This window comes from Sturnira hondurensis, unplaced genomic scaffold, assembly GCF_014824575.4.
Source record: "Sturnira hondurensis isolate 20B ecotype Veracruz unplaced genomic scaffold, ASM1482457v3 Scaffold0008196, whole genome shotgun sequence".
NCBI lineage: Eukaryota > Metazoa > Chordata > Mammalia > Chiroptera > Phyllostomidae > Sturnira > Sturnira hondurensis.
Window position 1 is genome coordinate 6,914,899 of NW_028080827.1, and position 69,075 is coordinate 6,983,973.

At 40.1% G+C, this 69,075-nt stretch overlaps 1 protein-coding gene across 3 annotated transcripts; it reads left to right on the forward strand.

Moving 5' to 3' along the window:
* Positions 1 to 18,353: 18,353 nt before the first annotated feature.
* On the forward strand, positions 18,354 to 59,144 carry MAPK6 (mitogen-activated protein kinase 6). Of its 3 annotated transcripts, none has more exons than XM_037054643.1 (6): positions 18,354 to 18,497; positions 39,387 to 40,573; positions 42,025 to 42,169; positions 50,537 to 50,701; positions 54,776 to 54,977; positions 56,796 to 57,897. In XM_037054643.1, exons 2-6 carry the CDS (start codon positions 40,019 to 40,021, stop codon positions 57,895 to 57,897), a joined length of 2,169 nt encoding a protein of 722 aa, XP_036910538.1. In that variant the 5' UTR covers positions 18,354 to 18,497; positions 39,387 to 40,018. The 3 variants fall into 3 exon arrangements, with proteins under 3 accessions (XP_036910538.1, XP_036910539.1, XP_036910540.1); XM_037054644.1 differs by lacking the exon at positions 18,354 to 18,497 and adding an exon at positions 19,005 to 19,157; XM_037054645.1 differs by lacking the exon at positions 18,354 to 18,497 and having other exon boundaries at positions 40,019 to 40,573; positions 56,796 to 59,144.
* The last annotated feature ends 9,931 nt before the right edge of the window (positions 59,145 to 69,075 follow it).

Consider the following 69,075-nt stretch of genomic DNA (forward strand, 5'->3'; position numbering starts at 1 on the left):
AAGGCCCTGGGTGGTGTGGCTCAGTGGATTGAGTGCTGGCCTGCAAACCAAGAGGTCACTGGTTCAATTCCCAGTCAGGGCACATGCCTGGGTTGTGGACTGGGTTTCTACTTGGTAGTGTGAGAGAGGCCACTGATTGATGTTTCTCTCCCTCTCTTTCTCCCTCCCTTCTCCTCTCTCTAAAAGTAAATAAATAAAATCTAAATTTTTTTAATTAAAAAAAGATCGGTCTCCTACTGTAGTTACATAATCCCCATGGGGAGTCATGAATTGGGGCCATCTCTCTTTAAGTAAAAATTTGATTTTATTCACTGCGTAAAGTAATGCATATGTTCTAGAGACACTGTCAATATCTAATAGCTTCCAAATGGTGTACCATTTGGGCAGGATAAAAATACAAGCTTCCATAGGCAAATATAAGTTTGCTTTGAGAATTGATTTTTTTATCTCTTGGTATACTAACCCAACCCATTGCATCATGTTGGAAAAAGATAAACACCCTCACTTCCTTGAAGCTTTTTAGGTGATAAAAGTAAAAGTCTTTCTCACTTATGAGGTAGAATATTTAGGTGTCAGGCCAGAAGGGACTACTAGGAGGTTGGGTTTTGAAGAGTGTACTATGTAAGGAAAAATTAATATAAAATATATAAACCTTTATTATGTTTCATTTTTAAATCTTTACTGTATTTTGTCCAATTACATTTAGCCCCTTTATATCCCCTCCCCCATTAATCACCACATTGTTGTCCATGTCCGTGAGTCCTTTTTCCCTTTTGCTCAATCCCTCCTTCTGCTAACCTCTCCCCACCACTAGCTGTCATCTGCTCTCCATCTATGAGTCCATCTCTGTTTTGCTTGTTAGTTCAGTTTGTTCATTAGATTCCACATATGAGTGAAATCATATGGTATTTGTCTTTTTCTGACTGGCTTATTTGACTTGGCACAATATTCTCTAGGTCCATCCATACTGTCACAAAAGGTAAAATTTTCTTCTTTTCTACGGCCAAATAGTTTTCCATTGTTTAAAAATATATAAACCTTTAGTATGTTTTAATTCAACAAATATGTGTAGAGCCTCTACAATGTGCAAGGCCTCTAGGGAGTCAAGAGGTGAAAAAGAAATAGTTCCTATACCCAAGGAACTAGTTTCCAGTCTCCTAGGAACAATAATCAGAATATGTCAGGAACAGATATGTGTCATGGACACATACAAAATTCTCTGAGGGTCCAGAGCCCGGAATGTTGGCAAAAACGTGGGTGGGAGGTAGCAAAGTGACGTGTACCTTGCAGGATGCAGGTCTTTGACTTTCAGAGAAGCAGTGAGAGGATGGATCAGCCAGGAGAACAGGATGAGTAAGGGCACACAGGTAGAACAGCTTGGACACGTATTAAGAGAGGTGACTAAATCCATTCTTAGTGGGATCTGAGATTTATACAACTTTAGGACATTTGAAGTAAATCCCTATGGGAAAAGTTCTAACAAAGTTAGGGTCAACTGAGGTTCTATTTAAACTGACCTAGCAAGATTAACAGAGTCCTGATAGGAGAATAAATGAAATGCAAAAGAAGTTGAAAATATTGAAGCAAGATACCCTTTCCCAAATATGCATGCTCATATCTACATATTATCCTGAAAACCCAACTGAAAAGTGTGGTGAGAGAAGGAAATTTTTTGTTTTATGTATACAGTGTGTTTACATACCTGTTATGTATTGACCTGTTATGTATGTATTGACCTGTGTGAGCCATAATGGTTCTGGCAAATGAGATGGTGGCCATCATAGATTTTAAAAAATGGGCTGAGCAGGCAGCTTGGGCTCTCAGAGCACATATGAATTCAACAGACACAATGACAGAAATAGATCTAGCCAAAAACAAAAATGCAAGTGAATCTCAGAAAAATGATTCTATTAAAAATGAACTAAAAAATGAAGTAATGGTCCGCCACTTCTTCCTCCACCTTCCCATTCTCTGCCCTCCCCTTCCTGCACAAATTAATCCAAAGACCATTGCATGGAGACATGCAAGGTGGGTGTCTATGGTAGGGGAGTGAAGCCATGGTGGTCAAGAGGCGTGAGGAGGGCATCTGAAAAGAGGTCATCCTGGTGCAGGTGTCGGAGCCTAAGCGGGGTGAGAAGGACATCTGTATGGTCTGACTGGGATGAAGAGGGTGTCTCTACACATTAGGGGGATACCAGTGTGGTATCCTGAGCAGAGTAAGAAAGGAGTTTCTGCAGAGGGCATCCTGGTGCCAGGTGCTGAAGTCCAGTGGGGGTGAGATTGCTATCCACAAGGGGCAGGGAAAGGGGAGAGGAAGAAAGGAGGTGTGTCATGGATGCGGAGATCAAGATGGGTAACTAGGGCATTCATGAAGGAAGGCCATCTGGCACAGGGAGTCAGACCAGGGTGAGGAGGGTGACTATGCAGGGGGCGGTCCAGCTCAGGGCATTGGAGCCCAACAAGATGCAGAAGGTACCTGGGCAGAACAGCAGCTCAATGGAGGGTGAGGAGTGTGTCCAGACTGGGGGTAAGGGATGATCACAGGAGATTGTGTACAGAAGGCTTGATCATGAGTAAGCAGCTATGTTAAAGATAATGAGAATCAGGTTTCTCGCTGGTGGAGATAGCAGTTACATATGCGAAAAGTGGAAAAAAAAAGAATAAATTAGTTGGGCTCTGGCTGATGTGGCTCAGAGGATTGAGTGCCAGCCTGCGAACTAAAGGGTTGCAGGTTCGATTCCCAGTGTAAGGCACATGCCTGGGTTGCAGGCCAGGATCCCAGTAGGGAGGTGTGAGAGAGGCAACCACACATTGATGTTTCTCTCCCTCTCTTTCTCCCTCCCTTCCCCTCTCTTAAAAAAAAAAAAAGAATTAGTTGGTGTTGGATTGGAATTGTGGAATTGGAGATATCTGCATAAACCCATGATTTTCAATATATAGATAGATATAGAAATAAATATAGAGGTAAATGAGTGCTTGTGTAATCATATATGAAATATATGTTTATATATTTATATATATGTTTATTCAACATACATACATATATTTCAGAATAGCCCTAGCTCTGTTCACTGTGAGGGCCTGAGAAAAATGACACCTCAGTATAATGAGAATACCTAGGACTGAGAGCTTAGTTTCTTTTTTTCTTAAAGATTTTATTTTATTTTTTAAAAGATTTTATTTATTTATTTTTAGAGAGAGGGGAAAGGAGGGAGAAAGAGAAATATTAATGTGTGAAATATCAGGTTACTGACCTGGCCTGCACCGCAAGCGTGTGCCCTGACTGGGAATCAAACCAGTGACCCTTTGATTTGTAGGCCATCACTCAATCCACTGAGCCGTACCAGTCAGGGCTGAGATCTTAGTTTCTAAATGTCATTCTCCACCAAAAGGAACAAGAACTCTTTGGAGAAATGGTTGTTTCCAGGGTTGGGGCAGAGAAAGTACAAAATAATCTTGGACAACCTTGAGGAGCAAGCCAGAAAAAATAAAAAGAATGATGGGGACATGTCGAAAGGATAAAGAAACCAATTTGAAGGAGATTCCACTGACCAAATGTGGAACAATTAGGGTATCAAAATAATGACAGTAATGGCTTATAATCCATTGAGTAAGATAAGAGTTCCTTAGCTAGCTAATATGTATCTAAATAAATAAAAACAGGAAGTTTGGTGAACAATTTGATATTTACATAGCCTCAAAGTATTTCCTCAGCAAAATACTTACTTACCAAGGCAGGAAAAGAGTAACTTTAGAGTGGAAAAGCCTGGTGAACACCACCTTAATCAAGTTAACACCATCAGTAATGGGACAAACTAAAGTCCTGTGCCACCTGCTAAGAGGCAATGAGAGTAAAGGACCACTTTTCTAACAGTTCTGCCAAAGGTGCATGACTTGAATCTGATCATGAAAAAGCCTCAGACAAACCCAAACTGAAGGGCTTTCTACAAAAATAAGTGGCCTGTAATCTTAAAGAGTGTCAAGGTCATAAAAATAAAGATTAGGGAACTGTTGCCCTGGCTGGTGTAGCTCAGTAGATTGAGCATGGGCCTGCGAACCAAAGGATCAAGTTTCGAATCCCAGTCAGGGCACATGCCTGGGTTGCAAGCCAGTCCCCAGCAGGGGCCAGTTCCCAGCAGGAGACACACGAGAAGCAACCATACATTGATATTTCTCTCCCTCTCTCTTTCCCTTCCTTTCTAAAAATAAATAAAATCAAATAAATAAAATTATTTTTAAAAAAAGATTAGGGAACTGTTCAAGACTGAAGAATACTGTAGACAAAACTAAATGCAATACATACTTTCTGGGCAGGAACCGTTTACTGTAAGAAGAACATTATTGGAACCACTGAGGATTAGATAGTAACAAGTCAATGTTAAATTCCTGATTTTGAGAATTGGACTGAACTATGTAGATGAATGCTACCATTAGTAAGAAATACACACTAAAAGTATTTGGGATGATGGGGCATTTTCACAGTTTAGGCTCTGCAGGAAGAAGACTCTGAGTCAGAGTTTGGTGTTCAGGATGTTTGCTAGGGAGTGCCTCTGAGATTAACACCTGTGGTAGGGAAGAGACGGAAGTAGGTTTAGGGGGAAGGAAAAGAAAGCTGTGTGTAAGGAAGGCCCAGCAGCCTCAACTGACCCTACCAGGATCTCTGGAGATGAAATGGGTCTTCATCATTGTCCCAAACCAGGCTGACATGTCTGGGCTCTAAAACCATGCCTTGCCTTGGCTGGTGTGGCTCTGTGGATTGAGCACCAGCCTGAAAACCAGAGGGTCACTGGTTTGATTCCCTGTTAGGGCACGTGCCTGGATTGTGGGCCGGATCCCCAGTGAGGGGTGCTCAAGAGGCAATCACACATTGATGTTTCTCTCCCTCTCTTTCTCCCTCCCTTCCCCTCTCTAAAAATAAATAAATAAAATCTTAAAAAAAATAAAACCATGCCTTGATTAGTCATTGGATGTGGGCTGTCCCCAAAAGAGTGTGTGAGCTTTGATGAGGCATCTCTCTGCAGCTGTAGGAGCTGGTAACTGAAGGCTGTCTGCCAGACAGTATTCCGAGTAGCTGGGACAAGAAGTCCTTTTGCAAAGGGAAATTGCAGTGGCTCATCTCCCTCCATGTTCATTTCCTGTGCTGTTGTCAGATCCACTTTTCCATATATGCTGAGGAATAGCTGCTCCAGGTTTCTGATGAACCTTTCCTCCTGGGGAAACTTAGAAGAAGAGCCTTCATCGCTGCAGCTGTTCTTAGATTTGCAGTTAGAACTTAACAGCCTCCTGCCTTTCTAAATGTCTCTCATTCTCAGCCTCAATTCTCTTGGCCTTGCTGATTACCTGCGGACATAATCTAGATTCTTATCCCAAAGAGGTATGAGTTCCTAGTTGCCATGTCCTTGCTCCATTATCCATTCACCATTGCAATGGGGCAAGAGAAAAACAAGAAGCATCCAAGTAGATTGTTTAGGTGCTACAATATTCGTCCCTACCCTTGTTGTACAATAGCAGACCTAACTCCTCCTGGTTGGGGTTAATACTCCTGCCAAGACTGTTCCTCTACTTTCAGCCCACTTGTCCCTGGTGGAAATATTCCCTTTTTAGAAATCAGATCCTCTAACCCTGCAGAGTCCTGAATAGCAGGAACCGGAAGCTTAAATTCCCTAAGGGGTCATTGGGAGTGACGACAAAGAGGACCACTCCTACTGCCATATTTTGCTCTCAGACTCATGTAGAGGGGTGCGCAAAAGTAGGTTTACAGTCATGAGCATGTGAAATGCAGAGTTTATTCTTGTCTTATTTATTAATTGCATTATTTTTCCATACAAACAACTAATAGCCTACTTTTGCCCACCCCTGTGTCCTTCCTGTTGGGGACACAGCACCATACAAAGATCTTTGATTTGATATGTTTGATGTATCCTGCAAGGTGGCACTCACAGCACTGCATTCTAGCTAACTTCCGTTGTGCTTTCAGCAAGACGTTTCAATGCTCTGTTAGGCCAGGAGCACCAGGAAGCTGCAGGAGCTGATACTACCAGTAGATACCATTTCATGGGTCCATTCTCACACCTTCATTGCTTTAACTTGGGTCCCCTAGTCTGATGCAATATTATGTAAGGTCCCTTGCTGGTGAATCAAACATTGTACAAGCCAAGGGTGAGGCCTGAAGGTAAGCCCCTTACCCAGAATGTCTCCATTCCTGTCAGAACAAATCTACCCTTTAAAGCTAAAAGGGTCCCAAAATAGTCAGCTTGCCACCGAATGATGGGTTGGTCTTCTTGAGGAATCATGTTGTATCAGAAGCTCAGTATTGGGTCTCTTTTGCTGTCAAGTTGGACATTTGCCAGTGGCAATAACTAGATCAACCCTGATAAATGGGAACCCATGGTGTTGGTCCCAGAATAGCCTCAGTCTCTTCTATTATGGCTACTCTATTTGCTTATCCATTGTGCCAGTAGTGTGGTCAGGGACAGAGGCAGAATCAACTGGCTGAGTCATTTTATGCGTGAGGAATTTACATCTGCCATTTTGCTTTCTTTTCTATATGCCATATCCTTTTGTTCTTCTATTTCTATATTGTTGCCTTCTTTTGTATTAGAAAGATATTTTCCTTAAAATTATTTTAATCCTCGCTAAAGATTGCTTTTAGAGAGGAAGGAATAGAAAGAAAGATATTGATGCAAGACAGAAACATCGATTAGTTGCCTCCCTTATGCACTTGGATTGGGTGGGGATGGAACATGCAACCTAGGTATGTGTCCCGACTGGGGACCGAACCCACAACCTTTTGGTTATTGGATGACACTCCAACCAACTGAACCACACCGGCCAAGGCAAAGATATTTTCCAATGTACCATTTTAATTCCCTTGTCAGTTCTTTATATGTGTGAATTAACTATTAATTCTTAACAATCTAGTTCAGAATAACATCAATTTAATTTCAAAAGTATACGAAAGCTTTGCTCCCAAATAGTTCCATTCTCTTCACCCTGTTTTCTTCACCCTGTACCCTTATAGGTTGTCCATCTATTTTTCATCAAGTGACACTATGTTTTTTTTAAATCCTCATCTGAGGATATTTTTTTATTACTGATTTTAGAGAGAGGAGGAGGAGAGACAGAAAGCATCAATTGGTTGCCTCTAGCATACACCCTGCAACCCAGGCATGTGCCCCGGCCAGGCAACAAACCCACATTTTGGTGGTTGGGATAGTGGTCCAACCACCCTGCCAGGGCTAAGTGGTACCATGTTTTATTAACTATCTCCATAATGCCCTGCAGGGCAGGTACCCCTGGTTGGCACTTTGATCTTGCCACTCATCATAATTATGTCCACATTGTTTCTGACAGGTGCATGATGTCATCTGGCTCAATTACTTCTGGATTGTATGATCTCCGCTGCTTTACAATGGCATCTCCTACCACACATCCAGCCTGTAAAAGCGAGCCACCACTGACCTTCATAGTGATGCAGGTGCCCTCTCACCAATTCATTCCTTTCTTTTTTACAGAAAAGGGAATGAAGGGAGAAAGAGAGGGAGAGAAACATTGATGTTCAAGAGAAACATCAATCGGTTGCATCTTGCATACCCCCTAACCGGGACCTGATCTACCACCCAGGTATGTGCTCTGACTGGGAATCAAACCAGTGACCTCTCAGTTCACAGGGTGGTGTTCAGTTCACTGAGCCTCACCAGCCAGGGCCCACCAAAACGTTGTTATTGCTTTGGTAGGTGGCGTACCCTCTAGGTCCTCCTGTGGACCAGTCATCTGGTGAGTTTTCTGGCTCTACAGAGTATATCCACACCAGCATGCCCACTGCTGTGAGTTCTTTTTAAAAAATTGAGATAGCATTCACATACATAAAATTCAGCATTTTGAAGTGTACAACTCAGTGTTTTTTAGAGTGTTCACAAAGTTGTGCAACCATCACCATGATCTATTTCAGAATATTTTCATCAACCCAAAATGTACCCCTGTGCCAGTTAGCGGTCACTCCTTATCCTCCCCTACCGACAGCCCTGGAAATGACTGCTTTACTGTATGCCTCTACAGAGTTGCCTATGCTGGGCATGTATAAATGGAACCATACTTTATGTGGCCTCCTATGATGGTCTTCTCTCATGAAAACATTAGCATAATGTTTTCAAGGTTCATCCATGTTGTAGCATGCATCAGAGTCTCATTCCTTTTTATAGCCAAATAGTATTCCATTGGATGGATTTAACACATTTCATTTATCCATTATCAGTTGATAGACATCTGGATTTTTCCACTTTTTGGCTATTGTGAATAATGCTGTTATAAATAGAAGTGTACAAATTTTTCTGTAGGCATACGTTTTTATTTCTCTTGGGTATATACCTTAAGAGTGGAATTTCTGTGTCAAAGTAACTTTTTCGGCAATCTGTGCATTAAATATCTAGTTTGGTTTTCTCCGCCCTCTCACCACAGGTAACAAAGCCTCTTTATATGCTACCGGAGACCCTCTAGCTCTCACACTTGGTTTTCAGGTCCCTGGTAGTCTCTCTCTTAGCTTTTTGTTTTCTTTTCCTAGAGCTTCAAGAGAACTAAGCAAAAATCATCCAATCCCATTGTTGTTATAGTTACTATTTTCATCATATATTGTTCCTGCTAATACATTTCTTCACTAGTGAACTATCTCAGCTCACCACTGGTGAAAGTTTTCATAACTGGCTGGCACCCTGTGAACGGGGCTATCTGCACCCCGCCTGTCACCAGTGGCGAAGTCCTCCTATCAGCTGGGTATTTGTGATCCAGCTTGAAAAACCCTTCCAGTTAACTGTTCTCTCGGGCTTCTCCTTGCTCCAACTGAGGCAGTTTGGGTTTTCCAGGAAGCAGACTCAGGTAGACTTCGTGTTCAGGGTAATTATTTGGTAGAGCTCTTGGAATCAGTATCTGTGGATGGGTGGGAAAAGAAGGAGTATTGGACAGAGGAAGAAGCCGATCTGAGAGGCAGGCTGATAGCCTCAGCTGACCGCAGTGAGAGCTCTTGAGCAGAACTGGCCCGTGGAAGTCGTGCTGCACAGGGCTGAAACAGCCAGGCCTTTCTATCCTTGCTGTGATCAGTCACTGGATTTCGGTCACCCGGAAAAGGGGCCTGTCCTCAGGCAATGTGGCTCTCTGCAGAAGAGGCAGAGTGGGAAACCAGGAGGGAAATGGAAACTGACAGCTGTGTGCTGACCACAGTCCCCACATCTGGGAGACAAGTCCTTCCTTACAGGGCAGCCAGTCAATGCATCTCAATGTCCACCGCAGATATCATGTTATCAACTTACTCTCAAATTGTACAGATAAAAACCAACAAGTTCGTTATGCTACGTGTGCAACTTTTTTGTAAGCTTGAAACTCTTTCAAAATAAGTAGCTTTTGTTTTAAATGAACATACTTAAATTGTGACAAAGGAAACACCTTAAAAGGAGCCTCCTGTTGCTGGTATAAAGGAGTGTGATGTTGAAAGATGAGAATTCATCTGAGTGAGTAAAATATGGATCACCAGGAGAATTTGGAGGAGATAAGACTGAAAAGGCAAGTTTAGGCTTCATTCTTGCTTATGCAATATAGCTCAGAATAGGACAAGAACAGAAAATACCTATTTCATCACAGGTAGACTGGCCTTCAATTTCATCTCACCATTTCTGAGTAGATAGTCTTTTCCAGATTATCTACTTTTTAAATTTGTTTGTTTGTTTGTTTATTCCAGAGAGGGGGAGGGAGGGAGAGAAACACTAATGAGAAGAACACCTGATTGGCTGCCTCTCACACCCCCCAGGGCACTGAGCCTGCATCCCAGGCACGTGTTCTGACTCGGGAATCCAACCAGCAACCTTTTGCTTTGCAGGATGAAGCCCAACCAACTGAACCACACCAGCCAGGGCCCAGATTATCTTTAATAGCTATTCCGTATCTCCCTCTGCCTTTTGTTTCCTTCCTCTCCCAGGCCATCACGGAAGTTGCAATGTGGAGATGTGAGTCTTTGTTCAACTTCCCCGTACTGGAATGAACATTATTTTTTAAAGTTGATTTCTGAGTCATAGAGGGAGGAGGGAAAGAACCATTTTAATCTCTTTTCCTCTCCTTCATAATCTGATGTATAGCTAAATCATGGTTTAAAATTTTCTTTTTCCCTCTCCCCAAAGAATTGTTTGCCTTTTATTTTTCCTTTGGAACAGTGTCGCTAAACCTTCACCAGAGGCTTCTACAAATGGAAGACATTTTTCTTTGATGAATGAACCACAGGCTAAATTAAAGGAGATTGCCTTAAGCTGCTGTCATGTAAGTAAACCTATTTATTATAACCATGGTGGCTGGGGTCTGAGAGGTTACATACAGTTACTCCTCACCCTTCCTTGCTGTCTCCTCAGCCATGCCGCCTCTGGACTTGCCCTTCTGTCTCTCCTAGGCTGGGAGTAGAAGGCGGCGCTCCGGCTTCTGTGGAGAGATTCAGGCCTTGTACTTTGCACTAACAGGCCTGAGCATGTCTCAAGCTCCACTGTTTGACCACATTTCTTTGAGGAATAAATATGGAATCAGGGAATGCTGCACTTTTTTAAAAGTTTCTACCAATTCATGCATTAAACATTGATTCACGCCCTACCCAGCTAAGTTACCAAGAAAGTGGGGAGAAAGTTCTATGTTGGATAAAGGCACTTAGAGAATATCTGTGGAATGAATTGAATGCAAGAAGAGAAAGCTGGTTTAACTTCAGGATACCATGGTTTAAACAGTCAAGTTTCTGGATGCAGGTGTTAATAATGCCCCTTTTATTTATACGGTATAGTCATTTAGCATTTTCAGAGTGCTTTCACATACATTATCTCATGTAATCCCTCGAACAATCCTGCCAAAGAAGTGAGGCAGGTGTTATTTATACCATTTAAAAGATAAGATTAAATGACTTGTCTGGAGTCGAACAACTAACTAGTAAGTGGCAGAGCTGGGGCCAGGCTGGCTCAGGTCTGCTATCATTCATGCCGGAATACCACATGGATTCTTTCACTTTCAGAGTGGAGCCCTCAAGGGTTACTGCTGGGGAATTTGTCTTATTTAAAACTTCCATGGACTGTCTGATAGTGGGCTCGTAGAAAAGTCACTGGGCTGAGATGTCCAGAGCAGTAAACGCAAAGCAGATGGATCTGAATTGAAGATAATTGTACAAAGCTATACGAATGGACAAAATATGGCAAATGAGTTTTATTCTGTACTGATTTTGGATAATGCATTTAGGATTGTTAGTCTGAAGTGCACTTAAAAGAACAAAGAGCTTGGACTATGTTTTAGTCCAAGAAAGAAACCACAAGTTATTGTTGTTTCCTAAAGGCACATAACAATAAAATGCTGGGCATTGTTATTGCTAAGAACATAGTAGGAAAGGCTGAAAGATTTTTGCCCTGACTGGTATGGCTTAGTGGGTTGAGTGTCATCTTACAAATCGAAAGGTTGCCAGTTCAATTCCCAGCCGGGTCCCCAGGTTGGGGGCTTGTACTTCTCTCACACATGGATGTTCTTTTCCCTCTCTCTAAAAATAAATTTAAAACAAATACTGAAAGCTTTTGACCCAATTGTTTTGTTCTATATTTGACAAAATGGTAATTAAGCTGTACCTGGAATCATTCAGATAATTCTGCCCCAAAACTTAAAAAATGAATGTAGTAGATACACTAGATCATAGAAAGGGCAATGGAAATAATTTAAGGAGATTATCATACATTTCAGACAAGTGAATATTTGGAGGAAATCTTTACTCACCTTTCTGAAGTCATAGGGGTCAATAGCAATATTCAAAGCCACTTTATTTTCAGCAAACATTTATTGAAAGGACACTATATTCAGGCACTGAGCTCAACACTAGAGCTTACAACGAGTAAACATCGAAGTTCTCTATCATCGTCAGAAATTACCAGACTGGATGAATCTTTAGCTCAATTCAGCACAGCTTTTCTTGTGTACTAAGTGGATTAGCATGTGGTTTACAGTGCACAATCTCTGGGGTTTGGTGGTGGGTGTTGGTGGTCAGAGACCATTCAACCCTGGTAAACCTACAATCAAATTCTTCAAGCTATAAATCTGAAGGACTGGACTCCTCATACCACCCAGAGGATAATGTGAAGTTATTACTTAAAAAATTTTATTTCTTTTTAAAAAATATATTTTATTGATTATGCTATTATAGTTGTCCCATCCCCCCCCTTTATTCCCCTCTACCCTGCACACACCCTCCCACCCACATTCCTCTCCTTTAGTTCATGTCCACAGGTCATACATATAAGTTCTTTGGCTTCTACATTTCCTATACTATTCTTAACCATCACCTGTCTATTTTCTATCTATCCTTTATGTTATTCTCTGTACCTTTCCCCCCTCCCACTCCCCCACTGATAACCCTCCATGTGATCTCTATTTCTTAATTCTGTTCCTGTTCTACCTGTTTGCTTAGTTCATTTTTTGTTTGTTTTAGGTTTAGTTGTTAATAACTGTGAGTTTGTTGTCATTTTACTGCTCATATTTTTTATCTTCTTTTTCTTAGATCAATCCCTTTAACATTTCATATGATAAGGACTTGGTGATGATAAATTCCTTTAACTTAACCTTATCTGGGAAGCACTTTATCTGCCCTTCCATTTTAAATGATAGCTTTGCTGGACAGAGTAATCTTGGATGTAGGTCCTGCCTTTCATGACTTTGAATACTTCTTTCCAGCCCCTTTTGCCTGTAAGGTTTCTTTTGAGAAATCAGCTGATAGTCTCATAGGAATTCCTTTGCAGGTAACTCCCTCCTTTTCTCTTGCTCTTTTAAGATACTCTCTTTATCTTTAATCTTAGATAATATAATTATCTAAGATTGTAATGTAATTATGATGTGGCTTGGTGTGTTCCTCCTTGGGTCCAACTTCTTTGGGACTCTCTGAGCTGCCTGGACTTCCTGGAAGTCTATTTCCTTTGCCAGATTAAGGAAGTTCTCCTTCATTATGTTTTCAAATAAGTTTTCAATGTCTTGCTCTTTCTCTTCTCCTTCTGGCATCCCTATGATTCAAATGTTTCCTTCCGAAAAGGAAAGGAAGGAAAGGAAAACATTTCCTTTCTGTGACTGTTGGTTCCCTGTACATTTTCCTTTATTTCATTTAGCATAGCCTTTCTTCTTTCCTCTAATTTGTGACCATATTCAACCAATTCTGTGAGCATCCTGATTACCGGTGTTTTGAACTGTACATCTGATAGGTTGGCTATCTCTTCATCACTTAGTTCTACTTTTGGCGCTTTGATCTTTCATTTGGGGCATTTTTTTTTCTCAGTGTGCCTGTTATGTAGTGAGGGGCAGAGGTCCAAGAGGGAACAATGCCGCTTACTCCACTCTCTGCTGATTTTCAGTCACTTCCCCCACTACCCACAATCAAATTGGGCTCTTCTGGTGCTGATTTCCAAGTGGGTGGTTTTGTGTATGTTCTAGGACCCTGTGGGTTTCTCCAACGAACTCTCCTGTAAGGCTGGGTATTTCTCCCACCCCCGCAACCCCCACAGGTGTTTTCAGTCAGTGGCTTTCAGGCTTTATTTCTCTGCGCTGGAACTCTGGGTTGCACAGTCTATCTTGTTTCCCAGTTGTTCCTCCTGGTTTATCCACATGTGAATGTGGGGCCACTCGATCCTCCAGCCACCACCTTGCTGCAAGTCCTCTCTGCCCGACTGCCTGTCTCCACCCCTCCTACTGGTCTGGGTGAGTGTTTCTTCTTTAACTCCTTGGTTTTCGAACTTCCATATAGTTCAATTTTCTGTCAGTTCTGATTGTTTTTTTGTTTTTTAATTTGTTGTCCTTCTTTGTGCAGTTGCCTCTCACATGCCCTCTAATGGGGACCTGGCCTACAACCCAGGCATGTGCCCTGACAGGGAATCGAATCTATGACCTTTTGGTTCACAAGCTGGCACTCAATCCATTCAGCCACACCAGCCGGGGCAAGCTATGACTTTTAATAGCCTTGTCATTAATGTTTAGTCATTTACTTGAGTTTTACAGATACCATTCTTCAATATGGTCTCAGAATTTCTGAGCTAGGAATGTACAGAGTCCCTGTATGACTGAGTTATACTCCAAAAAATTGATTTCTAACTTGCCCTTTTCAGTTAGAAACTGAAAACACATTTTCCCCAGAGAAACAATGTGACAAATGCTGGTTATTTCTCAGGCCAACTCTTAGAAGTCCACGTAGCACACACGCAGCTGGACCACCCGAGGATGAGAGCTGTGACCCACAACATTGTTTCTATGGGAAAATGTGCTCCAGCAGCAGAACAAGGTCTTCCTTCCTCCCCCCACTTCCTACCTCCATGAGTAATGAAGCCAGTGTATTTATGATAGGAAATGCTGCTCCTGAGTGTGGGCAACCGGGCGCTGTGGCCTTGGACACCTCATCCACAGGGTGGAAACGGATTCACTCTCTCACCTCTCCCACCCTAGCCCTGTCAGTGAGGGGGATGAGGACGCATGGGAAGTCTTCCCTGAGTACCTTCTTCAGAGTAGGGCTCTTGGGATTCTTTTGGGGGGTGAGGGTTCAAAGAGTCATAATTCCTGGGGCCACTTGTTCAAAAAGTAGGAAAAAATGCAGTTAAAGAATTAAATATAAAATATATTTATATATAATATAAATATATAATTTAATAATTAAAATATAAATCTTTTTTCCTTTCTTCTGGTCTCTTCCTCTTGACATGTCATGGTGTTATAAATTTAGATAGTTAACTATGATAACTGTTTAATATCATTCTAAATAAGGAGAAATAAAAATTTTTATTTATTTATTCCATTGTTGTTCTATTACAGTTGTCCCAATTTTACCCCATTGCTCTCCCCTGCCCATCCCCCAGGAGAATTTAAAAAATATGTTATTAAGCATGAATTTTATAATTAGTTTTTACATTGTACAATGCCAGTTTAAAATACAAATATAAGAGCGTTTAACTCCCACATGAAATCACCCAAATGACACAATTCTAATTTTGTAGTTTAAAAGTAGCCCCCCTCACCTGTAGGGGACACATTCCAAGATCCCTCATGGATGTTTGAAACCACAGATAATACTGAACCCTAAATATACTGTGTTTTTTCTTTTCTTTTTTTAACTGTTTTTCTTATACATACCTATCATAGTTTAATTCATAAATTAGGTACAATAAGAGATTAACAGCCAGAAAAATAGAACTAGTATAATAATATAGTATAATAAAAGTTATGTGAATGGCTTTTGGGCCATTATTTTGTAAAATCGTGTTACCTGAACATAAGCATTGTGATACCTCCACAGTCCATCTGGTAACCTAGATGACTAAAGTGTGCGTAGCTGGTAGCATATACAGCACTTACACAGGGGAAAAGTGATGGCCGACAGACCAGGTGGGATGGAGCAGGATGGTTTGAGATTTCGCCATGCTACTCAGAACAGTGCAAAATTTAAAACTTATGAATGTTTAGTTCTGGAATTTCCATCTAATATTTTTGAGCCATGATTGACCACAGGTAACTGAAGTCATGGAAAGTAAAATCGTGGATAAGGAGGGACTACTGGAAAAAGGAATAGGTGGGTCCTTAAAAGATGTAAGAGTACTGTTACCAGAGTAAAGTAGACTGGATGCAGGGTAGCAAAAAAACACCAAACTCTCTAACCCTCTCCCTGTCGCCAACCTCCTGCTCATCTAATCTCTCCCTCCCATTCATGCCAGAATTATTGTTCTAAAAAACTAGTTGTATCATCTAAATTCCTCTTCTACTACCTTTAGCATAAATTCAAAAGTTCCAGCATCCAATCAAGGCCTTCTCAATCTGGTGCTAACTTGTCTTCATTCTCTGGGCCTGTCAGACTTGCCCCACTTTCCAAAATGTGCCCTGCACATTTATTCCTTTATGCACTCTGCTCTCTCATCCACAAATGGTTTTTTCCTGATATGTTCTAATGAAATAAAGCCCAGCTCAAATATTCTCTCAATCTAACATTTCCTAATGTCTCCAGTTGTCATCAATTGTCCTTCCAACAAGTAATTTGTATCTCTGCTCAGGAAGCACTCATCTCAAGCTGTTTTATGGTGTACTTACCTGTTCCTCTCCTTCATTCTTCCACTAAAACAGGGCTTTTAAACTCTTCTAACAATAGCATAGCTCATAGCAATAATGAGCAACAGAAATACATTTTGATCCAACTGGCACACTTATTATACCTTATGTTTCATCAATTTTAAGAACTACTTCCTCCATTTTAATATTGCTGAAACCAGGGTGTAACAATAGGTTATCATATTTTGATAGGGTATTCACTTTCTCAATAGTATATAAAATAATGACGTATCACAATTGATGACATTGTAGAGTTGTTGAAATATGGTACATGATTGAAACAAAAGTTCTGCAAAACAATGTTTACCTTTTGTTACTCTCCACTTTTTTGTTCTATTTCTTTAAGAAGAAAATGCTGGTCATAACTCACCAAAATGAATTCATTATTCACTTATGAATTTGTGGAAAATTACTGAGAACTGAATGCCACACAATAGGATCAAAAACTAAGACTAACTGCATATCTTACCATGCAACTGTCTGCAAAAACATTCATTTCAAGAAATTCTTGCCCAAGAGAAGTTGCAAATAACTTAATTGCAGTTTCCGGAACTTCCTCGAAGTCCATTTTTCTGAACAAGACTACTAACTGACCTCCACTTTATGAGGGTAAACAGTCCCCTCCTCAAACAGATTACTCTATTGGGTTTATCAAACAGCTGTTTACTCGTCTAGGCTTGCTTCAAGACTGTCTCTTCCCTATGTCCATTCATCCTAAATGATTATGTTGTAAATTTAGCCATGCTTTTTCACTGAAAGAACCATCTTAAACCAGATCCTTCAAATCTTTTGATTTACTCTTGACCTCCCTCTTTGAAACATTGCTAAGACTGTCAACATTGTGGTCTTTCTTATTGCTGTGTAAGATCAGCAATAAGATCAAGGCTTTGCATGATCAACAGGTTATTTTGGTGGTCTTTGTTGGAAGTCAGGAGCTGACGCTACACTTTAAGCTCCTTGAGGAATAAATACTGAGGAAAGTCACAGTATTTATTCTCCTCCTTGCTTCCTCCTGGTAATCCAACATTGATGGATGGATAAGGGAGGAGAGGTGTCTCAGGAATCAGAGGGAAGCCCAGAGCAGGGGCAGAAATGGGTGATGCATAGTGGTAGCAGGAAAAGAGCTCTTGTGACAGAGAGGCTGCATCCACAAAATCAGAAATCTTGGGGTTGGAAAAAGCCTCCCCTTTCTCCCGGTTTTATCTATTCACCATCTCATCACACTTGGTGTTCAGATGGTATTGTTTTAAATATAAAAAATATAAAATATTTAAGCTCCATCTTAACAACTTCACTTCAAGATACTATGTTATCTTTGAAGTGATCTTTGCCTCACGTTTGAAGCTTGAAGATTGGCATAAGAATGGATAAGGGCTGCCAAACTTTTGGTTCTCATTCAGGAATGGTGACTAAATCACTGAAAAACTATGTTGACCTGCGCCGCTAATTTCATAAATATCTACATAAATTTCACATAAAAACTGGAAAGTCTCCTTGGACTCAATAAGCCATGATAAAATAAGCTTGCTTTTCATCTAAGTGGGCCTAAGAAGGCACTAATCCACATTTTCCAGTACACCTCTTCCCAAATTCTACACTGTCAAATTGTCCTAGCTCAAGTTCCTGCAACAAGCCAGGTGCTCCCTGCCTCATCTTTGCGCACAGAGTTCCATCCCAGGAACACCCTCCCCTCACCTCATCAGGTTATATCGGTTCCTTTTGATCCAGCTTAATGGTCACCAGTGAGGACCTTCCTTAGAAGCCTTCCTCCATACCCTCATGCAGAAGTATTGGCCCTCTTATCACTTGGCCTCTAACATGTTTGTCTTGTAAGTGGGCTGTTGTCTTCTGGTCAATCCATCTTCAGGTTCAGCCTTCTCATTCCCTGGCCCATCCTAGGGACAGAGATGAAGGCCTAGTCCTCTTGGATGCCCTGTGCCTTGCATGTAGTAGGTGCACAGCAGATGGTCATAAGGGGTTTGGCACTTTGTGCTCTAGTGCCGGGGAAAACAGGAGTGGGCTGTTTGTCCGCTTCCCTGCCGCCTCGGCCCAGCGCACTGAGGCAGCTGATGAGCCCGCGTGCCTGTAGCCGCCCCCGCCCCCCTCAGCGGGCGACCAGTCACGGGCGTTGGAAATTCCAGCGCGTGCAGACGGGGGCGGGGGAACTCGTGGAGTGAGCCTGTGACGTGTGGGGGCGTGGCGCCGGGAGCCCCCGCCCCTCTCCCTCGCCCTCTCTCGCGGGTCGGGGTTACATGGCGGCGACTGCGGCAAAGCGAGAGCCTCGGAGACTCCGCTGCCGCCAGCACAGCCGGAGACCGGAGCCGACATTGGGGGCTGTCTGTGGGCCCCACACTCCCTCGATGAGTCGGAGAAGTCCCGTGAGTGTCTGTGTGTACGTGTGTTGGGCGCGCCGGCAGGGCGGCTCGGGAGGGCGCCGCGGCGGGCCCGGCGACGGCAGAGCCGGCTCCCTCCTCCATTGTATGTGACCCTCTGGCGGCCGCCGCTCAACAAAGGCGCTTTTGTTCCATCTCTCACCCGCCCCCTGCCCGCCTGCCGGCTCACCAGCTTGGGCCTGGCCTGCGTGTCCCCGCGCGAGCCGGCGGGCCGGGGTCCCCGCGTGGGGCCGGCAAAGCGGATGGCGCGCCCCTCCCACCCGGCACGCCCCTCGCCGGCAGCAGGTCTGGGCCGCGCCCGCCTTTCCTGGAGCCCCGCTTGCTGGCTGCGGCACCTCCGCCCGCTCTGTGGTCCACGGGTTCGAAGCCCAGCCCGGCTGAGAGTTAGGGGTGGCGGCTGGGAGGGGCGTCCCGGAGAGCCTGAGGTGGCGCGGAGTCTCGCCTTTCTGGCACGCTGCCTGTCGAAATGCTCCCGCGTCTCCTCCCCCATCCCATTCCAGTGAGTCGGCCTCAGCTGACTCCGGGCAAAGTCTCCAGTGCACTCGGCAAATTGCGTAGCACGCACCACTTAACCGGCTCGTCTCGGAGCCCTGAAGTCCTCTGCCCAAGTTTTGAGTCTAGCCATAAATGAAATACAGAAAACTCGTGAGTCGGAATTCTTAATTTCCTACCCTCTTCTACTGCAGCCTTTCCTTAGCTGCTTTCGGGGTGTTCAGTGGTGGTCTGTGAAAGTATCCAAATGAAAAAACTTGTTTTATACTTGATTTTTCTCATTCACTAAAAAGGGTCTTCGCTGTGGTTTTTTATCTGATTTGGTGAGGTGCGCCGAAAAGTAGAAATGTGTTGGCCGTCTTTTGTTCCTGGTTTTAGTAATGAGACAGGACTGATTCAGGTGTTAGGTGGGAGCTCTGTGAAGCAGGATCTTTTTGATTCCTTTTCTGTTTTTTCTTTTGCTTGCTCAGTGGAAAAAGTCCAGTGAAGGGAACTGGTAATGTGGAATTGGAAGCCTACTGCATTTGCAGCAAAATTCGTGTTCTTTCCTTCAATGCTAAAAATGCCCTTAAAAGTCAGACTCAGTATTAACTTTGTTTTTAAATACATACAAGATGATTTGTTGAGGAGGAAAGCTAACAAGGGACAAAATGAAGCCTAAACAGCTTCAGAGTGATTTTCTGATTGCTTGATTCTTTTGCCTTATTTTTTTAAGTTCTGATTGGATACAGCTTCTCTTCAACGCTGGGAAAGTGAGATGGGAAGAGTAATTTGACTAGATGAATGTAGTATCCAAAGAGGGAATTGCCTCTACATTTCTCTTAGAAATGTCAGATTTTTAATATCTGAAAAATAATTTTGAATTGGTTGGAAGAAACTTTATGTATTTTTGGCACACAGCTCCAACGTGTTTATGTGGCTTGCTATGTGCCAAGATGTGTGAAGTCCTTTCACATGTATGCTACACATGTGAAGTCCCATACACATGTATGCTACATCACTTAGTGAGTATTGACTTATGAAACTTGTAAAATTGCTTATTGGTGTTCTAAATTCAGTAATTGCTATCATCTAGGAAGTGCCAGATTTGAGCAGGATATGTTTTATCATCTATTCTAGATCATTACTATTCTGGGGAAAAAGAAAAACAAAAAACTTCTGGGAAAAGGAGAATTGTTTATAAAATTTTTATATATCATCATAATTTGGAGTTCACTTGTTTGCAAAGGAGGATTAAAAGTAGCTTTTGACTACTATCTGTAATTAAGAATCTAGAGAAGATTGATTTGAAGATCAGTTAATTTTGCAATAGAAAAACACATGTTCTAATGACAAGTGCTAGTACTAAATGTGTTTCAGTGTTTTGCATAAGTTCATTTAAGAATCGTGAGAATTCATAACTGACAAAATGGTAAGGTTTGCTGACTCAGGGTACATTGCTGAAGGGGATGGGGTCGGGTAGGAGGAAGCTTGAAGTGCTGCAAGTCTTGAGTTGGTGATGATGACTCATCCTGCCCACGGACTGCTACGTGGCCTTTTTTTTTTATACTCTGTATTTTTTTAAATGATAGGCTAAAATGTTTCTGTCTATATTACAGTTCTCTCTCTCAGGAGTAACTGCAATTTCTCTAAAAAAAAAAGGCTTCTTAAATTGCATTTTTAAAAGATTGTGTATCCTACAGGTGGAATTTTATAATGTTTGTTGACAGGAAAGGTAAAATTGGCTGGTCAGTTCCTAAAAGTAAATGTTTGATCCGAATTGAGAGAGACTTGTTACAGATTATTTACAAAGGACAGATAGTACCTTTATGGTGTGGGTAGAAATTAACATTTTGTTTTCATTGGTGAGGTAAGAGTTATCTTTATAATATGTAAAAATTAGTTTAAATGGGTGAGTGGTAAAGGTAGAAAATAGTTCATGTAAACATGAGCTTTTCATTCTGGTGGAATTTATACGTAGTGCTTTCTCCTGATCTGTATGAGTTTTCTGTTTTAATGAAGATAACTTGAAATAGGTATTGTTATAGTCACTGTTTTTTTATCAGTCTTTTTTAAAGATATGTTGGTACTGCGTTCCACATTTAGGACATGAAAGTTGGTATTAAGATATTTTGACTGATTCTAAAAAGTAACTGTTTAGCAGATTGGCTTACAATAAGACTGAGAAGAAAAAGATTGAGAATAGCAGTTTGTTCTGAAAAGGAGAATAGAAAACTCCCCATTCCCTCATTTTTCTTTGTACACTATTTTCTCAAAGTGACTTTCTTGAAGAGTTTTGTGGGCAATAAAGTGTATTGTTAATGTGAATTAAATCTTTGGAGAGGTTTTGGAAGACATTGCATGATTTATGTAGAGGAATTTTAATAAATTTTAAAATATTTTTCCTCCTAAAGGGAATATAAAAATACAAATATAAATGTGTTATAGATTTTCAAAGCATCCTATCACTTAGAGGTAAACAAGTACTTCCTGTGTATGTATTTTTAAGAATATAGGTAATTAGCTGTCATACCTACTTCAGAATTTATAAACAAACTGGGTACCTTGGCTTTTTTACTGTGAGGTGTATTGCCTTATGAAATGTTTAGCCCTACGACTGCTATCTGGTTCCATGTTTATGTTGCCCACTTTAACCGTGTGTTTTTCAATGCCACCAAAAGCAAATTTTTGGTGGCATTGTTGGCTGCCTCCTGTCAGTTCCTTCAGCCTGTTTTGTGGGCAGTCATGTTACTCTACAGCCTGCTAGTGTTTGGGGGATTTTGATCAGTTTCATGGTTCACAGTCATGAGACTTACAAAAACAGCAATAATGTTATTGTAGTTAATAGCCTTTTCCAGGGAGTTGCTTTTCATATGAGACTAATGCTTTTAAGGTAACAGTATAGACTGTGTCCAGCATTGTTTTGTTTTGTTTTGTTTTGTTTTGTTTTATCCGCAAACTGCATATTTGCAAAATAGAGGGTGTGACTCTGATAGTTTTAAGATTTTTATTTATTTATCTTTAGAGGGGATGGGAAGGAGAGAGGGAGAGAAATATCAATGTATGGTTGCCTTTCGTGGGCCCCCTGCTGGGAACTGACCTGCAACCCAGGCATTGTGCCCTGACTGGGAATCGAACCTTGATCCTTTGGTTCACAGGCCTGAGCTCAATCCACTGAGCTACACCAGCCAGGGCTGATAGTTTTTGAAAGTATGACTTTCATACATGCCAACTTTTTAAATCCACTTCAGAAAAGTTGTACAGAGATTGAAAGTTTGTATAGCAAATAACATTTTCCCATTGATCATTTAAATTTGGTATATCTTTTCATGGGAAAAAAATGACGTCACAAAAACTGTTTGTTAGAATCCTAGCAGTTACTTTAGGAAAGAGACTGCCTCTGCAGAGAGTATAGTATGGAATCTCCATGAATTTAATTCTGTACAACCAAAACACTATAAAATGTTGGTGTATACAGAGAGGTCCTGGTAGACCATTTGACAACTGAAGAAAAAGGTGCACAGAGATCTAAGACTTTTGTTCTCAGAGTGTGATTTCAGGACCAGCAGTGTTGGCATCACATGGCAGTTCGTTAGAAGTGTAGAACCTTGACCCTGTCTTGTGACCTACTGAATTAGAAACTACATTTTAACAGGATTTGCAGGTGATTCAAAATGTACATTTTTAGAAGCACTGCTAAGCGATGTATACATAGTTACTCAGCTGATTAGTGACTGATTTGGAGAATTCAGGTCTTGAGTTGCCCTTTCCATTGGCCCTCCTGAAAAAGTCAAAAGGAAAATTGAGGCTCTAACACTGTCCAGCAAGATTTTCTGTGATGATTAAAGGATTCTGTGCTGTCCAGTGAAGTAACCACTAGCCCCAGGTGACTATTGGGCACTTGACAGGTGATGCACCTGAGGAACTGAATTTTTAATTTTCTTCGATTTATATTGAAATAGCAGCAGTGGCTACCATACTGGACAGCACAGATCTGGATGATCATACCCACAGAAAATGTCAAATAATCTAAGCTGCAATTTAATAGCCGATTAGGCTCAGTTTAATAATTTCTTTCTTCATTTACAAATTGGAAAGATGGTAAGTTTCTACTTACTTTTCTATGATGCTCAGGTATTATTTTAATAATTATTGTAAAACATTGCCAGTTTTCTGATTGATAACTCCTATGTTCAGTAAAGTGATAACCTAAGTTACAAGAATGTACCTCTTGTCTAAATAAAGGTATTTTCCACTGGATTAAAACATTTAAAAATAGCTGTTAAATAAGTGATTCTTAATTAACTTGTGGAGAGCATCGAGGGGATAGTTTTTGCTGTTGGCCTGGTACCTCCAGGCTTGTTGGCACTTGTAGATGGCTATACCAGGTTGGTGTGTCACTTGTTATTTATTTCCAGGTGCAGAAACATTGAGCTGTTCTTAATCTAGTGCCTTATGGAGTGGGGATATTCTAATTTTCAAATAAGTCAGATAGGCCTGTATCCAGATCTTGACCTTCTCTAAATGTATGATTTCAGTGAAGCTGCTTTACCTCTCAGGGCATCAGTGCTCTTGTAAAATGAGACTTGCAAGGTAGTGGTTGGGAATTTATTACTTATAACATGCCTGGCACTTAATAGGTACTCAATAAATAGAATTACCTTTCCTTTCCCTACTACTTAGATTTTAAAGCTTTCTGTAATTTAGCTTATGCTTCAGATTCCAACCAGGGTTAAGATATATTCTGATTTTAGGTTTTGTTGTTTCTTATGGTAGTATAATTTGGGGCCTTGCTTCACTTATGTTGTATTATTTGTAGATTCCTCCACTTGTGCTCTGGGTTCCTTCTCTTATTTTTCTTTTTCTGTTGGGTCATTTTTAGTAGCATGCAGATGTGCCCCAGAGTTACATTGTTCAATATGGTAGCCACATTTCAGTTCAGTAGCCATATGTGGCTGTTGGCTACCTTATTGGACAGTGGGAATACAGAAATCTCTTACAAACCCTCTCCTGGTTCCACATTCTTCTCCTCTAGCTATTGTCTCATTTCTCTCATCTTCTTCCAAGCAAATTTTCAAGAGTTGTCTTTGTATGCTCTTTCTACTTTCCTTTGCTCTTCATCCTACTCCCGCACCATCTCGCCACTGAAGTTGTTCTAGTCAGGGTCACCCACCAGTGAATTACGTTTACCAAACCCACATCTTGCTGCAGCATTTAGTATTGTTGACCACTATTTTCTGCCCATCTACTTGCTTCTGTTAGCTTATGAGACACATAGTTTTTGTTTTTCTCCTGCCTCATACCTTGTCATACTATTTTATTTTATTTTATTTTTTTAAAGATTTTACTTATCTTTAGAGGGGAAGGGAAGGAGAGAGGAAGAGAAACATCAATGTATGGTTGCCTCTCGTGTGTCCCCTGCTGGGAACTGGCCTGCAACCCAGGCATGTGCCCTCACTGGGAATCAAACCACAGTCCTCTGGTTTGCAGGCCTGTGCTTAATCTCATACTATTTTAGAATCTTCTGTCCTCTTCCTACCTCTAAGAATTGGCATATCCCAGAGTTTAGTCCTGGACTTTTTCCCCTTCTCTTTCTAGATTCTTTCCCTACACTGTCTCATTCAGCTTACTGTTTTAAATGCAGTGTTCATGTGGATAAGTCTCAATTTATGTTTCTGGTTTTGACTTCTTGATTGAGCTCCAGACACATTATTCATTTACCTGCTTCCTATTGCCACTCACCTATGTAAATGATCTAATAGACTGAACAGTTCCAAAATAAAATTCTTTCTCCTATATTATTCTTCTTTATTAGTCTTTATTCTCCTTCTTTATTCTCCTATATTAGTCTTCCCAATCTCAGTAATTGGAACCTAGGAGTTATCCCTGAATCCTCTTGGTCCCTTATCCCTCATATCTACTCAATCATCAGTTTTTCTTGGTCTCTGAAATGTTATTTGAATCTGTCTCCTGTTTGACATCTTCATTTCTACCAGCCTAGTCTCAGCCACCATCATCTCATAGGCCTACTGAAATAGCTTTTAACCGATCTCAGTTCATTCTCTTCTCAGTCACCAGAATCATCTTTTTTAAAAATGTAAATTAAACCACACAAAAGTTCTCATTATCTCTTAGTTATGAAATTTAGAATACTGTCTCATGTGTTCTTTCAACCTATTCAGTCTTATCTCCACATTAGTTCCCACTCCCTTTCCTCAAGACTCTGGGTACACTGGCATCTTTTCTTTTCCTTCAAAAGACCAAGTTCTGTCTTTGCTCTTCCCTTTGTTTGCGATGCTCTTCTCCCATGTCCTAGCAGTGCTGGTATGTTCTCCTCATTCAGGTTTCAGCTCCTTAGATGGCCGTTTCACAGCTATCCAGTCATAGCACTTGGCCAAATCTGAAGTTATTAGTTCACTTAGTAGTCCTTCTTCATTAGAGTGTAAACTCTTTGGAAGAAGAATCTTAACTGTCTTATTTTCCACTGTGCCATCAAACAGTGCCTTGCACGTGTCAAGTGCTCAGTGACTTTTTGTAGACTGTATAAAAATAGTTGATTCCTTTCAACTTCTAAAGGGTTGTATTGGGTTGGCCAAAAGTCTGTATGGTGTTTTCCATGAAATAAAAGACATTTTTAGTTTTCACCAGTAACTTTATTGATTTGGGTATTCGGAGTATGTCAGCTCTATCCCGCTATTGGATAGAGACCAGGGGTGCTGCCAACATGTTAGTAGTACCAAGAAACTTTAAAAACCACATGGACACGTTTGATTAGTCACAGTACCTTCTCCATACACTGCACAAATTTTTTTTTTTTGCATTTTGGTTGTGTTTTTACCTTTTTTGAAATAATAAAGCATAATATGCCAAAAATGTTGCATATTTTCTTCCATTCTCATTATTAAAATGGCTGCACAAAAATTCGCCAGTTTTGATGTTTTTTTTTAAAATGCAGGCCAATATGACAGTTGTCACAATTCAGTCTAACAAAATTGTTTCTGAGTGAAGTTAAAGACAGTTGAGTACTGCTAGAACCACTGTATGGAAAGAACGCAGTGGACTTTTTGGCCAACCCAGTTGTTAATGTAACATGGGATTCTGGAATGCTTTTTCTCCCCTTTTGAGTATATTATTGGTACAGTGGCAGAAACTTAAACAGGATCTGAGTGTTAGTTGGTTGTACTATACCAATATTAATTTCATGATACTTAAAAATTTTTTAAAGAAAGATTTTATTTATTTATTTTTAAAGATTTTATTGATTTATTTTAGAGAGAGGAAGGAAGGGAGGGAGAAAGAGAGACTAACATCAATGTGCAGTTGCCTCCCATGCACCCCTTGTTGGGGACCTGGCCTGCAACCCAGGCATGTGCCCTGACTGGGAATCAAACTGGCAACCCTGTGGTTCTCAGGCTGACCCTCAGTCCACTGAGCCACACCAGCCAGGGCAGATTTTATTTACTTTTACAAGGGAGGGAGAAAGAGTGGGAGATAAACATTAATCCATTGCCTGTTACACGCCTCCAACCAGGGATCTGGCCTGCAACATAGGCACGCGTGCCCTGACTGGGAATCAAACTGGCAATGTTCTGGTTCACAGGCCAGTGCTCAATCCACTGAGCCACAGCAGCTAGGGCTAATTTCCTGATTTTGATGATTATATTTGATTGTGCAGAAGAATGTCTTGCCGGACATACATTCTACTCTTAAAGGGTTGGGGGGGGTGCATGTGTACTGTATTTGTCAATTAAAAAGTTACATTATTGCTTGAGAGAAGATCATGGGCTTTGGTTTAAAAACCTGAAGTTCAAATCCTGGCTCGCTCACTGATGTATGATCTTGAATGCATTATTTAAATTTTCTAAAATAAAAATCTTATGACCCATTTTGCAGTGTTGTTAGGGCTTAGTGTAAGAGTATATGCCCAGCACAATGTCTCACACATAATACGTTCTTAATAAAGTTTGCTGTTCCTTATATTCTTCTTTTTTGTTCCTTGTATTCTTTTAAAATTCAAATAGTACAAAAATTGATTGTTCAGTCTTAGCTGGTGTGGCTCAGTGGATTGAGTGCCAGCCTGTGAACCAAATGGTTGCTGGTTTGATTCTCCGTGAGGGCATATGCCTGAGTTGTGGATCAGGTCCCTGGTAGAGGGTGCACAAGAGGCAACCACACACTGATGTTTCTCTCCCTCCCTTCTCCTTGCTCTAAAAATAAATAAATAAAATCTTTAAATTTTTTTTAATTGTTCAGTACTATGACTTTATAGTATAAACAAATATGTTTAGAAATGAATTGCTTTTATAATTGTTCATAATGTGATATAACTATGAACTAAATATGTTCTTTATATCTTCAAATTAGAATTTTGGGGCCATATTCCATAACATAATTTTTAATGTCTTCAAACTGTGTACTTTTAAAGCAGAAAGTAGAACCCTTGAAATTATTTCAATTAAAATATGTACATGTAACCTCCTGGCTGGTGTGGCTCATTGGGTTGCAGGCCAGGCCCCCTGTAGGGGGCGTGTGACTCCTACTCTCTCACTCTCTTTCTCCCTCCCTTCCCTTCTCTCTAAAAATAAATAAATCTTTAAAAAAATGTCCATGTATCCTGCTTTACATGGTTAATTACCATTTCCTTTGGAATTGCCAAAGAAGTTGTAGTATTTAAATGTTAAGTAGTAGTTTTATTATTATTGATGTAAAAGTACATGAAAACTGCATGGCAAGATAAATCATTACTTAAAAATTGGTGTTTTATTTAGTCTTCTCTTTACTCCTCATTGGTGGACATGTTATTAAGTAAATTTAATGATCAAAAGAGAGGGAAGGTGTTTCACAATGATCCATGAGCCTTTCATTAGTTATAGTTTGTTTTAAATAATAAAGCTACTTCACCAATACTGTAAACTTTACAATTGCATGATTCAGTTTATCTTCTTTTATTTTGTCTTATGTTTTACTTGTATCAATACATGTGCTGTAAATCTGTGATACATTGTTTTTTTGTTTTAAACAACAGTCTCTTAGAGATATTTAATCATGTGGGTACATTTTTTAAGACTTTTAATATTTTCCAGTAATTTACCCTTTCTTGTTTGGGATTTTGTTCCTTTCTAAATACCAGTGGATGTAATCTTCCTTCGGCCTAAAGAACTTCTTTTAGCATTTCTTGTAGTATAAGTCTGCTACAGACAAATTCTTTCTGCTTTTGTCTCTTTGAACATGTCTTTAATTTATTTTCAGTTTTGAAATAGATTTCCTTAGATATAGAATTATGGATTGATTTAGTTTCTCTTTTTTTTTTTGCACTTGAAAGATAATGTTCTATTCTCTTCTGGCTTTTAATACATCTAGTGAATATTAGTAAACACTGAATGGGGAATCGAACCAGCGACCTTTCAGTTCGCAGGCCGGCAATCCATTGAGCCACACCAGCCAGGGCTGCCCATTATCTCTTCATGTACTTCTGTCCTATTAGTTTTCTGAACCTTGGGGGTCTCTGCTTTTCAGCCTTAGCTTCCAGCTCTTTAGAGTGCTTGGACGTTTCCTTTGTTTTCCAGTCCCACCTCAGTTTTTCTTTACCTCATGTTTTTGCTGTATTTCTTTGCCTTATTCTCAGAATGCCTCAGAGGGGTTTATCTCATGCTTTCTGGTTTTGTCCCCACCTCTAGAGGGTAGCTGCCGTGGACCTGGTGGAGGCCTATATGCTTCATGAGGTTCTCTCAACTTTCCTGAGTTGGCCTTAGACCTGTGCACTCGTTGAAGGCTCACAGGGAAGAGTTGGCAGGTGGGGCTTGTAACTGGACCTCCTCTAAATTGTAATGTGTTCTCTGAATTCACATGCAGCCATTAAAAGTTGGTTATAAATTTGGTTGGTTTCTTCTTAATCCTGTTAGTGGAAAATTCCTTGGTTTTTGTTTTTTTCCCCCCAATTTGCCAGAAATGAGAACAGCCATGATCTCTTCTCTTATGAAGGACTTGGCATTTTCTGGAAGTTATTTAGATTTCTTTGCACCCTTAGTTTTTGATAGTTTTTTTAAAAAAACTGATTTTGTAGCTTATCCATCTTGTCATGGTTTATAGGGCAAGAGTAATGATGTCTTTCACCTTTCAGCATTCTAATTAGAAATGGAATGAGCCTTTCATTAAAACTAAAACTTCAGAGCTGGAAAAGACTGTAGAAATCATATGATTTAGCTACATCATTTACCTAATGAGAAACTGAGACCTAGGCATATGAAATGCTTTGATTGCCAACTGATTAGTCAAAGATCCTGGTTAGACATCAGATCCTTTTTTTTCTTTTTTAGATATATTTTTTTAAGATTTTATTTATTTATTTATCTTTAGAGGGGAAGGAGAGAGGGAGAGAAACATCAATGTATGGTTGCCTTTTTGTGCATCCCCTGCTGGTAGTTAGCCTGCAAGGAACCGGTTTGCAACCCAGGCATGTGCCCTGACTGGGAATCGAACCGCGATCGTCTGGTTCGCAGGCCCGCGCTCAATCCACTGAGCTACGCCAGCCAGGGCTCTTTTTTTAGATTTTTATTTATTTTTAGAGAGAGGAGAGGAGGGCGAAAGGAAGAGAAACATCGATATGGGAGAGAAACATTCATCAATTGCCTTTCACACGACCTCAACTGGGGACCTGGCCCACAACCCAGGCATGTGCCCTGATTGGGAATCAAACCGGCAACCTTTTGGTTCACAGGCTGGCACTCAATCAACTGAACCACAACAGCCAGGGCTAGGTGTTAGATCTTTTTGACTCATGTTTTTTTTTTCTTTTAATACGAGCTTAGTGAAATCAGATAGGAATTTTTCAAAGTGATGCACTGTAGTATGAATCTGATGGTAAACTTACACTCTTTTTTTTTTTAAGGTTTGTTCAGATCTGGAGAAAATGAGAAGAAAAGGAGGAAAGATATTCCAGAAAAGTTATATGCCATTTTGAAATCACTTTTTAGAATTGGGAACTCTCCAACCAATCATGTGGTTCTCTCCATTTGATCGGAGTCCAAAAATGTTTTGCATGGCCTTGTACAGTGTAGCCTTCTTCAGACCTTCAACAGGGTTAGATAAAAAATGACAGCAGTTGTATTTGATGTGCAGCCTGGAAAGCTGTGGTGCTAGATGCTGTAGACCCTGCTAAGATGCACTGAAGAAGAGTAAAGTCAGTAATGTTAAGGTCTTGTATATTTTTTTTGGTACCTATGTGTTATATGAACTGATAGGACTTTTCATAGAATTTTACTTATCTGGTTGTGTAGGACACTGTTTCAGTGGCACAGTTCCTTCTCATTACCTCAACAAAACAAAATGGGCTACAACAAACTGAAGTTTTTTGTTGTTTTTATTCTCAGTCTCAGTGGGTTGAAATCAGTTGCTTTCACATGTGTTGGCAGACAGACTTATGTGTTCACTGTAGGGCACAGGTGGCAAACACAAGGCCTGTGGGCCAAATCCGGCTCCACCTTGTTTTATCCAGCATGGCACTTTGTTTCTCCCCAGTGGCAGTGCCAAGCTCCTTGCCCCTAGTTAAGGAGTAGTTACATTTATACAGTCCTAAAAGTACATTCAGCCCTTTGAAGACAACCACAAGGCTGATGTGGCCCCCACTGAAAATAAGTTTGACACTCCTGCCATAGGGTATAGCCCCTGGGGGAATGCCTGGGAAAGAAAGTACCATATTGAGGGGTCATCACTGATGTTTCCCTGTGGTAGGTCAGAATGTGATCAGATTCTGAAAAAGTTGTGGGTAGAGATTGTTTTTTCTGAAAATTCCTACTATCAATAAGCATATACTTTATATACTAATCCATTCAGTGCAGGCTTTAAAAAAAAATCCTCACCTAAGGATATATTTATTGCTTTCAGAGAGAGAGGAAAAGAGAAACCATCAATGTAAGAGAGAAACATTGATTAGTTGCCTCTTGTGTGTGTCCCAACCAGGGATCAAACCCATAACCTTTTTGGTGCATGGGATGATGTCCCAACCAACTGAGCCACCTGGCCAGGGCCATTCAGTAAAGGTGCCTTCTAAGTACCAGGTACCATGCTCGGAAAATGTCAGTAAAACTACTCAATACTTAATCCCAAACCTTTTATTTTAAAATAGTGCTATAGGACTTTGGCCAAGATGGAAGCATAGGTGGATACACTTTGCCTCCTCACATAACCAAAAGAAGGACAAGAAATAATTTAAAAACAAAAAATAACCAGAACTGCCAGAAAATCAAACTGTATGGAAGTTCTATGACCAAGAAATTAAAAAAGAAACGTTCATCCAGACTGGTAGGAGCGGTAGAGATGAGCAGCTGGACAGAGAGGACTCAGGGCAAGGCAGTGGCTGGAGACCTAGGCGGCTGCTGGCAGACCAGAACAGACAGGGTAGTGGCTGACGGACTGGGTGGTCCCACATTTGTGTGTGGNAAAAAATAACCAGAACTGCCAGAAAATCAAACTGTATGGAAGTTCTATGACCAAGAAATTAAAAAAGAAACGTTCATCCAGACTGGTAGGAGCGGTAGAGATGAGCAGCTGGACAGAGAGGACTCAGGGCAAGGCAGTGGCTGGAGACCTAGGCGGCTGCTGGCAGACCAGAATAGACAGAGTAGTGGCTGACGGACTGGGTGGTCCCACATTTGTGTGTGGATAACTTGGAAGAACAATTGGGGAGTGAGACAGACTGCACAACCCAGGGTTCTGGCACGAGAAATAAAGCCTCATAACCTCTGGCTGTAAAAACCTGTGGGGGTTGCTGTGGTGGCAGGGGAAACTCCCAGCCTCATAGGAGAGTTTGTTGGAGAGGGCCCAGGGTCCTAGAATGTACACAAACCCACCCGCACAGGAATCAGCACTAGAAGAGCCCAATTTGCTTGTGAGTAGCGGGGGAAGTGACTAAAACCCACCAGAGCTGAGCAAGCAGCATTATTCCCTCTCTGATTGCTCCCCCACATACAATGCCAGGCCACAGCGATGTGGGTTGCCCCACACTAGCGAATACCTAACCCTCCACTCCTTACAACATAACAGGTGCACCGAGAAAAAGAAAATACGGCCCTAATGAAAGAACAGATCAAAGCTCTAAAAATAGAACTAAGTGATGAAGAGATAGCCAACCTAACAGATGCATTGTTCAAAACACTGGTGATCAGGATGCTCACAGAAGTGGCTGAGTATGGTCACAAAATGGAGGAAAAAAGTGAAGGCTATGAAAAGTGAAATGAAGAGAGATGTACCAGGAACCAAAGGGAAGGAAACCAGGACTCGACGGTTTGGAGCAGAGAAAGAAAGAAAAACATTCAACCAGAACAGAATGTAGATACAAGAATTCAAAAAAGTAAGGAGAGGCTTTAGAACCTCTGGGACAAATTTAAATGTTCCAACATCTGAATCATAGGGGTGCCAGAAGGAGAAGAGGAAGAGCAAGAAATGGAAAACATATTTGAAAAAATAGTGAAGAACCTGCCCAACTGACCAAGGAAATAGGCTTCCAGGAAGTCCAGGAAGCTCAGAGAGTCCCAAAGAAGTTGGACCCAAGGAGGAACATATCAAGCCACATCGTAATTACATTACCCAAGATTAAAATGAAGGAGAGATTCTTAAAAGCAGCAAGAGAAAAGGAGACAGTTAGCTACAAAGGAGTTCCCATGAGACTATCAGCTGATTTCTCAAAAGTAGCCTTGCAGGCAAGTAGGGCTGGAAAGAAGTATTCCAAGTAGTGAAAGGGAAGGACTACATTCGGGATTACTCTATCCAGCAAAGCTATCATTTAAATGAAAGGGCAATAAAGTGCTTCCCAGATAAGGTCAAGTTAAAGGAGTTCATCATCACCAAGTCCTTATTATATGAAATGTTAAAGGGACTTATCTAAGAAAAATGATAAAAAATATGAACAGTAAAATGGCAACAAATTCACAACTATTAGAAACTGAACCAAAAAATAAAAATAAAAACAAAGCAAACACCTAGAACAGGAACAGAATCACAGAAATGGAGATCACATGAAGGGTTATCAGTGGGGAGGGGGAGGTGGGAGGATGGGGGAAAACCTACAGGGAATAAGAAGAATAAATGGTAGGTACGAAATAGACAGGGGCAGTTAAGAATAGTATATGAAATAGAGAAGCCATAGAACTTTTATGTACTACCTGTGGACATGAACTAATGGGGTGGGAGGGGGTTGCAGGGCAGAGGGGAAAAGAGTGGGGGGAATAGGACAACTGTAATAACATAATAAAATATATTTAAAAATAAAATAGAGCTACAGCAAAGGGGAGGGGAATGGTGCCCTGGAAAATAAAAAGTAGAGGATCTGAAAAATAGGGATTAAATTAATTTAGATTGGGGAAGATGGCCAAGACAAGGGAAAGAAAATGCTACTAGAAAAAAGAGGAGAAAGAGATGTTAGTAGGACAGGGAGGAATGTGCTACTCCAGTGCTCTGGGAGGGCATGGTCAGTGAGGTTAGGTTTTTGTTTCGTCTTTTGATCAGCTGCTGCTCTCTACCTTAATGCCTGAAACAATGCCTAACATATGGTAAGCACTCAATAAGGTTTTTTTTAAACATTTATTTTTAGAAAGAGGGGTTTGGAAGAAGAAAGAGTGGGAGAGAGAGATCAATGTGAGAAACATCAGTTACTTCTTGTAGGTGCCCTGATGGGGCATCAAACCCGCAACCCGGCTTTGTGTCCTGATGGTGAGTCGAACCTGTGACCCTTTACTCTGTGTGATGATGCCCATCCAACTGTGCCACACCAGTCAGGGCCTTATTACAGTTTTTTTGAATAAAAATGTATTAGATGGTTGGAAGAATGAAAGCTGTTGTACTCAAAGTTGTTCAAAACACCTTGGTTCTCTCTGCTGTGGGGCCATGGTGAGACTGCACTTCCTCTCTTCTTGAAGTAGGTGTCATTGTGTGATCAGAGGTGAATAAAATGTGAATACAAGTGAAATGTTTTATTTTTGGATGTAAGTTTTCAGCACCGGTGATATATTTCCATTTTCTCTTTGGGGCACATTGAGTGGCAATGGTAGTAGTACTGGTGACTACTTTGACAGTCTAGATGACATCTTTGTGGGGCTTGTTGCATGAGCAAGACTTAATAAGTCACTGAGATTTGGGGGGTTATTTGTTACTAACCTATCCTGACTCCTACAGAAATTTCTATTAATTTTCGTTTGTTGGAATCCTCAGATAAAAGGCGCTTGAAGAAGGAGGATCTCTACCTTGTCTCCTGCTTGTCTGTTCGCTCCAGTGTTTCCTTAATGTTAGGAGGGGAGTCAGAAATGAAGGCTTGGGCAAGAAGTAGGTAGGAGAGGGGATAAAGGGTTATTATAATTGTTTTTAAATTTCTAGCCATAAATTTGTAGAAGGGATTGTTTGTTTATTCAGTTTAGAATGGTTTCTTTAGTCACATTTCTGCTCTTCTGGGTATATCACCATAATTGCTTGGGAACAAAAATCTGTGAAATAAAAGACTTACACTGTGCTTTCATAGGTCATCGACTTTTAGAACTGGAAGCGTCTTTAGAGATTCTTTGATTATCCTGTTTATCTGGTCTGTGAAGTACTGATATTCCAATATGGATATCCTAGAGTAAATAGAAACTAGATATGAGCATCAAAATAAACATAATGGCATTTACTTTATAATGGCTTTTTAAAGAAAGGCAAATTAAAATGGATTTTGGCAAAGACTTGGACAATTTAAGGGTGGAGGTTGGAAATGGAAGAGAAGTTTTGAAAACTTGGATACTGTGCAGCCTTGTAATCATCTGTTTTTGATTTTGAAAGTTTCACTACCTAGCAGTAGTTCCTGGTAGCAGGCAAAGCCTGTTGGGCTTTGGTGTTTTAATTTAAGGTCTTCCCTCACACTCCAGGTTCTTAAGATCATTCACTGACACTAATTTATTTGCACTCTAGGCCTCTTTGAGGTCCAAATCCTGAGGCAGGTTCCTGATAACTCCAAGAGTTGACTATTCTACATTAGCAGCAAGGGCATTGTCAAGAATACATATGAGTAAGCAGTTAAGCTGTAGCTTTTGGCTTTCTGTGCCCTGGCAACTTAGTAGTTTTAATGAGAGCCTGAGATGTGATTTTAGGGAAGGGTGAATTTTCTATAACAATTCTTCTCTGTGCCAGGGTTAGGAGACAGTTCTGAGTGACTGACTATAAGTAGAGCTAAACCTTTCTCTTCTCTCCAGTAGCAGCTGGGTTTTGGCTGAGAAGGTGTGAGGCTGGCTGGATTCCAGTTAACTCAAATTACTCACTTGACCCTGGAGAAGAGCAAAATAGGCAAGAGCTGTTGAGGAGAGAGGAGGGGGAGACCTGTCAGCAAGTGTGATCAGGCCAGATGACCCTCATCAGCATTTAACCTGAGAAGCTGCAGAGTGGAAAATGGAAGAGAGACCAGAAAAGTAACCTTTATGTTTAAGGCCCTTATCTCAAACTTGCTTTGCACATCCAGGCTCCCTTATGACACAGGCCAAGTTGTATCTGGATAAGAAAGGAAAGAAAACTCATTTTCTATAGAATGGGGGTGATGGGGCAGAGTGAAGTTACTCTACTATCTTACGTTTTTTCATTTGCGTTTTATAATTTTATTTCATATACGTAGGCTTGATTCAGAATACCTGTATTTCTCTTGGTCTGGGGCCTAAATGACAAGAAAGCAGGAGTTAATTTACGGAAGAAGGGATGCTTGATGAGACAGTTGTGTCTAATGCAGTTTCAGGGAACCGTCTTATAAACGTAGGAAGTTGCTACCCAGCCCAGGCTACTTAGAGAGCTTTTACCTCTATATTATGGTGGATCACTGAAAGAAGACCACTGGTAAAGCATAAAGCCAACTGTATTCTTATAAACCATTCTCTGTACTTTGTATTCATCAAATTGTTAAAAATAAAGCAACATTGATCTAACTAATTAAAGCTTAATTAATGATCTCTCTCTAAGCACAGTATCAGCACTAGGGTAATAGTAATGGATAACATTTGGCAGTATAGAAATTGGAAGTATGCTAGGAAGAGCCATTTTAAGTTACGGTGGTATCCTAGTGTTGTTCCTTTTCTTCCCTTGAAGTGTGTGGAAAATGCAAAAGGAATGTGGAACCTCAGGTCTTTCTCGAGCTTGAACTTTGCTTTTATGAAGTTAAACATGAAAGATGGTGGTGAAAATGTTATAAATAGGACATTTCTAGAGGTTATTGATGTGGATGGAGGATGCTCTGACCAGTAATTTGCTGGTGAAGTTGAGTTGTACCTGCTTGATTTAGTGATGCCAAGGAGCTCCATGATTGATGTAAAAGATGGAGGTGGTTGGGGAGATCAGGATTTGGAATATACCAGTAACTGCTATAAGGGTCAAGGTGATAAGGATAAGAAGGAAGCTGTTTTCATGGTCACTAAGTAAGCGTGGGAGGCTTCTGTATTTTTTTTTTTTTTTTTGGCTCTTAAAGGCACACACACATCCTGACTTCCCTAAGGTCAGATCCCCCAGTGTGCGGGCTCTCATAGCATCCTGTACCATTCTTTGGTACCACTTGTTCCCTTTGCATTCCCCCTTTTCCTGTGTTACTTTATTGTATGGTTGGAGACAAACAGTTTACCATACTGTAAACTCCATGAGGGCAGGGTTCAAGTTTATTTTTACTTACCATTTTATCCCTGGTTCCTAGTACAATATATTGACAGGTACATAATACGTAGTTAGCAAATACTTGCTGAATGGAGCGTGACTAATTTTGAAACATTTACTGGACCTACTTTATCGCGCAGAAATATAACATTACCTCCAACTTACTAATGAGGGTGGGCTTACTTTCTAAGCTCTTGGGATGAAAAGGTGCTCCAGTAGCTTCTGGTCTAATGGATGTTGAAGGACTTTGAAGAATACTACTCAGAGAATAATGAGGTAGATCACTGGGGAAGCAGTTGTTGTCAACTGTTTTGATCGGCACAGTCCTCACTGTCTAGTGGAATTACAGTTTTGTTGATGATACCATCTCTCTTTAGAATGGTCTCATGTTTCTGAAGTCTGTGGAAGACTTTCAGTATAGTCATCCTCTGAATCTATTGATATAATATAATGAGGACTTGGCAATTCTCAGCATAGACACAGGCGTTTGCTTTCTCCAAGATGTTTTACCCACTCTCTGCCCTTGTAAGTGCCCATCAGTCACTGAGATTTCTGAAGAGGCATTTTCACCCTTTTACTTGTATCCAGTCTGTGATGTTTCTTGGTCTCAAAAAAATTCAAAGGGGGCAGATATGGATGGGGAGGGGTTCTTGAGAAAGATCACATTCTCATGTCTCTAATTGGGCTGCAGTTCCTATTATAGTGCTATTCTGTCATAATATTGGTGTCATTTTTGATGAAGTGTTATTTGTGCTTGACTATGATTGCTCTATTAGTGAAGTCGAAACTTAGAGTACTTAGAGATTTTATTGTTCTTACGTCAAGTTTATAGAATTGACTTGAAGTACATTTATCAAAAAAACTCAACTGAGATTTAAGGAATTGTCTACGTTAGGGCAGGAAAGCAGGTGTGAATAACCATCCTATTTCAGGTGGAAACTAGAAATAAAAATTTCAAACTACTGGAACTTTTGAAAAATACTGCTTTTCTAGGATATTTGGTAGAAAATAAGAACTGTCAACATGTACACAAATAGGAAAAATTGATGGGGCATACAAATCTGAAGTATTTTTTTAAATTCAAAAGTTTATTTGCAGACTTTAGCTAATCAGTGTTTTACTACAAATAGACTGACAAGCTACAGAATTTTTAGGAGTCTTGTTTTTTTAAAATGTGATTTCTGAGAAGCCCACAAAAACTTTCAGACAGAGCAAACCATCTCTGTTATAGTAAAACAAAAAAAGCTATTATACTGTTGTCATCCTGCACAATTTTAAGCAGATACAAGAAGCACTTATATTTATTAAAAGAACTCAGGGATAGTAAATATTAATTTTTGTTAAATAAAGCTGCCATAAGGTCATTTATCTACTTAGTCTCTGAGTTATTAGTTATTAGTTATTAGTCATCAGTTTCTCTCTAACACAGTAATTTTTCATGTTTGTTGATTTCTCAAAATTGAAGATTTGTTTAGGTTGAGGCAAGTGCTCTTACCATATTTTTTAGAATATTCTATTTCCACATGTGAAGTCTGTAGGACTGTGAAGCAAGTGGGATTCCCTATTGTATTAGATGGAAGCTTTACTGCTGTGAAACAGCTGATGTATTTGAGACTCAGTGGTTTTCTTAAGCCACAGCTGAAGATGATGGAAATTCTCAATGTCTTTAAATGATTGGCCCTTTGAATAAAGGAATTCTGCATCTGTATTACCTTTTTAGATCAAAAGTCAGCAACAGGAAGCTTTTCCATCATTTAGGGGTTAGGTTGTATTAACTTGCATATACATTTAAATGAGCTACTACCTTGGCCTTCTGGCTGTTTCTCTGGGATGCATACTCACCTTCAGTGCTAGTCCCTCTGTCTGGAACAGTTACTCCTACATAACATCCCTGAGGCCCATCCACTCCTGAACTTCCTCCTGTGGAGCTTTGTTCTAGTACCACCAGAGAGGCATTCCCTAACCAACCCCCTACCCCCTTTTATTTTCCCCACACCACTTACTGCCTATTGACATGTGTTTTTGCTTGTCAACCTATTTTCCCCCCACTATAATATTGTAATATTGTTTGTTTTTCATACTTTGGGTACATATGTAGGCAATCATAAAATAGCATTATTTTGCGTATTTACGAACCTGATATAACTGGTTTCAGCACATTTCCATCTGCAATTTACTTTTAAAATTTAGTTTATATTTAGTGATTTCAACCATCTTTATTCATTTTTTTTGTTATACAGTAGTCCACTAAGTGAATATAACTTATTTTTTCTGTTGTTGAAAGTTTAGCTGGCTTTAATATTTTTGCCACTAGAAGAAAAGTGAGCATTTTGTATGTTGTCCAGCATTTCAGTAGGAAGTGTTCCTTGAAGGGAAATTGCCAAGTCAAGTGGACTGTTTATTCTTTTATGTTACTAATGTTTAAGCATCAAAAAATTCTGAAGAATTCTGTAAAAACATTCCGAACTTCCCTTCCTTTACTGATTGGCTTTTAAGAAATGATACAACCTAATGAGCCTAAATACTACAAAGAACCTAGTGTGATGAGATCTGGAGTCTGAGCCAACACATGGGAATAACTTACAACACAGATAGCTATTTCTGATTGGAGGTAATCTTAATGTTTAGTGACTATAAAATAAGTTGAATGTACCAGTAATAGTTTACAGCTAAATGCCTAATTCGTGTCATTTACAGAGTTGAAGAAAAAAGCATTTCCTGCAATGTTAACTATTTCCCTTTTTTCTCATCCCCTAGGTTGTATCAGAGTAAGATGGACGGTAGTTTTGACTGTGATTGTGGTGAGCTGGAGCCACCTGATCACTAACAAAAGACATCTGTTCAACAACAGCTGCCAGGGCTTCCTGTTGAAACATACAGCAACAAAGGAAGAAAAGAAGCAAAACAGAAATAGTGCTTACTGGCACCTTAGAACGATGCTGCTCAGGACCAGTCCAACACTGAATGTATCTGCACTGTGAGGAGAATGTTCATAGAAGCCTGTTGTGTGCATATTTATTCACATTTTTGTTAAATGTTAAATCGTTTAGCACAGTAAATCTGAGTGCATAGTATGTCATTTCATTCCGTTTGAGTTTCTCAAGTGTTTTCTTTAGATGTCTGCAGAGTTGCTGCCCCTTTCTTGAACTATGAGTACTGCAATCTATTTAATTCTCAATATGAGGAAAGCTTTTTGAGCTTTAAATCTAAGGGGAACTCAACGGGCCTGGTTGGCATATGCAATGAACATCAAGAAACCATCTTGCTGTGGAAGCAAAATTATTTTTCTTCTCCCTTTTTGAAAGATCTTTCCTTTTGATGCCAGTTTTCTTCCTTGTTTACACAAGTTCAACAATTGGAAAGGAAAAGGCAATAGTAAGAGTTTCAAAATGGCAGAGAAATTTGAAAGTCTCATGAACATTCATGGTTTTGATCTGGGCTCTAGGTATATGGACTTAAAACCATTGGGTTGTGGAGGCAATGGCTTGGTTTTTTCTGCTGTAGACAATGACTGTGACAAAAGAGTAGCCATCAAGAAAATTGTTCTTACTGATCCCCAGAGTGTCAAACATGCTCTACGTGAAATCAAAATTATTAGAAGACTTGACCATGATAACATTGTGAAAGTGTTTGAAATTCTTGGTCCTAGTGGAAGCCAGTTAACAGATGATGTGGGCTCTCTTACCGAACAGAACAGTGTTTACATTGTTCAGGAGTACATGGAGACAGACTTGGCTAATGTGCTAGAGCAGGGCCCTTTACTGGAGGAGCATGCCCGGCTTTTCATGTATCAGCTGCTACGTGGGCTCAAATATATTCATTCTGCAAACGTACTGCACAGAGATCTCAAACCAGCTAATCTTTTCATTAACACTGAAGACTTGGTGCTGAAGATAGGTGACTTTGGTCTTGCGCGGATCATGGATCCCCATTATTCCCATAAGGTACGTGGAAAACCATCTGAGACAGACCTTTACTTGTACATCATTAGAAATAGGTACTTTTGTATTTCCTTTACATATTGGTGGCAGAATTTCTAGTTAGTTGTATTAAACTTTACACAGTACCTTTTCTTCTGATAGGGATCTTTCATTCATAGTCTCCTGTGTTTGAAATGAAGATTGAGTTGGTTTCTAATTAAATACAGATTCCTAAAAGTGTATGGTTAGTTATTATAATTGAAATTCTCCCTTATTTAAAAGTAAAATACATTCTTCTGTATTTAGGGCAGAAGTCGTCTTACCTAAAAGTAAGAGAAGATGCTATTTCAAATTTTAGGTCTTTCATTTTTTTGAGTCTGTAAAATAGGCAGTAATGCTAGCCCAAAGAATTCACAGTAGCTTTGCCTTATGTAAAGGCAAGAAGTACAACAAGTTAACATTTTTCCAAGTCATTGTTGCTTTTGTACAAGAAGTTAACATTTTCCAAGTCAAACCCTGGTCTTTTAGTTTTCAAATGAAATGATGTGCAGGACTCTGATGTGCAGGACTCTTCACTATACAAGTGAAGCTGTTTTGGTTATAAAGTGTCCCTAGAAGTCCTGCTTGCTTGGCTCTCATAGCACTGTCTAAAATCTTTTTATTCATGTATCATCTCATGTTAAGTATAACTTAATTTTAAAAAAAGTAACATAGATATTGAGTATTAAAATGAAATGGATGACCACACCCTCTTTATCGGTAACCATGAAGTATTGTGGAGAGAACACTGAACAACTGAACCAGAGTTACACTATCAAAAATGGAATTCCATTTCTACATCCATCTGAGCTCTATGACTTTTAGACAGATTCCTTATCTCTCTGTTACTGCCCCTGCAGATGGAATTAGTATCTACCATCACAATTTCTCAGGGTTATTTTGAGGATGAAATAAGGCAATGTATGTATAACTGTTTTTGTCAAATGCTTTGTAAACATAGGGTAGTAAAGTTGATTACAAATGGGTTGTGTAGTAGAGTCTGGTCCCCTGGGTTGTCAGTAAGGAGGTTGGTGTTGGTTTATAAGTGGCACCTCTGCTGCTCTTTCCTACCTTTCATTGATTTGAAGCATACCTGCTCCTTAATTAACAAGCCGTACAGTGAAAAATGGCTCCTGTTCTGAAACATGTTTCAAATGTATGGCCTAGAATTATAGTATATTTTGGTAAGCATTATAAGATGATGTGAGCATCATCTTACAGATGGTATACCCCAGGGGGAGTTTAACCTCAGAATTGCAAGAGCCTTGAAAATAGGCCTAGAACTCCACAGTATTGTTTTAAGATTTAAGTTACATGTTTTTCTGTGGTTTTTTTTTTTTTTTTTTGTAGATCAAGGATTCTTTAATAAATCAAGTTTTATGTACTGTTCTTCAGCTATAGTAAAAAATTAAAGTACGTCTTTGTTTATTTTGCAGGGTCATCTTTCTGAAGGATTGGTTACTAAATGGTACAGATCTCCACGCCTTTTACTTTCTCCTAATAATTATACTAAAGCCATTGACATGTGGGCTGCAGGCTGCATCTTTGCTGAAATGCTGACTGGTAAAACCCTCTTTGCAGGTTAGAAATTTAAAATATATGGGGAAAAATTCCCAAGAGAAATAACTTTACATACATCTATGAAGAAAAATTTTTAACAATATATTATAGTCTGGAACATTAAAATGTAAAATGGTGTTTTTAATATTTTTAAAATTGAGGAAACTTATTTATATATTCACTGAATTGTTCACTTAGCAAATCTAGTCAGAATTCTAGTGTTCTTTTATATATATTCTTTTTAGAGATTTATTTATTTATTTACCTTTAGAAAGAGGGAAGGGAGGGAGAAAGAGAGGGAACCAAATATCAGTGTGGGGTTGCTTCTCTTGCGCCCCCTACTGGGCACCTGGCCCTGAAACCCAGGTATGTACCCTGACTGGGAATTGAACCAGCCACCTTTGGTTTGCATGCTGGCACTCAATCCACTGAGCCACACCAGCCAGGGCTGTATATATTATTTCTTAAACCTGATTTTATATTTCATTGCTCCACAATACTTGGTAATCTCTGTTACATGGTATGTAAGTGAGTTTGCCTTGTGCTGTCAGTTTTTGTCACTTCCTGGTGAAACTTTTAGCTATTATTAAAAATCTAGTAATTTCTTCTTTGTCTGCCCTGCCCAGTCATCTCTGTTGCTTGAGCTGCCATTTCCTGTTTGACTACTGTGGCCTTTCAGAAAAAAACATACAAGTAATTTTTTGCTGAGTTTAGTCCTGTGAGGGAGTCTGAGGTATAAGAGAAGGAATTTAATCAAGAGGGGAAGAAGTGAACAGTCCATGAAAAACACCAACTATATCATACAGCAAAGTACAAGTCTGTATAAAATTATCTAATACAGCCTATAAGAGTTGCAAACTTAGAGAAGTTATGTCTGTGATAGCTGGAACAGAAGACATGAAGGAGTCAGGATTTTTCACTACATAGGAATAGTGAAGAATTTTAGTAAGTGAAAAGAGAAAAAAGTAGTATTTCTTTAAGGGTATCTGTGTAAATAAGAGCGTGAGCCTGGTATGCTTATGAATTAGTGAGAAAAGTTTGGTGAAAGCAAGGTATCAAAAAATGATGAAGCTGCTTATATCTCATTAACATGGTATAGAACACTTAGAAAATAGGCAGAAGAGTTTCTACTTGAAGAACTTGGAAATAGTAAGATACTGAAGATAGTTTTAGAGAATTGCAGTAATGGTGATTTAGGTCTTTTCCTCTCTTCTGACATTACTTTTTTCCCTTCTCTAACCAATTTTAGAGTGGCCTTCCCAACACTCCCAGTTTGTGCCAAGAGCAGAAAGAAGGGAATAGTCTGCTTACAAAAGAAGGGTTAATGAAAGAAAGATTAGTGTGTATAAGAGCATTGTTGAAGAAAGGATGGTATGATTACTTCTTGTAGCCCACAGCTTACATAGCATTAACCAATCTTTTGTAATTTTCTCCTAAATTTATTTAAAATTCTTCTCATAATGTGTGATAGTGATTGAATTTCATTGTAGGAAACTGAGAAAATACCAGTGATTACAAGACACTAAATTGTTAAGGGAATTGAATTTTTTCCAAGGCGTAATAGTGTAATTAGAGATTATAGTCCTGATATTCCAGCACCTTGGGTATATATAAAGTAATTATTGTATTATTTGTTGTTGTGTGACAAATTACCTCAAAACTTAGTGGCTTAAACAACAGTTATTATTTCGCAGTTTCCATGGTAGTTCTAGTCAGGTAGTTCTAGCTCAGATTTGCGTAGTGAAGATGGTAGTTGGGGCTACTGTCATTTGAAGCCTTGCCTGTGTAAGAGGCTCCACTTCTAGATAACTTACGTGGTGTTAGCAGGAGTCTTCAGTTCTCACCATGTGGGCTTCTCAATGGGATTGTCTGTGTCTTCACAATATGGCACCTGGTTTCCTGTAGAAGACTAGTGATCCGGAAGAAAGCGCAAAGAAAGTTAACATCTTTTAAAAAATTGTATCAAAATATAATTCACAGACTTTCGGTCAAGATGGAGATATAGGTAGACATGCTTTACCTCCTGGTGCAACCACAAAGAGAATTACAACTAAATCTCAAAACTAATAACACCAAGAACTGTTAGAAAATAGAATTGTTAGAAAATAGAATTGTATGGACGTTCAACAACCAAGGACTTAAAGGAGCCACATTCATCCAGATGGGTAGGAGGGGCAGAGGTGAGGAGACACAGTGTGGTGCAGAGAGGTGGTGGGAGTAGTTGAAAAGGCCCAGGTGGTCCCACATTCATGTGTGGTGGATAAAAATCAGGAGGGATTCCATGGGACTGAGCAATCCCAGCCCCAGGCCAGACCACACAGCCTAGGGTTTCAGTGCCAGGAAGATAAATCCCCATGACTTCTGACTGTAAAAACCCATAGGGGTTGAGGTGGTGGAAAAAAATGCCAGATTTTCAGGAAACTCCTTAAAGGGCCCACATGGTCTTAAAACATATGCAAGCCCATCCACTCTGGATTCAATACCAGGGTAACAGAGGGGGAAGGTACCAGTTGCATATTGGCAGTGGGTCAAGTAACTGGAAATGGGGTGAGTGCCAGGCAAACTCCCAGAACCAGGTAGTGGCACAGTCCCCTCTCCAAGTCCTCCCCCCACAGAGAGCCACAAAACTATGGAACAGATTGCTCTACCCTGGCGATTACGTCAGGCTTTGCCTCACAGAATCTACAGGTGCCTTTTACAGGGAATCAAAGCAACTCTATCTAATACACAGAAACAAACACAGGGAGGCTGCCAAATTGAGGAGACAAAGAATATGGCCCAAATGAAAGAACAGAACAAAACTCAAGGGAAAGAACAAAATGATACGGAGATAACCAACCTATCAGATACAGAATTCAAAACACTGCTGATCAGGATGCTCAAAGAACTTATTGAGTATGGCAACCACATAAATAAAGAAGTGAACTTTATACTATGTGAAATTAAGAAAAATCTACAAGAAACCAACAGTATAGGGAAGGAAGCCAGGATTCAAACTAATGATTTGGAACATAAGGAAGAAATAAACATTCAACCAGAACAGAAAGGAGAAACAAGAATTAAAAAAAAAACCAAAGGTGTTATAAGAAGATTCTGGAATATCACCAAACATGCCGGTATCCATATCACAAGGATGCCAGAAGGAGTAAAGGAAGAGCAAGAAATTGGGGAAAGAAAGCTTCCCTAATGTGGTGAAGGAAATAGGCATGTCCAGGAAGCACAAAGAGACCCAAACAAGTTGGACCCAAAGAGGACCACATGAAGACACATCATAATTAAAATGCCAAAGGTCAAAGATAAAAAGAGAAACATAAAAGCAGCAAGAAAAAAGCAGAGAGCTACCTACAAAGAAGTGCCCATAAGACTGTCAGCTGATTGCTCAAAAGAAACTTTGCAGTCAAGAACAGACTGGCAAAAAGTATTCAGAGTAATGAAAAGCAAGGACCTACAACTTAGATTAATCTATCTAGTAAAGCTATCACTTAGAATGGAAGGGCATTAAAGTGTTTCCCAGACAAGTTAAAGCTAAAGGAGTTCACCATTATTGAGCCATTATTACATGAAATGTTAGAGGGACTTATTTTAAAAAAAAAGAAGAGCTCTGGCTAGAGTGGCTCAGTGGATTGATTGGCGGCCAGTGAACCAAAGGATCTCCGGTTCGATTCCCAGTGAAGGCACATGCCTGGGTTGTGGGGCATGTAAGAAGCAACCACACATTGATGTTTCTCCCTCTTTTTCTTCTTCCCTTCCGTTTTCTCTGAATATAAATAAAATCTTTTAGAAAATTAAAACTGTGAACATTAAAAAGGCAATAAATTCACAACTATCAACAACTGAATCTAAACAAAACAAAACAAACTAAGCAAACAACCAGAGTAGGAACAGAATCATAGGAGATCACTGGAGAATTTTCACCTGGGAGGGAGAAAGGAGAGAATGAGGAAAAAGGTGCAGGAATTAAAAAGCATAATTGGTAGGTACAAAACAGACAAGGGGATGTTAAGAATAGTATGGGAAATGGAGAAGCTAAAAAACTTCTCAACCCATGGACATGAACTAAGGTGGAGGGTATAGCTGGAGGGAAAGGAGTACTGGGTGGAGGGGTGATGTAGACTTCGACCAGCAATGTCCATGGTGTCGTGGATTTGATGAACAAATTCACATGGACTGCAGAAGCCCTGTGGAGAAAAAGGAACGGCATAGCCACTCTCTGAGTGAGCAAGTGCCCCAACCCTTGCCTGGACAGGCTTTTATTATTTTTCTGGGAGCATTACCTCAAGGAATGTCTTCATTCATCATTGTTAGGCAGTAATGATCAAACAGTAGATAACATTCAAAGAACTATGAGGGCTTATTCTGAGCCAGTCAGTTAGCTAAAGGGCCATAAAACTTTGGGAAACAAACTCATTTCATGCTTGGACCCTTTTCTTTGCTAAGAAAACTGAGGACATTCTTAGCAAAGCTAGTTTCACAGGATTGTATGCATTCTTTCTTAGGCTTGATTGCCCTGTGGAACTGCACATTCCTGCCCCTCCGTCATTGCTTTAGGCTTAAGTCAGGCAGGGGAAGTAAGGCAGCCAAGGGATTAGGAGACTTCTTGCATACAGAATGAGGACTTAGGTTATGTCAAAGCCAAGGGGCAAGGGTACATCACCCCCTTTTTCTGTAGCCCCCAAGTCCTTCCCTGAGGACCCCTTTGTAACCATGCCTGTCTTAGGTTGTCCCTCCCTTGAGGAATCTTACGTGTCATTGGCTAACCAGTCATCCTCCCAGGGCCAAGCAGAGTGAAGTAAAAAGGAGCAGAGATGGTGCCCCTGCCTGGGAGATAAGCTTTGTTTCCTATAGTGGCTTATGGTCTGAAAGTCACTTACTCAGCCTTAGCCATGTGGGGGTTACGGCTTCTGAAACCAGGCAGGGTGGTTCTCAACAGAAGGGGGCAAAGGGAAAAGTTGGAGCAACTGTAATAACATAATAATATGTACTTTAAAAAAGATATAATTCAGATATCATACAATTCACCCAATTAAAATATGCAATTCATTATTTTTAAAGTATAGTCACAGGGTCTTATAACCATCTAATTTTAGAACATTTTTTCCCTTCTAAAAGATAGATAAGATACCCTGTAACATTAGCAGTGTCATATAACTGTTTAACTTGGAGGAAATGCCAGACCATTTTCCAAAGCATTTGTACCATTTTACATTCCCTTTAGCAATATATGAGTTCCAGTTTCTCCACATTCTCACCAGTGCTTATTTAAAGTGTAGTCTCTCCTACCTTTTGCCTTTCTGGATGTGAGGTAGTGATAGGAGGTAGTATTTCATTGTGGTTTTGATTTGCATTTCCTTAATGACCAATGATGTTGAACATATGTTTATTGGCCATACCTACTTTGGAGAAATAATCTATCAAAACCCATTGACTACATTTTAATTGGGTTATCTTTTTATAATTGAGGTGTAAGAGTTCTTTACATATACTAGATATAGACCATTTACCAAATACATGGTTTGCACATATTTTCTCCCATTCTACATGTTATCTTTAATTTATTGCGTCTTTTGAGACACGAAAGATTTTAACTCTGATTAAGTCCAATTTATCTGTTTGGCTTTTTTTTTGGTCACTTCTGCTTTTGGTGTCATGTCTGTCATATGGCCTAATCCCTAAGATTTTTATAGTTTTAGCTTTTATGTATTTAAATTGATCTTAGAGAGGAAAGAGCAAAGAAAGAGGGGGAGAGAGAGAAAAAGTGATACATTTGTTGTTTCACTTACTTATACATTCATTGGCTGCTTCCTGTGTATGCCCTACCAGAGACCAAACCTGCAACCTTGGCATATTGGGACTACGCTCTAACCAACTGAGCTGCCCAGCCAGGGCTATAGTTTTAGCTTTTAAATTTGGGTCTGTGATCCATTCTAAGTAAATTTTTATGCATGGTGTGGGGTAAGGGTTAAACCCCATTTTTTTACATGTTAATTAGCTAGTTATTCCAGCACCATTTGTGCAAAATATTGTTCTTCATTGAATTGTACTGACTCTTGTCAAAAATTAGTTGGCCATGAATGCAAAATATCTTTTTGTGACCTAGACTCAAAAGCAGCACACTACACTTCAGCTTTATTTTGTGTTAGAAGCAAGTCACTAAGTACACCTCACACTCAGGGGGAGAAGAATTATATTCCACCCTTGGAAGGGAACAGCATCAAAGCATTTGTGGACATTTTTTAAAATTTATTTATCTTTAGAGGGGAAGGGAAGGAGAGAGGGAGAGAAATATCAACGTATAGTTGCCTCTCATGTGTCCCCTACTGGGAACTGACCTGCAACCCAGGCATGTGCCCTGACTGGGAATCAAACCACGATCTTTTGGTTCACAGGCCTGCACTCAATCCACTGAGCTATACCAGCCAGGGCAGTGGACATATTTTTAAGCTACAACAATAATATTGTATCAAGAAAACAAAAATTTAATTTGTTAAATTTAGAATCATTAGATCATGCTCCAAGTTGTGTGAAATGGGGTCAGAATTTACTGCTGTATTGATTATACAAAGGTGGTGTGTTTTTTAATGTACATTTGCCATATTCAGACTGCTTACGTATAGCAATAAAAATAATTAAATTAAGAAACCCATCTTTGAGAAACATAATTTTGATTGTAAACCGATTTGTAAACTTGAAATATTAAATGGAATTGTGAAATTATCTGAAAGATCCAGTTATAGTTTCCTTCTAATGCTTTATTGGATTTGTGAACATTCAATAAAAATAGCATGAGGGAGATCTAAGTGCTTTAGGTAATGGCCTCAAATTAACAGAGCAACAAATGGCAAGTACTAAGCATTTATTGGAAATCTGTATTTTTAACCTGTAGGTAGTGTCCTAGTCTTAATTTTTTTTTTGGTTCAACTTAATATACCCATTGGATATTTAATAGCTTCTCAAATTTCATCTTTCCAAAACTGAACTGGTATTTCTCCCTCATACTTTATCTTTTTGCTGTCTTCTTCATCATAGCAAATCAAAACTACTTTTTAGTTGCTCAAACCAAAATCTTGGCATTGTCCTTCACTCTTGTTAATACAGATCCTATGAGCTTTTTCTTCAAAATATACCCAGAATCTCACTGCTTATTATTTTTATCACTACCCGCCTTCCTCCAGTTCAGTCAACCATTGATGTCTTCCCTGGTCTAATGCAGGACCGTCTAACTAGCTTTCCTGCTTCAGTATTTGCTATCTGTAGTCTAGTTACCGCATAGCAACTATAGTAGTTCTCTGAAAACAAATCAGATCATACAATTTCCCTGCTCAGACTCTATAATGGCTTCCTGTCCAATTCAGGCTAAAGCAGACCCTTTGTATTGTGGTACCACAGTTACCTCACCCCTGTCATTTCCCGCCAGCCATCTATTTCAGCTACACTTGCCTGATTGTTTCTTAAACATGCCAAGCCTACTATCTTCTCAGGGCCTTTGGCCTTTTCCCGTCTTTCTGGAATTCCCTTTCTCTTTATAAATGTATGGTGTGTTCTCTAATTTCCTTAACTTTCAGATTCCTTGATGATCTTCTGTGTATTAACAATCCTACCCCAATAATCCTCCTTCCCCCTTAGCTTACTCTACTTTCCTTCATAGTATTTGTTACCAGTTGATATAAATGTTTATAGCTATTGTCTGTTTTCCTCCACTAGATTATAAGCTCCTTGAAGGTAGGGGCTTGGTCTGTTTTGTTTCACAGCTGTATTCTAAAGTGCTGGCTTATAGTAGACACTGAAGAAAAATTTGAAAGTTGAATGAATTTCCAGAAATTAGTGGGAAAGAAAACGGAATGGGTTTTCTTTCTTTTTTCTTATTGTGTAATCCATTTAGCCTAAAGGTTCCTCTTATTTCTTAAATAGTGGTCTTGAAATATTGAGCCTGACACTATAAAACTGTCTGTTTCACTAATGTAGTTCAACCTATTTTATTGATAATGAAATCAAGTGATCACTGTGGTAAGTAGTCCCACAGTTTTAGCCAGTTAGATAGGGGCACAGTTAACACTAGAAGACAAGTCTCTTGAATCACAATTCATTGATTTTTTTTTCACTACTTTGTGATACCTTAATATGAGACCAGACTTCAACAGTCAGCTTCTTAAAGAAACAAAGAACTATAACTAAATATATTACTGAGTAGAGATTGAAATAGATAAGCTTTTTGAGAAGATTGTTGATATTCAAAACAATGAAATCTGTTAATTAATGATTCAGTTAAAACCATTTCCCCCCTGTCAGTGGTCATCAAAATATTTAAGTTAGTTTCTTATAGCTTTAGACTGTGTTTATTATGTTTGTTTATATTCTCTTTGTTATTCTTTTTTTTAAAATATCACTCAGGTGCACATGAACTTGAACAGATGCAGCTAATTTTAGAATCTATTCCTGTTGTACATGAGGAAGATCGTCAGGAGCTTCTCAGCGTAATTCCAGTTTACATTAGAAACGACATGACTGAGCCACACAAACCTTTAACTCAGCTGCTTCCAGGAATTAGTCGAGAAGGTATTGTGACTCAAGAATAACCATCACGAATTGGGGGGTGGGAGTGTGTATAACTAAGCAGGATCTGTGTAGGAAGCTTCAGCTTTTTATCTTTAGATACATGGCTTTCTCCCAAATAGTCTTTAGATACTTAAGGCATACCTGACACTTAAACTCTCACTGTCCCTTTTTATGGCCTGGCATTTAGGCTGGTGTCTATTTCTTTGCTCCTTTAAATAATTTTCCAGATTGCAAAAGTTTATTACTCTTTCTTGGTTCTAACTGAATTTACTTTCCCAGCTTATACCTCTGAGTATCTACCATTAGGTGAGCATATTGAATAACTGGCACTCACTAAGCTGGAATGGAGTTCTGTGAGGGTTATGTGTAAGTAAGTGTGGGTATGAGTAAGAATATGATTTAGATATGAAAGAGTGAATTTAGTTGGGTGGGAGGCAGGGAAGCAGAGCCTTAGGACAAGGAAGAGGTGGAGGAATAAGCAAAACTCCATGATGAGCAAACGCGTTACGTAAGAGTTTGTGGATTGGTATTAGGAGTATTCGGTGCCAAAGTGAGAGTTTGTGCAAGCTCGAAAGTAGTAGGAACTTGGAGAAAGTCAAAACTTTGTTAACCACTAAAGCAATTAATTTCATGTCTCAAAATAGTTACATATTTTTAGATTTGACATTATAAATTAAGATACGAAAGTCTTTAACTTTTGTAGTAATCCGTAATATTTTTTTAGGAAGAACATTAGATAGGAAAAATATCTTTCTAAAAAGTTGATTGTGTCTTACATTTTTAAGAATTACACTGTAGTAAGGTGCATCAGTGTCAGGATAGTGTAGTTCTGTCATGAATCAAAATGTTAGTTAGGATGTATAGTTTTCTAAACATCTTAAACTTTCTCTGAATTATACATCCATTATTCATATCACCAACTCTGATCATTCTCCATGGTTCAGGTGAGTTTGTGTTAAAGTGTTTTAAAGTAGCAGATATTTTGAGAAGTAGGCACTAGATGGCAAAATCATGTTGACATGGTCTTCCCCCCTTCCCCCGCTGGCTTAAATATGCTTGGAATTCCTTTAGTAAATGCTTAAATAAAAAGGAATTGGCTGTATTTAATTTCAACGGGTTTTGTAGGCTTCCTTTTAAGGTTACATTCTTAACCAGTCTTCCAGTCTGTCTTCACAGGTTCCACTGCTGGCTCTCCTGCTCTTATCCCCGTAGCCACTCTTGTGACATCCCTGTTCGTAACTGAATAGTAGCCACATAGCACTTGACAATGCCTCAGAGTTTTCTGTGGGAGCTCTTTAAAAATGCAGGCTATTAAATTAGAATCCAGACGTGGAGTAGGGAGCAGGGTGACTGTCTTATGTTTTTAAAACCCTTTATTTACAGGTATGACGCTGCTTAGAGATAAATGGTTAGGCTTTGGAGTAAGTCATTGGTTTTGTTGCTCTGTCTAATCAAAGAGACAAGCTAGAAATATAAGACATTGCTGTTGCATCTAGCTGAATTTGCATCTTCTTTTTTCCTACCTTCATTAGGGTGGGGGCCTGTCTCAGTCACCTATAAAACAACCTGAAAATCAGGCTCATGCTAGGATTTATTCATAATGTGTTGAATGACTGTCTTTGATAATGGATCTGTTAAGTTAATTGTGCAAAGATTCTTGTTATTCACAAATGGCAGAGCTGTGCTCACAAGTGCAATGCAAAGTGTTTAAAGTTTCTGAGACTAAAAATTTACTTCATAGATATGCTCCATATGAATGAACACATTAAGACTACTAGGAACCTTTCTCTGGTTAATGTCTTTAGTTGAATAATACCCTCTTTTTCATTTTTCTCCGTACTTACCTCTCATCCTCCCTTTCTTTATAGCTTACCACATACTCCTACATCTTAGCACACTTCAACACCATTGTTACAGATTTCCTCTAGAGCAGTGCCGTTCTATAGAACTACCTACATGATAGAAACGTGAAGTGTATACATACACTTGGGAGCTCAGCCTTGCTAGTTTCTTTCTTATTCCTTTCTTTCTTTTTTTTTTAGATTTTATTTATTTATTTTTAGAGAAGGGAAGGGAGAGAGGGAGAGAAACATTGATGTGTGGTTGCCTCTCACGCCCTCTACTGGGGCTGCATCTCAGGCGTGTGCCCTGACTAGGAATTGAACCTGCAACCTTTTAGTTCTCAGGCGGGCACTCAATCCACTGAGACGCACCAGAGCTTTTTTTTTTAAGATTTTATTTATTAATATTTAGAGAGAAACATCAGTGTGTGGTTGCCTCTTGTGAGCCCCCAGCATGGGACCTGGCTCACAACCCAGGCATGTGCCCTGACTGGGAATTGAGCCAGCGACCCTTTGGTTTGCAGGCTGGAGCTGATTCCACTGAGTCACACCTGCTAGGGCTTATTTCTTCCTCTTTATTTTCTGCCTACAGTTCCCAAATGCTAGGGATTTTACAATACATTCCTCTTGTGTAAGAGGACTGGTGTTGTGCGGAGTCACCATCCATAACTCTATATATGCCTTAGTGTCTCTTTTGCCTTGAGACGTGTGGGCCCTGGACTAATTAAGACTGACTTTTGTTTTTTGTTTTTTGTTTTTTTCAGGAGAACCAAGAGTAGCTTGATATATTGTGAAATGATTAGAATTAGATTAGATTAATATATACATTAATCTAGATTAGAATGATATATAATAGAAGGGGAAAGAGTGGGTAGCACAGGAAGAAATCTCAGTCCTGGGTCACTGAGGAGGGGCATGAGTACCATTGAGCCTTAGGTTTTTCCTGTGTAGTCTTCTTTTAAAATTGTTTTTTAAGAGAGAGAGAGATTGATCAATTTGTTGATCCACTTACTTATGCATTCATTGGTTGATTCTTGTATGTGCCCTGACTAGGTAACCCCCAACCTTGGCCTATTGGGATGATGCTGTAACCAGCTGAGTTACCCAGCCAGGGCCTCTTTAGTCTTTATTGGACTGCTTTGAGGGTGGAATGAGATAATGTGGTAGGGTCTTTTTCATAGTACAGCTTAGTTTTTAGAGAGAAGGACTATCTTTTCCTTTGAGACAGAAGGTAAGGATAAGAGGATGTGTTACAGACCATAGTGAAGAAGGAGGAATGGAGGTTAATGTGAAATCAGTTTATCTGTTGAGAATGATAGAGAAGATTGAGAGTGTAAAGGGATGGTGTGAAATATTGCTGAGCACAATAGCAAAGGCCAAATTGAAATTGTGTAGTATGAATTGGTAGTGAGCCAGATATGTGTGCTTTTCTATTTTGCTTTCATCAGTACTATATGGCTAGGAAGCAAAGTAGAAGGTGGAAATGATTCAGAGTTGAAGATTGGTCAAAGTCATATGGCATAGGAATGTGTGGTGGTAGGGCAGCCTTTAGGCTGGTGATAGATAGTGTGGTTCCAGCTGGGGAAGGAGCTTAGCAGATCTAACAGGCGGCGTTACGGGGAAGAAATGGGTGTATGGTAGTTCCACCAGGGCCCTGAAATGATCAGGTGCATTGTGTGATATGCTGGCATGAGATTGGTGTGCGCAGAGATCAACAAGTTAGTATGACAGACAATGAGGTGAGGGAACAACAGGGGGAGTCGTTTGATTAAGCACTAGACACTGTATTTTTAATTTTTATACCTTATAAGATGTCTGTATATCTATTTTATACATGAAGAAAGTGAAGTTCAGCAAATTTAAGTAACCTAGTAATTCAGTGAAATTAGTGAGTTGTGGAGCTTATACTAGGACCTATGTATTAGGTTTAGCCACATGAAATTGCTGTTATTTGACCATTTTTAACTGACAAAAATAGTGGTTTCATATGGTTCAAATTAATATATTCCTTTTCTTTTATAACTGGCCATAAACATGAGATTGGGGTACATTTCACATTTTTGCTAGGTTCACTGAATAAATGTCTTTTTAATCTGTAAATCAGGTAAACTAGTTTTATTTCTGTGATAAACTTATGCTAACTTACCTTTTAATTGTGCAGTCCCTTTGTTTTCCCTCACAGGTTGGTGGACTTTCAGTATAGTTAAGGAGTTTTATCTGTTTCCTTCTGCAGCACTGGATTTCCTGGAACAAATTTTGACGTTTAGCCCCATGGATCGGTTGACAGCAGAAGAAGCGCTTTCCCATCCTTACATGAGCATATATTCTTTTCCAATGGATGAGCCAATCTCCAGTCATCCTTTTCATATTGAAGATGAGGTTGATGATATTTTGCTTATGGATGAAACTCATAGCCACATTTATAATTGGGAAAGGTAAATTAATCCTAAATTAGAAAAATATTAATTTTTTAAAGAGCACTTTTTAAAAAAGATTTTATTTTTTATCTTTAGAGGGGAAGGGAGGGAGCAAAGGATAGAAATATCAATGTATGGTTGCCTCTCAAGTGTCCCCTGCTGGGAACTGGCCTGTAACCCAGGCATGTGCCCTGACTGGGAATCGAACCTCGATCATTTGGTTTGCAGGCCTGTATGCAATCCATTGACCTACACCAGCCAGGGTGAAAAATATTTATTTTTTTAATAAACCACAATACAATGATTTTTATTTTTAAATTATATATAACACAGTGTAGAATTCTTTAAAAATATGGTAAACGTCTGTTTGGGTTTCTGCTAAACTTATCTATGAATAATAGACATGGAATTTACCTATTTAATAGTTACTAGTTAGGATATACATAATAGTAAAAGGTAAATGCTACTTTAAAAACATTTTCAAAGCAATTAAGACATTTAATTAATAAAATTAATGATCCTTTAAATGTGGAGGTTAAAGGTTGCAAGTCTAAACTATTTTGAACTGTTGCTTTTGTGAATGTTACAGTTTTTTAAGATGTTGGATGAGAAGACTCAATCTTACGCAATAGGGTATCTCCATAATTGTCTTAAGTTTTTACATAGAGATTATTATGTCTTAAATGTAAATTATCATGATACATTCAAATGTTTTTTCTCATGACATAAAATAAATTTTTGGCTCAGTATAAAGGTCTTTTTTAGTCTGAACAGTATAAAACATCAAAATGGATAATATACATTTTAGTTAAAGAATTCCTTAGCCTCCTTTTAGGATTCCTAAATTTCTAGAGAAGTTTGGATATAATTCTGCTTCAAAGTGAGGTGGTAGCATATAATAATGAATCAACATTATTTAAATCTTAAGATGATTTTGATATTTAGCCAGGTTTGGGAATCACTAATGACAGTCTTAACACCTTCAGGACTTTATATATTTCTGTGTTTAAAAGCTAAATGATTGCAAATTAATAATTAAAGAAGTAATTAATGTTGAAATTAATTCGTTTACCCATTGCATTTTTTAAAAGATTTTATTTATTTATTTTTAGAGGGAAAGGGAGGGAGAAAGAGAAACATCAATGTGTGGTTGCCTCTCGTGAACCCCTACTTGGGATCTGGCTCACAACCCAGGCCTGTGCCCTGACTGGGCCTGGCGTGGTCACCTTGCTGGGAGGTATCAGGAGAGGATACTGCATTCAGTAACACATATAATGGAGAGTTTTTGTTTTTGTTGTTTTCCACCTTGTTAGTGATGAGTTCCAGGAAGTCTTCCTCTAAATCTAGTATGGCTGTTACCAGTAGAGTAAATATCTTGAAGAGACCTGATTAAGATTAGAGATCTGCATTTGTGGCCATAAAATGTTTTGTCTCTGTGTGAAATTGTGTTAGAGTTAAACTATAAAGATGCCAGCCATTCAGATGTTTATCTGCAGTTGTGTTTGAGGTGGATAAAAAAATAAAACAGAGAAAAGAGGAAATCAGTTTGAAATGATATTTGGTTTTATTTCAGAATGGAGGACTCCAAAGTTTTTTTATTACATCATTGGTAATTACCAAATATTGCCTCATATTGTTATTGTTCTATATGGTTACAGATATTACCTATTTATTAAGATTGTAAGTTCCTAAGGGCAGGGAAGGCTCATGACTTAGACTCCTCTATTATCCCCTCATAGGCCTCCCTGAGTGCTTTCACATAAAAGGCACTCAGTGAACTTGGAAATGAAATCAGACACTTGGACTAACAGTAACGTGTTGATTTTTTTCTTTCAGGTATCATGATTGTCAGTTTTCAGAGCATGATTGGCCTATACATAACAACTTTGATGTTGATGAAGTTCAGCGAGACCCAAGAGCTTTGTCTGATGTCACTGAAGAAGAAGAAGTACAAGTTGATCCACGAAAATACTTGGATGGAGAGTGTGAAAAGTATTTGGAGGATCCTGCTTTTGATACCAGTTACTCTACTGAGCCTTGTTGGCAGTACCCAGATCACCATGAAAACAAATACTGTGATCTGGAGTGTAGCCATACTTGTAACTACAAAATGAGGTCATCATCATATTTAGATAACTTAGTTTGGAGAGAGAGTGAAGTTAACCATTACTATGAACCCAAGCTTATTATAGACCTTTCCAATTGGAAAGAACAAAGCAAAGAAAAATCTGATAAGAAAGGCAAGTCAAAATGTGAAAGGAATGGGTTGGTTAAAGCCCAGATAGCTCTAGAGGAGGCATCACAGCAACTGGCTGAAAAAGAAAGGGAAAAGAACCAGGGATTTGACTTTGATTCTTTCATTGCAGGAACTATTCAGCTTAGTTCACAACATGAGCCTACTGATGTTGTTGATAAATTAAATGACTTGAATAGCTCAGTGTCCCATCTAGAATTGAAAAGTTTGATATCAAAGTCAGTGAGTCAAGAAAAACAGGAAAAGGGAATGGCAAATTTGGCTCAGTTAGAAGCCTTGTACCAGTCTTCTTGGGATAGCCAGTTTGTGGGTAGTGGGGATGACTGTTTTCTCATAAATCAGTTTTGTTGTGAGGTAAGGAAGGATGAACAGATCGAGAAGGAAAACACTTACACCAGTTACTTGGACAAGTTCTTCAGTAGGAAAGAAGATACTGAAATGCTAGAAACTGAGCCTGTAGAAGACGGGAAGCTTGGGGAGATAGGAAATGAGGAAGAATTTCTGAGTAACAGTGGTGAGTTCCTCTTTAACAAGCAGCTTGAGTCCATAGGCATCCCACAGTTTCACAGTCCAGTTGGGTCACCACTTAAGTCAATACAGGCCACATTAACACCTTCTGCTATGAAATCTTCCCCTCAGATTGCTCATAAAACATACAGCAGCATTCTGAAACATCTGAACTAAAACACTCAGCAGACATTTCTCTTTGTATTCTTCATGAAATGTGTTTGTCTTTTATATTACTAGTGTTTAAGTCATTTTTTTTACTTGAATCAGGTGGTGTCATTTAGAAAGGATTTTATTCTTGGTTTTTAAAATCCAGATTTTTTTCTACATGTGAGATGGTTTTCATTTTAACTGGCATGTCGTTTGCACACAGGAATAAAGAATAGAGGAAAATAATGCAATGCAGGAGGAGACAAAAAATGCACTAGACAAGTAAAAAACATTCTCTCATAGAACAGCGATCTGTTTTACAGGAAACAAAAATCTTGCCTTGAAATTTACACAGTGAGTCTGTACATAATTGCATGAAAATATCTATTTTTTTCCTAAAACATTTTTCATTCATGAGTATTTTCAAGTTTTTCATACTGTACACATTTCTTAAAACACATGATACCAGCAGCAACTGAAAAGGAATGCCGAATTTGGTACACATGTGTTATCTACCTCAAGGTAACAAAAGTATGTGGCAAACCTAGACCACCCCCAGTGCTTCGCAGTGCGCACTTCTCTTTAGCCAGCGTCTGTCGTCACCTGTTCCTAAGATTCACTCACCACTTACAAATGTTCTGGTGTGCATCCTTCATAGTGAAGTGTTAACTACATCACATCTTATTTATTTTAGCAAATCAGTATATTTTCTGTATTAAATTATAAAAAGTTAACTTAGTTTTTGAGATTTATTTGCAAATACACTTTTTCCATTTGGCACTATGGTTTGTTGCCTACTTAGCTGAATATATAATGTCAGCTTATTCTAAGGCTGTCCACGTACTTAATTCACTTAAGTATTCATTTTAAGTAAAGTGCTCACTGTGTATAGGAATTTGTATTTTGGAGGTGCTTGATCTATCTACAAAGAAAAATTAGGAATTACTTTATTATAAAATGCTCCTAGAAGTCTTAATTGTGTTTATTTTTAAAAAAAGCTGTAATGTTAGACGTGTGCATGAAAGTAATTAAGGTACATCATTATTGTAGTTTAAAAGTTGTACATGATAAGACATATTTTGTTTTTATTGTATGTTTTTACTGAATGATCTATTCCCATCCCAAGGCAAGCATGAATAAAATTAGGTTAAATGTAGCATGTGGCATTGGAGTTTCTTAGAATTTGTTTCATCCATTTTATTTTATTGAATACTGTCTGTTATCTTTGGTTATCCTGTTTGAAGGAAAAGGACAAATAAAACCTGGCCAGCAAATATGGCTCCTGTATAACTCCTTAGATAATTAAAATTACCTACTGGAATGAAAATTACTGGCAGAATCTTCATCTAGTTCCACTTTAGAGCATTTTTGAATTGTGGCTGTAGTTTAAACTACATTAGGCTAAAAGGCTTAAAAGAAAAAGGATTTTTGTTTCCACGCAATTCTTTTGTTGATGCAAACCTTCACATAATGAAATGGAATGAAGGCTGTCTGTAGTCATGTGCAGAACCAGAGGGATGTGAGAAATGCATCATTAGGTGATTTTGCTGTGCAAACTCAGAGAGCTCCGTACACAAACCTAGATGGGACGGCCTAGTACACACGTAGGCTGTAAGGTGTCCCATTGTCTTACATGTGCTCTGTCGTTGATTGAAATGTTAGTGGCAGCACATGGCTATGTATTTAAAAACTTAAGGTATATGTAGAAGCTTTGAACTACACAGAGGAACCTCCTTTAAATGTATTTGTTTTATGTCTTTCTTTTGCTCAAGAACTTACCCATTAACCTATCTAAATATAAAACCATTCTTCCTCCACCTCACTTTTCTGTCTGCTACCTGTGTTTCGTACAGAGCCAGTTCTAGTAACACCTGGGCTTCTTACCAAGACCTGTTCATTGACTTCATTTGGATTCACAGTTTTCAAAAAAGCAAATACTATCTGAATGAATATCATTGTCACTGGTGGGAATTTAAATATATATCCAAGGTGCCTTAAACGGACAAGCTCTCAGAGGGGAAGCTTTTGGCTTTTCACCATTAGACACCATGTTAGCTATGGATTTTCACATATGGCCTTTCTTATGTTGAAGTAATTTTCTTCTGTTTTGTTGATTTTTTTAATCATGAAAAAGTGTTGAATTTTGTCAAACACTTTTTCTGTATCAATTGAGATAATCATGGTTTTGTCCTTCACTTTGATAATGTATCTCAAATTGGTTTTTATATGATGAATTGTCCCTGTATTCCAGGAATCTCACTTGGATGTGGTATACTGTTCTTTTCATGTGTTTTTTGGATTCAGCTTGCTAGCATTGTTTTTAAGCCTCACCAGAGAACGTGCTTATTGACTTAGGAGAAGGGAGGGGGAGAGAGGGGGAGAAACACCGATGGCTGCCTCTCTCACGTGCCCCAACTGGTGGTAGAACCCACAACCTAGGTGTGTGCTCTCATCAGGAATTGAAACCACATAATTTTAGCTAGTTTATGGAGAGTTTTAAAATCCTCACCAAGGACATGTTTTATTGATTTGAGAGAGAGAGACATCAATTGGCTGCCTCCCATATGCGCCCCTTCGGGGATCCAACCTGTAACCCAGGTTGTGCCCCGACTGAAAATTGAGCCTGCAACCTTTTGGTGTACAGGGTGGCACTCCAACCAACTAAGCCAACCAGCCACAGCTGGAGATTTCTTTTGTTTCTTTGATTGGGCTCTCATTTCCCTGTTTCTTCATGTGTCTTTTATTTTTTCGTTGTGATTTCTGCATTTGAAGAAACAACCGCCCCTGCCTGTGTTTATAGCTTGGCTTTGTACAGGATCTTGGGGCACCTCAAACCTTTTATGGGGATGTGTCATCTCTGTATTAGCATGTGGAATCCCCTTGCCCCCAACGGACTTGACGTTTCCTTTAATTTGAGGTTGTACTCTCTCACTCCTGGTGTCTGAAGACTGCAGGTTCTCTGGCACTACACCTCACTGAGCCCGCTTCTCTCAGTGGCCCCCAGGCATCCAAATAGGTGCTTTGAGTCAGGTCACACTGGAATCAGTGTCCTGGGCAGCCCTCCCAAAGCCCGGAACATTGGACAATTGTTCTTCTCTTTTCCTTCTGAGGAAGGGGCTTCAAGGTGAGCTTTTTCTCCTGACTGTGAGCTATACTGGCTTGGGGGAGGGGCTGACATAGTGGAAGTGAAACAGTTTTTCTTGCCTTTTTCAATGCACCTACTCTTGGCTCTGAGGTTATCTGGGGTAATATGACTTCCTGACTGGTTTGGAGAGTTCTAGAGGCTTTATGGGCTGTATATTGTTAGAATGGTGTTTCTGTTGGGGTAGTGAGGTCTCAGGCTTCCTATTCTGCCATCTCGTGTCCAAAAATAACTCACTTTTTAAATGACTAATTCTGACTTAGTGGAATGTCCTGCTCTCTTGCAGCTTCCAGACTTCTGCTGTGGCCTTTGTCAGTAGATTTGGCACACCTGAACCAGTGGCTCAGCATCACAATTTTTAGAGCTATTCCTGAAGCCTGGATGTCAGGTTTAGTTTGCAACCTGTATTGTACCCCGCCCCTCCACTTTAAAAAAATTTATTTACCTATTTTATAGAGAGAGAGGAAGGAAGGGAAAAAGAGGAACAGAAGCATTAATGTGTGAGAGAAACATCGATTGGTTGCTCTGACCAGGAATCGAACCAGTGACCTTTTGGCTTTGCAGGACAACACCCAGCCAACTAAGCCATACCAGTTAGGGTGGCTGTTATTTTTTGAAATGAGATTTCTGGCATATAGAAAAAGCATAATTTTTTTAAGAGTATATATACCACTTGCTTTTGTCCATTTAATTTTGATTTGCATCAGATGAACATCCACAGAGTACAACTGAATCCCTCTGTATGCCCCACGTCTCATTTCCCTGCCTCTCCTCAGGGGTAGATACTTTTCTGAATTTTGCTTATTATTCTAATGCATATTTTTATACTTTTGTGATTTTGTAAATGTAATATTTGGCATGTTTTTAAATCTCATATTTTTCATATTTTTTGCAATTTACATTCTTTGCTCAATGTGTCTGAAATTTAATATGTTGATACATGAGGCTCTAATTCCATCAATTGCTCTGTTGCAGTGTATCCATTTTTTAAATGACTTTTGTTTTCAGTTTTTTTCTCCTGCGCACACATTTGCAGTGAGAATTCTCGTGAATGTGTATGAGTGTCTTTAGGGAATATATCTAGAAGTAGAATTGTTGGGCCACAGAGAATGTGTGTCTTCAAGTTGCTGAGTGGTGCAGACACCGGCCCGCAGTGTCCACGGTGTTGTGGCTGAGATGAGACAAATTCACACAGACTACCGAGTTCTGTGGAGGAAAAGGGATGGCACGGCCACTCTCTCAAGGGGAGAGTGCCTGGGAGGGCCAATGCTTTTCTGGGCACATTACATTGAGGATGGTCCTCATTTACTATGCACAGGTTTGCTTTAGGTGGTTTACCTTTTACAATAACAAAGGAAAGAATGTTGCTAATTACATCAAAAAAGGATATTTGCAAAATGTAAAGGGAAGGTTTAGCACAGGTTTTAGGAAGTTACTTTAAAGATATGCAGTAAACATTTGCTGCCTCCATTCAGGGTGAGGGAGTTTTAGCAAAAAGCAAATCTCAAAGCCGCCTGGGTACAATGCAGGCCTGATTCCCCACAGGAGAACCTATCTGTGGGCGTGGGTCCTGTGTGCCAGACCTCACTTTCCACTGGCCTTTCTGAGTGGGAGCAGGGCCCATGCCACGCAGAGCGGTCTCCTGTATCTGAGATGTCATATTGCTGCTGTTCAAAAGGGACAGGTTTACGCAGATCGACACTCCTGCCAGTGGGACGAGTTCCGGTTCATACACATCCTCCTGAACAAGAAACCAAGTCTTTTTCATTCAGTTAATTCTACCAGGCTTGCTGTGTTTAGTGTACTTTACCTGTGATAGGAATTGGACTTCCTAATTCTAAATAACGATGCCAAAGTCATGAGTGCACCGCAGGGATCCTTGTGTAGCCACGTCAATAATGAGATCGTCTTGTTTTTTATTTCCTGTTGCAGTCACTGTAGCTTGGGGACAGGTGGTTACATCTTCAAGGCTGAGCCAATTACATAACTTACATCTACGGAGGGAAAGTATCATGAATCCAAGTGTTAATGAACAGGGTGGTGGGGAGTACGATACACTATTACCAAAAGGACCCCCCACTAGGTTCGCTATGCCCGTCGCCAGAAGACATCTCTCAATGCCAGAGATTTGTGAAAAGGAAAGGAAATATTTAAAGCTATACAGACTTAAAGTAGAGACCTAATGTCTTCACTAAAATATTAAAGTCCTTTAGGATAACCAGAGACGCACACAGTCCTTCCTTCTCTCTCTGATCCAATCTGGGGTACCGTATCTCAGAAAAAGAAATGTAAGTCCGTGATCCTGGCTCCCAGCACTATCAGGTATGTCTCCAAAATGATCTCCAGTTAATCCAAAGTCAGGTGGCACCTTCTCATGGCCCACCAACAAGAGTCCTTTCACCCCTTTTCTTCCAGGCAAAATCTCACCTGCTTCATAAGCCACGTGGCAAAAGGGAGCACCCCAAAGCTGTGTGGTTCTCTCTTGGCAAAGCTGTAGGGATCCCCACTCTCACCAAAGCCGAGTGGTCCTCTCTTCAATGGCTGCTGCATCTGGGTTTAAATCCCTGCGCCAGTCCTCCTCTGCAGCCCCATTTCCTACTCCTCCCACAATCAGTTACACCTGCCAGCATTCCCATATCCTTCCAGCTTTACTAGGCTGCCACAGTGAGTCTGGGCAGGTGTGGCCCCATGGAGTAAAGCCAAACATCTCCAAGCTCTCATGCAGGCGCTGTAACCAGGGGGTGCTGCCTCCCAGTGGGTGAATGTCACTTCTATCCCCCTGGCTCAAAGCATGGCCACAGCTATTTAACATATCTATGAAACCAGTTCAAGGTTATAGACATGTTAAATGACCATGCCAGAGGTGAGCTGCAAAGCTGTTGCTATGCAAAACAGCTTTCAATGGCCTCCTACTCCATGTGTCCCTTCCCCCAACTCACACCTGTGGGGGTGGTGACGACATCCTATATATCTTATATTTCCCGGACACCTTGAGTTCTGGACCCCATTCCAAATCCCTATTTGGGGCCTCCCTCTTGACTGCTCCCTGTTACAGAAGTGTTTTCAAAATGAAATGCAACGTGGGATCGCCTTTGCTTCTAGGTTAAATTATGTAGGTGCTGCATAGTACTTACTGCCCCTTAGAAAACTCGTGTTTTATTTAGAAGTCCCGTCAGCTGCTTTCACGTGTATTTACAGCATGTTTCCTTAGTGGGCTCGTCCTCGCGTTCTCTGGCTGGATGGCTCACCTCTGGTCTTAGTCTGCCCATTCGGTGCCCATTTGCTGTTGAATCAAAAATCAGGAGAGGCTCTACCCTCAATGAGCCTATTGTGTATCTAATATCAGTTAGTTGTACTCGTACCCTATGCTTGTTCATGCCAGGATTGCTTATCATTCAGGTCTACCGTCATTAAAATCTGGCTGGAGAAGCAAAAGGACAAACTGGGAAGTGGGAGATCTGAATTCTGGATCCAGTATCACTGCCACTTCGCACGGGTGTCACATCTCTGGGTCTAAGTTCCTTATTAACTGGAAGCTGCAAATTACTTGAGCCCAACAGCATAGTCCACTGGGGACGACTGAGCAGGAGAGTGCCTTTGCCACGTTGGGTTCTAACCCACTACAGCAGTCACAGTGATTAGACCCTTGAATAATAGCTACATTGGGCTGGGTGCATAAATGTGCCCTTTAAGCAGATTGAGAATGAAATTTTATGTTTGGTACACCCTTACCACCTTGAGTGGTAGAGAGGGAGGTATTTTGGAACCCCACAATTGTGTACCTTTGAGAGAGCAGTGTGAACTCACCTAGCTCTTTCCTCACAGTGCCTGAGGCAGTCTCCTTAACTAAGCCAGGTAGAGAGGAGGGTCTGTGAGCTCTCCCAAGGGTTGGTACGTGAGGATCTGCCAGAAGGGGCGTGTGATCCGCATGTTGGAGCACTGGCTTGGTTCCAGCACGGAGGTCTGGCAGTCAAGGTTCCAATGGTTTTCGTGTTTGTTTTCAATGCCTTGGTGGTGGTGGCAGTGTTACAAATCTGTCTGAGGGTACTCGCCTTCCATTACGACTGGCCCTCTCTGCACTACCTTGCCGTGCTCTTGGCGCTCTGCCAGACCCTGGTTCAAACACTAGACCAGGCCTGCTCTTCCTGTCCAGCTTGAACCACAAACTAATTAGATCCATATTTGTCTGTATGCTTGGACCTTGCTTCCAACCGTGCTTACCACTCCCACACTCACCTAACCTGAACCTTACAGATGACTTTGGCTGCCAACTGCGATGTCCAACTTTGCCGAATTGCATGGTCTTTAAGCACACACGCTTCAGAGTCAGATCCCAACCAAAAAACTGCATTCTGCTGCTTACCAGCCTTGTATAGGTTTTTCAGCCTCTTCATTTTTCTCACTTGTAAAACAGGGCAAATGGCAATTTCTGGGGTGGTTGTAAGGATTTCACCCCTAGCAAGTGCTTGGCACACAGTAAGCACTCACTATTCACTGGATGGTTGCAGGGGTGAAGGAAACGAATGATGAGCGCTTTTTTCTTTTATTTTAAAAAAGATTTTATTTACTTATCTTTAGAGGGGAAGGGAAGGAGAGAGGGAGAGAAATATCAATGTATGGTTGCCTCTCATGCGTCTGCTGCTGGGAACCGGGAACTGGCCTGCAACCCAGGCATGTGCCCTGACTGGGAATGGAACCGCGATCCTGTGGTTCGCAGGCCCGCGCTCAATCCACTGAGCTACACCAGCCAGGGTGCTTTTTTCTAAGTTCCTTCTGCATTGATGGGGCTCAGGAACAGCGAGACTCCATGATAGGTCTGGGGTTTGCTTATTAGCGTTGCAGTTGTGCTATGGTATCATCATCCATGGTTCTCCAACTTTGTGTAATTGGCAAGGGGGACTCTAACTTTGGGGTTCCTTAGGTGGGACTCTCCAGAACCAGCAAACCCTTAAGTTGTAGTCCCAAGAGCCGTTAGAAATCCTCAGGAAACGTGTCTTGGTCTGGCAGGTTTATTATCCTGAATTTCATCTTCAAATGCGGGTGCAGTTTAGGTTACCCACCGTATTGCTCCTGACTCAGGTGCTTGCCTATTCTCCTGTTTGCAGTCACGGTTGCACAATATGCTCATGACCCAGTTAAGAGGGTGGCAGGCAGTTTGTTTTTTAACTGCCTCTTTACTATCCCTGTTAATCATGATGCTGTCACATGAGCCAGGCCTAGATTATATGTTTAGTTAAGGATCTTTGGCAACAGAAACCATCTCATGCTAGCCTTCAAAAGGGGGAAGTTTACGAGGATTCTAGGGTGACTCATGGAGCCCAAGAATTGGGACATAGAACCAGCCTGGAGGGCACGGGCAGCCCAAGGAGGACCAGGCTGTTTCTCATCTCTGCCTCATTTTTTCCTGACCAACCAGGCTTCCGGGTCCAAAGATAGCTGCTCATTGCTCTAACTTCAGCTGGAACTCCAGCTATGTAGGATTCTTCTGTCTGGCTCCCCCATCCCTCTGCCTATTTCTTTCTCCCAATTTGAAGTTTTTCTGGAAGGTAATCATATTAGTCCACCCCTTGTGTGGTCAACTGTGGCCAGGTGGCAGAGGATGCTGAGGAAACTCTGCTTCTGGGAGTCAGCCCTGGGTGGGGCGTGGCAGGCGGGCAGCAGGGTTGTGTTCAGTTGGCTGCCCCGGATGTGCCTGTAGTGCGTGGTGACAGGTTGTCTCGTTCCTCTTAATTTGTAGTCACCCGTGGACTGTTCTGAGGGCACTGCTTCTCCAAGCGGAGACACTGGGAGTCCACCAGTCATTCATTCCACTGACTTGTCTCCTGCTGGGTTCATCAGGTCAATCCAGAGCTTCATTAATCACAGTTTTTGACTTGTATAGTGTTTGAATGGAGCTAATGAGCAATCACGCCTGTGTGATGAAGGCTTCATGAAAATCCCCAAAGTCTGGAGTTCAGAGAGCTTCCAGGTTGGTGAACATGTCCACATACCAGGAGGGTGGTGCATCCCAAGTTCATGGGATCCCTCCCAGACCTCGCCCTATGTATAGTGCCTCTTTATCTGGCTGTTCACCTGTGTGTAATAGCTGGTAAGTGTGAATAAGTGTTTCCCTGAATTCTGTAAGCCGTTCTAGCAAATAATTGAATCCAAGGGGGCGGAGGTCACGGGCAACTCTGATTCATAGCCCAGTTGGTCAGAAGTTGTGGGTAATCTGGGACCTGCTGCTTGTGACTGCCCTCTGAAGTGGAGGGTGGATTCACGGGACTGAGAGCTCTTACCCTGTGGCGTTCGGTGCTATCTTCAGGTAGAAAGCATCAGAGTTATGTCAGACCCTGGCCAGGTATCTCAGTTCTTTAGAGTGTTGTCCCAACAAGGCAAAATTGTGGGTTTGAGCCCCATCAGGGCACATACAAGAAGCAACTAATGAGTGCATAAGTAATTGGAACAACAAATTGATGTTTCTCCTTTTCTCAAAAGGAAAAAAAAATTGTAGGACACCTGGCTGGTGTGGCAGAATTACTCGCTGAGGGAACCTCTCCACCCCGCACACACACCCGGTGTCAGTGTTGTGAGTGTAGTGGTGTGAGAGTAAAGGAGAAACACAAGCAAAGTGTAGGTTTTTGACTTGTTTATTTAGTATTTTTATCTAATTTCCTTGTACATCATCACAGCTGTGTGATTTATGATTTGCTCTATCTATGGCTTATTATCTTCTGGAATGTAAGTTCCACAAGTGTAGGGATCTCTCTCGGGACTGTTCCCTTAGGCACCTCAACACCTAGAGCAGGACCTACATGTGGTGAACCCTCAAATATTTGTCGAATCTATCTTTGATTTAACAGAAATGTGTAAAAGTAATTTCACACATTTTTAGCGCATGTTATCTTTTGTGCTTGTTTCTTCCCAGTTCCCTGCTCCGCCCAGCCCCACCATACCCAACAGGGAATAGTATGCATCCTTACAGAGTGTTCCTATTTTATATGTACCTCAATGTACGCACAATAGGTGTGTGCACGCACGTGCACATATATTCCAGAGTTTAAAACAAACCAAATTTATTTGGTGGTTTTTCAAAAATGTCGGATGGTTGGAATGAACTTCTTGTGCACACCACTTTAAGACAGGGAACCTGTCTGACTCGTTGGTTTAGCTACCTTTGTGCTCAGCAGGAGAAAGAGAGGCTCTAAGACTGCTAACTTTAAAATGTTGATTTTCACACTATCTGGACTCACAGATGTCATTTGGGTTCTGTTGTCCATAATGATCAAGTAGCATAATCGAACTTCGGAGGTTCATGTCCATGTTTCACAAAATTTACATTAAACACTTGAAGTCCTGATGTCTCAGGGAGACACACTGGCGATTATCATTGTGCACAGGACTTGGGATTTCATTCTTGTCAGTGTTTCCAGCACTGACTCTCTCAGTGTAATCTTCTAAATGGCTTCATTGTTCAGAATCTGTCTCCTTTTGCACTGACAGCACCAGGCTTATCCATTCACCTGGGGAACGGAAAGGCACACAGATAAGCACACCGATAAGGAAAAATTATCTGTGATCCCATCTCATAATCACTGCTAATCACTCTTCATGTATTGTACCTTCTCTCTCCTTTCCTGTTTTCTCTCTAGCTAATTGCTTATTCTTCCATATTTAAAAATTATAAAGCTAATTCAAAAGTGCATAAGATAATATCCTCTTTTTTTTTCCTTTCTCTTTCCTTCAAATATTCCAACCCATGCAGGACACTGCCATTGGCGGTTTGTTGTGAGTTCATCCAGAATCTTTTTCATGAATTTATAAACATACATACAATTCTTTTTTCAAAATTGGGATCATGTTATACATACTGTTCTGCAACTTACTTTTGTTCTCTAATACATTTTAAGAATCTATGTCAGTAGTTTTTGAGTTCTGTTTGTCTTTTTATTTTATTTATTTTTATTTTTTATTATTTTTTAAAAATATTTTTTATTGATTATACCATTAGTTATTCTATTCTCCCCCTTCATTCACACCCAGCACACCCCCCCCACCATTCCCCCCTTTAGTTTATGACCACG

What these genes read in the sequence shown, in the direction of transcription:
- MAPK6 (XM_037054643.1), top strand. Translation starts at nt 40,019, where the DNA reads ATGGCAGAGAAATTTGAAAGTCTCATGAACATTCATGGTTTTGATCTG. An exon ending in ATCCCCATTATTCCCATAAG is followed by an intron (nt 40,574 to 42,024) that starts GTACGTGGAAAA and finishes TTTATTTTGCAG; the next exon opens with GGTCATCTTTCTGAAGGATT. An exon ending in TCCAGGAATTAGTCGAGAAG is followed by an intron (nt 50,702 to 54,775) that starts GTATTGTGACTC and finishes TTCCTTCTGCAG; the next exon opens with CACTGGATTTCCTGGAACAA.